Genomic DNA, 58,278 nt, shown 5'->3' with positions numbered 1-58,278 from the left:
TTATTAAACTCAACATGTCTTTTTTTTAAATATATTTTTTTAGTTGTAGTTGGACACAGTATCTTTATTTTATTTTTATGTGGCGCTCAGGATTGAACCCAGAGCCTTGCACATGCTAGGCAAGCGCTCTACCACTGAACCACAACCCCAGCCCCCTCAACATGTCTTTAACATTCAAAAACTAAACTAACTGGTCACAGTGGCGCATGCCTGTCATCCCAGCAGCTCAGGAGGCTGAGACAGGAGGACCACTAGTTCAAAGCCAGCCTCCACAACAGCAAGACACTAAGCAACTCAGTGAGACTCTGTCTCTAAATAAAATACAAAATAGGGCTGGGAATGGGGCTCAGGGTTGAATGCCCCTGAGTTCAATTCCTGGTACCAAAAAAAAAAAGCCTAAACTAAATTTAAACATATTTTCAGGTGACGAATATTTTGTTTGCCCCTCTAGATCCTCTCTTCACTCTTCTCCACCTGTTCTGTGACAAAGCCCACACGGTTGCATCAAATCCTCCAGTTACCTGGGTTTGATCTTGGTAGGAAATCAGAAGTCAGGAGGAGAGTGAGGTTGGGGTATTTCCCCTGCTTCCCCTGCCAGGTCCTTACAAAACAGCTGAATCCCTCTATTGAAAGCTACAGATCCTATTGGTGGCACACTGGGATGCAGTATCACAGAAGAAGAGACGCCTATGAAGAAAGATCCAAGGAGCTCCCACAGGGGAGGGGACCAGCAGGGCTCATGGTGTACACAACAGAAAAGAAGTTCAGTGCAAGCCAGACAGAGGCATGGACAGAGGTTAATTCAGGAGTAAATGCACACTCAAGGGGGATGTTGGCTGTCTCCAGAATGAGAAGCCCCTCCTTGGGTTGGGGGTCAAATATTGATTGAAGGGCTATTGGGGAAAGGACTGGAGGTGAAGCAGGATGGAGGCACACTTGTTGGTGCCAGGTTTTCCTGCGCTTGTCTGTGGGTTTCCCTCATTTCACAAGGGCATGTCACTCTAGATTTACAACTGCACTTTCTGCATCTCAGTGGCTCAGAGGCATTTTCTTTAGGACTCAGTACATCTCTCCCTTTATCTTAGATTTTTAAAAATATTTTTAGTTGCATATGGACACAATACCTTTTATTTATTTGCTTGTTTATTTATTTTATTTATTTTATTTTTTTAGTTGTAGATGGACACAATACCTTTATGTTATTTATTGACTTTTATGTGGTGCTGAGGATTGAACCCAGTGCCTCACACATGCTAGGCAAGTACTTTATCTCTGAGCCAAACCCCAGCCCTTCCTTACCCTAACTTTTTATCTCAAACCACCCAGATTTTTCTTCAGGAATGAATTCCTTTCCCTAACTGCTAGGAGTACAGCTAAAAGGTAATCCTAGGGCTGGCTCAGGGCTACAGCACTTGCTTAGCATGTGAGGCACTGGGTTCAGTTCTAAGCCCTGCAGAGAAATAAATGAATGAAGGTCCATCAACACCTGAAAAAAAATTTTTAATTAAAAAAAAAAAGATGATCCCACCAGATACTAGCCCTTGTAGAGAGGGAAACAACATCCAGCTCAACACAGTCATATAAAGACCCAGCCTGCCATTTTGTCCAGATTTACACAAGTTCTGAATGGTCATCCCAGCTCCAAGCCTCCCATGGGTTGGCGGAGGCCTTTATTAAGGCTGCGTGATCATTCTCCCTCTGGCATTGGTGCCAATAGCACTCAACAATAAATGTTCCAGATTATATTTCCACCTCAGACTCTGCTCTCTGAAGAACCCAACGTGAGACAGTGGTTCTCTCCAAGCACCTTCCCTCTGAGAAACTCAAACTAAACTATATTATAGATCATGTGGAGGGGCTGGGTTGTGGCTACAACAGTGGTAGAGGGCTTGCCTCGCCGTGTGAGATGCTTCTTTTGATCCTCAGCACCATAAAAATAAATAAATAAAGATATCATGTTCATCTACAGACAAAAAAAAAAAATTTTTAATTGGACACATGGAGAAGGCTTGAGACTATGTGATGAGGGTGAGAGGGTCCCAGCCACCCCCGGCTTCTCCAGCTCCAGCCCCTGTCTGACCACAAGCACGTGAGAGATCCTGAGTGAGAACTGCCCCGTGAGCCCCTACCAAACTCCTCGACCACAGAAACCGCGAGAAACCAAAAACTGATCTTTATAGCTTTAAACATCTAAATTTGGGGTTGTACAAAGATAACAATTGTTAATTGTTATTGTCAATAATTGGAACAACTTCCTAAAACATACTTTTTCTGATGGAGGCTCTCTAGTACCCTTTTTGCTCTGTGACATGAGGGGTGACAATTATCTACTCTTCTTTAGTTTTGCTTATGCTTTTCTTCTACCTTAACCAAATAATTTTCCCTCCTCTAAATTCTCAGAGCTTATTAATCATCTATTCATTCAGCATTTATCTTATGCTCCCTTGAAGTATCCCATGTGTGTTATTTAATTCTGTTTTCTCCTAACCAGATTGGAATGTCCTAGAGAAAGAGCCAGTCATCAACCTGGCTGTTTTTTGGCATCACTCTCAGGACTTGGCACAGCGCTGTGCATAGGTACTCAAGGCATGTTCAATAATTGATATATCTCAAATATCTCTCAGGTAGTAGTCTAAATTCATGCTTACGATAGGAAATTAAGAATTTGGTTGGTGCTTTCTTAGAGAACAGGTGATGAAGTAGGAGTTAAGGATAACTGCAGACTGCTCTGCCTTTTACCTTTTTAACTTTACATTTTCCAAACCAGATAATTTGTAGTCTCAAGATAAAAGCTAAGGGGTTGGGGATGTGGCTCAAGCGGTAGCGCGCTCGCGTGGCATGCGTGCGGCCCGGGTTCGATCCTCAGCACCACATACAAACAAAGATGTTGTGTCCGCCGAAAACTAAAATAAATGTTAAAATTCTCTCTCTCTCTCTCTCTCTCTCTCTCTCTCTCTCTCTCTCTCTCTCTCTCCCTCTCTTTAAAAAAAAAAAAAAAAAGATAAAAGCTAAGTAGCCAGGTGCAGGGGCACATGCCTGTAATCCCAGCAACTGGGGAGGCTGAGTCAGGAGGATCATGAGTTCAAAGCCAGCTTCGGCAAATTAGTGAGGCACTAAGCAACTCAGCGAGACCCTGTCTTTAAATAAAATATAAAAAAGGGCTGGGAATGTGCCTCAGTGGTAAAGTACCCCTGGGTTCAATCCCTAGTACCAATACATAAATAAAAATAAAGCTAAATCAGTGTAACTGATGTATTTTTTCTGGAGTTCAGACTGATTTGGAACCCCCAGAAATGTTTTTCACCCAAACTTCTGAGAAATTCCATCCCCCAAAATCCAAGGTCATAACTGCTCCCCTTAGTTCCAGAACAGTGATCAATACTCAGCAAACAACAGCTCTAGTTGTTCCCTGTACTAATATCCTTTGGGAACTTTCTAGATCAACATCCTCTGAGGCAAGGTAGGTTTTTATATTTGTTTAGGGCCTTAGAATTAGGAGATATAGATCTATATATTTATATCTATCTACCTAAAGTGAGTTGCAAAGGAAAAAAAAAAACTGAACCTTATTGAAGTTAAATGGTGAGGTAAATTATCTGCATAGATGGCCAGCAACAATTTCTCCCATTTCTATGCACACGTGATCCTCTTCATATCAAGAGGTAGAATCCATTTCTCCTCCCCTTAAATCTGGGCTCACCTTCTGACTTGCTTTCACCAATAAAATATAGTGGAAATAACACCATGTCAGATCAGAGCCTATCATTTAAGAGGCTGGAAGTTTCTTTCTTGCTGTTTTAGGAGCCAGTTCTCACATAAAGTCCAACTATCCTACTGGAAAGAGAGGCCACTGAATCCCTCATTATAAAGATAAAAGCCCTGGACAATGAGAGACTGTAAAGCAAGGGAGAATCCAGACATCCTCTACTGTCCCAGCCACCACTGGGCAGGCGTGGACCAAGTGAATGAAGTCTTCTTGGATCCTTCATCCCTGTCAAGTGGCCCCAGCCAGTGCTACGTGGAGTAGAGATGGCTATTGTACCATGCCCAGCCCACATTCAGAATCTTGAGTCAATATAGCATGGTTGTTGTTTTAAACTACTGAATTCTGAGATGATAATAGGTAGCAATAGGTAATTAAACAACAGCAGTAATAGATAACTAAAGCAAGGGATATACCCAAGGTCTTATAATTTTACATTAAAAAGATGAATATTTTTTTAAATATATATTTATTTTAGTTGTAAATGGACCTTTATTTTATTTATATAAGGTGCTGAGACTCGAACCCTGGGCCTCACACATGCTAGGCAAGTGCTCTGAGCCACAACCCCAGCCCCTGAAGATGAATCTTAATAAATCCAGTTTCTCTGAGCAAAGTTCATATCTTTTTCTAAAAGTGACCATTACAATACTGCTTAATCTGTGAGTGCTCCCCAAAATAATAATAATAATAATAGTAGTAGTACCAAAGATTGAACCTAAGGGTGTTTAACCACTAAGCCATATCCCCAGCTCTTTTTATTTTTTTATTTTGAGACAAGCTCTTGCTAAGTTGCTTAAGACCTCACTAAGTTTACTGAGGATGGTTTTGAACTCATGATCCTCCTGCCTCAGCCTCCTGAGCTGCTGGGATTATAAATATGTGCCATCCTGCCCAGTTAAAATATCATTCTTACTCCCTGCTTATATTCAAAATGCCACAGCTAGATATTCAATCATATAATCCTTGTTGAGATGCAAAAACTGCAGGATAAGAAAACGTGATTATTTTACTAAGCCTTATTTAAAGATATTTATCAGATATTTCTGAAAAGTTTTCATTGGCATCAAGAAAACTATAAAGCCAGGCACTGTAGCACATGCCTGTAGTCCCAGTGACTCAAAAAGCTAAAGCAGAAGAACCGGCAAGTTCAAGGCCAGCCTTAGCAATTTTGCAAGACCCTCAGGAACTTAGACCATGCAGAAAAATAAAAAGAAATGAATTGCATTGGACTGGGATTGTGGCTCAGGGGTAGAGTGCTCACCTAGCACATCCAAGGCCCTGAGTTCGATCCTCTGCACCTCGTAAAAATAAATAAAATAAAGGTATTGTGTCCAACTACAACTAAAAAATAAATATTAAAAAAAAAAGAAATTAATTGTGGTAAAGTGGTAAAGTGTCCCTGGGTTCAATCCTTAGTACACACACACACAAAAGAAAGAAAGAAAGAAAAGAAAAGAAGGAAGGGGAGGAGGGAGGGAGGAAGGGGTAAAACAACTGAACTACCCTACATTTTTTTATAATTTGGAATCCTCTGTACAGACTGCCAGTACACAGTAAAGAAAGAAATCTACATATTGTTGCAGTAACTTGATTATTGTCATGTAAATACCAAATTCTGTGGATCAGCTGCAAAACTTGTAAAATCTAGGCTGACTCACCTCCCTGTGCAACGGGAGCAAACTTCTTTAACATAAGCCAAAGACAAACTTGAAGAGGGAGTCTTCTAGAAATAAAGCCATATTGAGTATCAAATATAAATTAAGTTACTTCTGTGTATATCCCAGTAACACAGATGATAAATATTGCCTTAAGTGAAATTAATGGCTAGGCATGGTAGCACACACTTGTAATCCCAGCTACTCAGGAGGCCGAGGCAGGGGGATTACAAGTTTAAGGCTATCCTGGGCAACAGAGACTCTGTCTCAAAATAAAAAATAAAGAATTAGGAATGTGGAATGTGACTCAGTGGTAAAATGCCCCTGGGTTCAATCCCTAATACTGGGGGGGAAAAAAAAAAAGTATAACTTTGGTCATAAAGTTACTTTCAAAAACAACTGTCAGTGGCAGCGTGCTTGCCAGCACCTCTGAGGCACTGGGTTTGATCTTTAGCACCACAAAAAGATAAACAAATACAATAAAGGCATGCTGTGCATCTACAACTACAAAACAACAACAACAACAAACTAGAAACTTCTGGTTAAACGTGGAAGTTTTTTGTGGGGGAGGGTGCTGGGGATTGAACTCAGGGGCACTTAACCACTGAGCCCCACCCCCAGCCCTATTTTGGATTTTATTTAGAGACAAGGTCTCACTGAGTTGCTTAGCACTTTTGCTGAGGCTGGCTTTGAACTTGAGATCTTCTGCCTCAGCCTCCTGAACTGCTGGGATCACAGGTCTGAGCCACTGTGCCCTGGAAATTTTAGTACATATTTTCCTCCATTTCTTCCAAATCTTACTAACATGACTTTGAAACAATAAGATCTAAATATAAAAGAACAAAAGAGGACTGGGAATAGAGCTCAGTGGTAGAGCACTTGCCTAGAACTGGTTCGATCCACAGCACTACATAAAAATAAATAAATGAGTAAAATAAAGGTATTGTGTCCATCTACAACTAAAAAAAAAATTAATAAAAATATAAAAGAACAAAGACTGAGCAAGGAGAAGACAACTCACAACAGCCGAACTATGGAAGCAGGCTAGATATTCATGGACAGATGAATGCATAAAGAAAATGTAGGATAGGGCTGGGGTTGGGGCTCGGTGGCAGAGCACTTGCCAAGCATGTGTGAGGCCCTGGGTTCCATCCTCAGCACCACATAAAAACAAACAAATAAAATAAAGGCATTCTGTCCACCCACTACTACAGAAAAAAAGAAAATATAGGATATATACACAAAGGAGTTCTAGTCAAACATAAAGAAGAATGAAATGAGTCACTTGCAGGAAAATGGATGGAACTTGAAAACATCATGTTAAGTGAAATAAGCTGAACTAGAAGGTTAAGGGTCACATTTTTCCTTCATACATGGAAGCAAGAAAGTAAAAAGAAGAAAGCCAAGGAGTCTCATGAAAATCAAAGGGAGACTAGAGAGGAAAGGGACCAGGGGGCGGGAGAAGGGCAGGGAAAAGAGTGATATTGGCCCAGTTACATTGTAATATCGTGTGCACATACAAGTAGTAACCGTGATCCCGCCATCATGTGTCATCACACTGCATCAGCAAGAATATAAGGGAGAAGGAGAAGTAATGAGAGAACCCAGCAGAACCTTGGAATCTGTGAAACAAATAAACAGTGTGATTCAGAAATGTTGTTTCTTGATTCTGACGTCTTCCTTTTTGTGAAGAAAAGCTCAGTCAGTGTAACAGCGCTTTGTTCATCGACTCTAAATGGACTGTTCCATCAGTTCCACCCCTTGCTCCTGAGAGGGGAAGCCTGCCCACCACCACTCTGCTCTGTGCCTTTACCCTGACGTCCCCCTCACCCAGGCCGCCTGATTCTCAGGGGCAGTTACCGTCACACTGAAATTCATTCTCCAATCTGGCCCCTACAGTAAAAAAGTAGATATGTGGACATCCGTATTTATTTTTTGCTTTATTTCTCAACCTGTTTGGGACTTGAAAGAAAAAGGAATGCCACTGTCGGGACCCCCTTCATCCCTCCCTAGTCTAGGGGTAATTATCTTAGCAGAGAGGAGAAAATCCAAACCTCCCCACAAGGGGTTCAGAGTCAAACTGATTTACATCCTAGAACCACAACATTTCCAAGGCACTAAGAACTCTTGAGGTGAGGGTGAAGGTAGAGCTAAAACAGAATAGGGTCAAAGGTTTATTGAAAGAGCGAATTTCAGTTCCCAACTCTGGTCCCCAGAGATCAAAGAGTTACTCTAAACTCGGTGGAACGGAGCACTGTCAGAAGAACTGCAAGCTTCTGTGAGAAGGTGAGAAGCCTCCTCTCCACCCAGCCAAGGCTTCTCTCTCTTTCATTCATCTTATAGTCAAAGTGTAACTTGAGGTCAAAAGTTAGAGGTTTCTTCTCTGAAGAGAATGGTAGGAAATGGCCAGATATGGTCATCCCTTCACCTTGCAGTCTACCAACCGACACCTTCCAGACCTGATCATAAACACCTGAGGGCCGCAGTCTTAGGTATGAATGAAAAGGCAAGGATCACCAAATATTTTAGAAGGGGTCTGACAGAAAATCAGAAACTTAAAATAAACAAATTCAAAAAAGAACTCTGAAGAAACGAGGCAGGGCAGGGAGCAGGAGGAAATAAAGAAAAGAATGTTATTTCATGAGACGGGGACTGTAGTTCTGTGGTAAAGCATTCTCATGGGTGTGGTGGTGCACACCTGTGATCTCAGTGGCTTGGAGGCCGAGGCAGGAGGATCTCAAGTTCAAAGCCAGTCTCAGCAAAAGTGAGGCACTTAGCAACTCAGTGAGACCCTGTCTCTAAATAAAATACTAAAATAGGGCTGGGGATATGGCTTAGTGACCAAGTGCCCCTGAGTTCAATCCCTGGGATCCCTACCTGCCCCCCCCCCAAATTCTCATACTGTAACTATCAGCAATGTGATCTGGAAAACTGAAAAAAAATATTCAAAGGAATTCTGACCACCCTCCTCTCCCTAATTACTTTGACATTAATTCTTGAGCACTTTTGTGTTTTCTTAAGCAGCTGTAGTACTAAAGTGTTAAACAACACACATGTAATACTAAATGTGATTACCTATCAAATTAGAATCTCAGGTCTACATTACCTCAGGGTGCAATTTGCTTTTGCTTTTCTAGAAAATCTGATTCCATCTATTTCAGTCTCCTCACTGATTCTTTCTTAGCCATTAGTTACCACTTGTACTGCTTGCAGTTCTGTTGTAACCATTCTTGGTTTGGGGTTTTTAAAAATCCGACTCCCTCCTTTATTTAACTCCCATATACCCCATCACACAAACTCAGAGCAATTAACAGGTTCCTATAATGTTTTAGAGTAGCGAGTTTAAATACCTAGGTTAAGACCCTTTAAGACAAGACAAACAAGAAAGTCACTACACCTGAACACTTTTGATTCTGACATTCACATTTCACTGCATTTGCTAGGACAGGAGATGGCGCCAGAAGGCAGTGGAATGGCTTGGTTTTAGTAGTTTAGCCAACCCCAGGAAGAGAAAAAGACTGGAATGGGAGAAGTCAGCACTGAAACAAAGATGCCAGAGTTTGAATAGAAACTCTCATTTAAAACAAAATAATTAGGGGGCTGGGATTGTGGCTCAGCAGTAGAGCGCTCGCCTAGCACATGCCAGGCCCTGGGTTCGATCCTCAGCACCACAGAAAAATAAATAAATAAAATAAATGTATTGTGTCCAGCTACAACTGAAAAATAAATATTTAAAAAATCATGATTAGGGTTATCTAGACACGTACTCCATGTCAGCAAGACTAGAAAGCAACAATGGATGTATTCACAATAAAGCCAAAGATCAGAATAACATCAAATCCCCAGTTGAAGATGCTCACTGCCTTTCTCCCTCTTTCCTAGGAACAACAGCAGTCGTCTGTTTGGGAGCATGAGCACCTACAGGGGCTGCTCACTCAGGAATGGAAAGTGCTGATTTGGGGCTAAGACATCTTTGTGAAATAATGTTCAACTGTACAGGAAAAAAAAAAATAGCCCACCACAGTGAAATTCCTCCCAGAAGGAATCCCACTGGAAACACTTTAAATTTAAAAAATTCACAGATTAGCCAGGAGGTGGCGCCTGTCAAGATGCTACCTGCCTTGGGACGCTGACTCTCGATCCCGCAGGCTCCAGGGGACTGCCTGGCGGAGGTCATTCAATGCAGACTTCTTTCCTGCTGTGTGAACGATATTTCTGCTTTTTTGTTGTGGCGCTTCCTCTGTATTAACCACTCTGATTCTGAAGAAATCGGATTTAAACTTTTGTATTCTTCAGAGATGGGATGGATAGATGAGTCTTTGGGGAAACTTCAGAACAGAAAAGTTTTCTATAAGGGAAAAATAATTTCAGAGGGAGATGAGAAAATAAAAAAGGAAAAGACATCTGAAAACAAACGGCTCTGTTTGGCAGAGCCATCCCAGGGGACAGGAGGGCGCAGCTAGCGCCTGCTGCAGGAGCTGATGACCCAGCACATGCATTATTCCCTTCCTTTGCCTTTTATCCTGCTCCCTTATTTAGCTTCGGCTCCCTTTGTTTGGGGAGCAAAGAGGACAGAGGGAGCTCAAATGGGTGCCTCCTTGGGACTAGTGACTCCGGTGAAGGGTATGCAGGAGAGAGATCTTGAAATTGTCCGTGGGCTTTCACATTCCCTAATGAGGGATTTAGGATGTACATTCCGATCGGGATTTCCAGTCCCGTGGGGGAGCACACACCAGCCCACATTCCTGAGCCGCGCCGCCTCTGTGCTCCGCTGGCCCGGCTCCACAGTGCCAGGTTTCTCTCAGTCCCACTGTCCCGCCTCGTCCCCCCTGGGGCAGGAAGGAAGACCCTGGGCCCCTCAGACTCTCTCTGCTCATTCCGTGCTTGTTCTCTGGAGTCCGCCTTGGCCTTTTCTGTGATGGTGATTGTTTCCATGGTCTCCCCATCTCCCTCCAGCCCCGGCCTCTCTGCTAGGGGTCAGTGTCCTCTTAAGTGACAAAAGCCGCCCTAGATCTGGGCTCCCTGGGGAGGGAGGTGGCTGTGTCTGGCAGTTAGAGCCGCTGTCTCTCCATGGTGCTGTGGCAGCCCCTCCCCCACTGGGCACACAAATGGGCTTTATACAGCAAACAAAACCACCCCCCCCCCAGCCACACAAGCACGTGGACCCAGGCCTCACCGTGGGAAGGGGGTAGTGACAGGAACAGGAGGAAGACAGCGCTCCCGACAAGTTCTCCTCGTATTACTTCTCTTAATCTCCACAACCCAGGTTTTCAGACCTTGACTTCCCACCCCTACCCCACCTGCACCCTGAGTCCCCAGCTCCTTCCTTCTTGACTTCTCCCCTAACTCTGACTCCTATTCCAGGGCAGCACAGACACTGCCAGGCATTGGGAATAGGCCCCCCACCAGCTGGCCCCTACCACCCAGGGTGCCACTCCTCAGGGGAGAAGCCAGGCAGGCAAATGAGAACATAGTGTCCTCTTGAGGTGGCTGCATTGAGCCCCATAGGCCCCCTTTCTTGTCCCTACCTGCTCCAGGGGACACCCATCTGAGGAGTATCTGCGTGAACAGCAGAGGAAAGAAGAGCTCACCCAGCTGGGCTCCTGAGCCAGGGCCAGGGCTCCGGTGAAACTCGCGCGCTCTGGCTCTGAGCAGGGGCCATCCTGCATGCCTAATTGGCTATTTAAGGAGCTGCCCGCCTGCAGTCCAGGCACCCCCCCTCCCCACGTACACCAGTCCAGAGCCACCTTAAAAGCGAGAGGCAATTGTGAAGACACTGGCCAGCAAGTGGACTGGAGACTTCAGAAAGAGATAAAGAGAGCAGAGAGAGGCAGCAAGAGATTTTCCTGGGACCCAGAAATTCACGGTATCCCAATGAAAATCAAATTCCCTGGAAATTCAGATACAGCAAGAGAAAGAGAGATAAATATACTCAACGCCAGGAACTCTTCTTTCCTCTCTCTTCCTCAGTCTCTCTTAGTCCTTTAGTCCCCAAATTCCTGGTTCCCTGTGCCCCTTCCTGGGGATACCATGTTGTTCTTCGCCCTCCTGCTAGAGGTGATTTGGATCCTGGCTGCAGACGGGGGTAGGTACAACTGGCTGTCTGTGTGTTGGTCTGGGCTGATATCCACATGTCACCATGTGTGCTCAGTGGGGGGAGGAGAGGTAAAAGGACGCCCAGGGGCTGGAACAATAGGCGCAGGGGTAGGGAAAAGAACATGGAGGAAACCGTTCGTTCCCTTCTTTTCCCTTTACCTTTCCAGCCCAGCTGTTGTCGGGGACAGGGGAGAAGGTGCCAGGGGCAGGGCCTAATACAGACGAGAGCAGGCATCTCCTTGCAGTTTTCCAGAGGCTTTCCCCACTGTCCTAGTCGCAGGCCGCCCTGGTAGCTTCTTTACAAACTCTGCCGGGGAACTGAGGTGGGGGACATATCTAACAAGGCCAGCCCAGCTCAGACCCTGAACTCCAGCTGATCGCCTGATCACCTCACAGCTGAAGTCCTCTTTTTTAAAAAAAAAAATACTTTGTTTGAGTTGTAGTTGGACACAATACCTTTATTTTATTTTTATGTGGTGCTGAGGATGGAACCCAGGGCCCCACACGTGCTAGGCGAGCGCGCTACCGCCGAGCCACAACTCCGGCCCCCCTCTCTTGATTCTATGGAGAGACTGACTTCCTAGTTTCCCCCTGAGAATACTAGTAAAAATAGTCAATATCTGTTTGACCCTTTACAGTTTAAGGTGGATTTTCAGGAACTCCCAGGAGATGAGGTGTTCCAGAAGTGTCCCCAGGACACCTACACCTCTCTTCTGTGTCTCTCTCATGCCTAGCACACAGTAGGCCTGCAATGAAGCTTTCTTAGAACAAGGCAAAGAGCTGCCTAGGGAGCAGAAGAATGAAGAGGGTAACAGAACAGACGAGCCAAAATTTCATCTGAGGAGAAAGGAAAAAAATAGGGAAAGAAAGGGGGTGTAGACTGACTGTGTTGAGGATTTGATGGGGGAAAAGGGCCCCAGGGGATTCCCTCTGTTGGGGTGGCCCACAGAGCTGGTGAATAAGAGGTTGCCTCCAGCCGTTTCTTGGGCTGCTTTTCAAAGTTGTCCGAGCTGAGGGCGTGAAGAGATCCAAGACTTCTTACACGTCTGAGAGCGGGAAAGAGTTTAGGGTTTTCCCCAGAGTTTCTGGCCATTTTAATATTGCAGCAAAAATCCGCAAGGCCTCCCTCTTCCCCTTGAAGCAGCTTGGCCCTGTGTGGGGCTGGGCCAGCAGACCCCCAGCCTGTCAGCCAGAGACAGGACTGCACGAGAGCCTGCAGAGAGCCTGGCATGTGACCCGCTGGCAGCTCTCCTTTTTACACACAATGCTTCATTTTCATCCTGTCCCTGCCAGCCTGGCTGCCTATGCCCACCCACCACCCTCAACCTAGAGTAGACCCTGCCTTGACTCCCACCTCTCCAGAGACAGCAGGGATCTTGGGAAGCAGAGGTTCCAGGTAATGGGGAGTTTCCTCTAGAACTAGTGGGATCAGAAGGGAAGAATTTCAGTGTTAATTTACAGATCAGTGCCTTCCTTTATGCAGTGCTTCAAGGCAAAAGAATAATTCTCCCTTCTGCTCTCAGTAGCAGCCCCCCACCCAACACACATGCAGAACAGCAAAATTCTTTCCCTTCTTCTTTTTCTGGTCCCTTTCCTCCAAACCCTCTGCCCATATTCTCACCTCGCCCCACCCCAATCTTCTGTTAGATTGACTTGGCCCGGGCTGGAGTGAGGGTTGGGCCGACGGACGGCACTTTTAGACCCAAGTTAATTTTAGTCTCCAGGCTTTCTCTCTCCATTCCCCTTCCTCCTTTACTCAGCAAGCACCAGCTGAGCCTGGCTGTGATTTTAAATAGCCCCCTTCCCCCACCACCACCTTTCGGCTGAGGTGTCCGGTTTCAGGGCTTCCTTTGGGAAGTGGAGTGGAAGGCGGAGGGGGAGGGGAAGTGGTACCAAGGGCCCCTGGGAAGGGAGGGTGGAAGCCATGTGACCCGCTGCCCCAGTCTGCATGGGTTGTAACCCAAATTACTCTGTCTTGCAGGTCACCATTGGACATATGAAGGTGAGAACAGAACTCCAGGCAGCCTGTCAACACCCTTCTAACCCTGGGACCTCCTCACCTGCAGGAAGACTTGTCCTGGGGTGGGGAGCAGTTTCCTTCAGCTTTGCACACTAACCCTCCCTTCCCCATCTCCCCTTGGCCTGGGTTGTGCATGTATGATTTGTAGACCCTGTTGTAATCGTTAAATCCCACACCTCCTGATTCAGCATAAAAGTCAGTTGAGTCCTCAATAAATCCGTGTGGGAGTGAGGGAGTTGGCGTGGAAAGAAAAGTGGGTGGGGAGAGGATCTCGGAGCTTAGCGGCTGTTCTCTTGGCGCTCTGCATTCTTCTCAGTCCTATTCCCAACCTGCTTCTGGAACTGGGACAGAGCTTGAGATGAGGAGTGAGGAAGAGTAGCAGGTTAGTTTGTGACCTTAGGGGAGGTGGAACTCGATCCCTCTGAACTTCTGATTAACGACTTAACAAAACTCCAGTCTCAGTGCGAATTTCAGTGTGAGAGCAAGAAATGACAAAGTCAAGATAGCTAGCTGAATTCCAAGACTACTTAATAGGGCACTCCAAGGAGACCTTCTCTCTAGGATCATTTATTTCCCCTCATTTTATCATTCCTACTCTAATTCTACCTCTCTGGGCATTCAGGCTATCTATCCATCTCCTCTTCCCCTCATTCAGATTTCTTGTCCTCAAACTACAGGTACGAGCTACCACTTCACATGTACCAGGGTAACTGGGGAGTCATCTCTGCCTCTGGGTAGGCAAGGGGAACGGCAGTGTAGAGTCCAGTGGGACTGCTACTTGTCTCTCCCGGGTGGGGCAAGTGCATTTCTACCTGCGCACAGATGGATAACCTGGCAGGGGTGTGTTGGAGGATGGCTGGGGCTGGAGGGCAGGACAAATATCCATGGTTACCCCCACCAGGCCCACATGGTCAGGACCATTGGCCAGCCTCTTACCCTGAGTGTGGAAGCAATGCCCAGTCCCCCATCGATATCCAGACAGACAGTGTGACATTTGACCCCGAGTTGCCTGCTCTGCAGCCCCACGGATACGATCAGCCTGGAACTGAGCCTTTGGACTTGCACAACAATGGCCACACAGGTAAAAACCTAGGCTCCCAGCAGTTCAGATCTCCAGTTCAAATCTTAGGGGCCAAGAGAAAGAAGTATTTTCATAACACAAGTTTTCAGAAAGCTCCGTCCATGAATTTGGAGATATAAGAATGAGGATTGGGCTCCTGTAATCAAGGTGGGAGCTAAATGTCTCTGATCAAGCCTGATGGGCCGACCTCATTGAGAACAGGCAAGCTGTGCTACAAAAGCACTGGTCTATGGGAGGAATTATCTCCCAAGAAGTGGCAACCACGGGTGAGAATGACCCATGTTCCTCCACCAACTCTAACTTGCTCTTTTCCTCACAGTGCAACTCTCTCTGCCCCCAACCCTGTATCTGGGCGGACTGCCCCGAAAATATGCAGCTGCCCAGCTCCACCTGCACTGGGGTCAGAAAGGATCCCCAGGGGGCTCAGAGCACCAGATCAACAGTGAAGCCACGGCCGCAGAGGTATCAGAGAACAAAGAGCTCGGACTAGGACACAAGGGATGGCACAGGGATGACTGGTTCTGGGGAAGGAATCTGCACACTAGGCAAAGCCCTACTGGGGGAACAAGGACAAGTGATGGGGGACAGATTTGGAGCACGATGGGGGTTGCAGTGGTGGATAGGTCAAGGCCTTGGAGGGAATGGGGTAGAAAAGCATTAAATGATTCCATCCCTCTCCCTTCCCTCAGCTCCACATGGTGCATTATGACTCCGATTCCTATGGCAGCTTGAGTGAGGCTGCCCAGAGGCCTCAGGGGCTAGCTGTACTAGGCATCCTGATTGAGGTCAGTGGCCCCCAGTCCCTCCCAGCTCTCTTTCCACTTCCTCTGCGTCCCTTAGGCCTATTTCATTGCCAGCCTCCTTCCTAACCACAGGCAACAATACCTCCTGACCATCTATTCTGTACATAAATGTCTCACTCCCAACACGGACTCATTCCACACTCTCTCCTTTTCCTCCCCTTCCAGGTGGGTGAGACTGAGAATCCAGCTTATGAACACATTCTGAGTCATTTGCATGAGATAAAACATAAAGGTGAGAACTAAAAATCTATAGTGAGATTAGACTTTAGGAATACTTATAAAAAATGACCTAGGCTGGGCCTGCTGGCACACACCTATAATCCCAGCATCTCTGGAGGATGAGGCAGGAGGATCACAAGTTCAAAGTCAGCCTCACTCAGCACCTGCAAGGTGCTAAGCAACTCAGTGAGACCCTCTCTATAAATGAAATACAAAATAGGCTGGGGATGAGGCTCAACGGTCAGGTGCCCCTGAGTTCATTTCCCGGTAGCCTCCCCCTAACCAAAAAAAAAAAGACCTAAGAGGTTTGGGGAGGCAGCAATTTCAGGGCCTGTGGGTTTTGCTTTGGGAACCCTGTCTAGGTAAGTCAGAGTACAGCAAGATGAATCCTAGTCTGTTCTCCCCAGATCAGAAGACTTCAGTGCCTCCCTTCAATGTGGGAGAGCTGCTCCCCCCACAGCTGGAGCAGTTCTTTCGCTACAATGGCTCACTCACAACTCCTCCCTGCTACCAAAGTGTGCTCTGGACAGTCTTCAATCGAAGGGCCCAGATTTCAATGGGACAGGTGAGTAATGAAGAGGTAAAGGAAGAAAATTTTAACTCCAGACCCTTTCCCATCCCAAAAGTGACTTCTCCCACTCTTCTCAGCTGGAAAAGCTTCAGGAGACATTGTTCTCCGCAGAAGAGGAGCCCTCTGAGCCCCTCATACAGAACTATAGAGCTCCCCAGCCTCTCAATCAGCGGACTGTCTTTGCTTCATTCACCCAAGGTGACTCTCCAAGGCTCAGAAGAGAAGGGAAATCAGGGATTCAATGACAGGAACTAGGGAACACCTGAGACAGAAAAAGCTAAGAGGGGAAGGGGTTTCCAGTACTTACTTGGACTGGGAACCACCCCCAGCCCTGGGTGCCCAGGTGATTTTCCCAGGCATAAAGGCAGTGGGCTGCTTACAGTTGGGATGGACTCTGAAGCCCCACTGACCCAAGTTTTCTTCCTCTACAGTGGGATCCTTGTACACCACAGGTAAGAGAGCCCTACCCAGGAATAAGAGACAGGGGGGACCTCAGCAAGTCGGGGGAAAGTTCAATGTTAGTCCTAGGCTGACACCTTCCATCGTTATCTCCCGCAGGTGAAATGCTGAGTTTAGGTGTGGGAATCTTGATTGGCTGTCTCTGCCTTCTGCTGGCCGTTTATTTCATCGTTAGAAAGATTCGGTGAGGTCCTACTTTCCATTCCTGCAGTCCTTTCTTTCAAAAAGTATTCTCATATTCCACCTCTAATTGCTTCACTGAGGACACTCGTCACTCCCATGAACAATTATTCCCCCTTCCAGAAAGAAGAGGCTGGGAAACCGGAAGAGTGTGGTCTTCACTTCAGCACAAGCCACCACGGAAGCATAAGTTCCGAGACATCACAGATGCCTTCCCTTTGTGCCTGTCGGGGAGCCTCTAAAGTGGGGTGCAGGGGCTGGACAGAAAATACTACTAGGAGTTGTAGGCAGACACCCCTCCTTTTCTGGACATCTCTCACGCAGAGGTAAGGACGAGATTCTCATTCAAGGAAGAACAGCAGAGCCTTTAGCCTTTGGCCTCTCAAACATGTAGGAGGACACCAGGAGATCCCCGTGTATTAACACAGCGGGCAAACTATGTTCAGCTGTAGGTGAAGTTGAAGATGTGCCCCAAGTCTCCACCCCTCGCCTTTTTGTCCCTTCCCCTAGATACACTGCAGGATCTCCTCCATGGAAAAAGGGCTGCTGCTGGGGTTACATATTTTTGTTCAGTATAATTGGAAATTAAAGTTTCTGACCTTAATTCTGGCCTATCCTTTAGGGTTCCTGGGAGTGGGAGAGGTCCTTAATCCCTCAGGTGGTAGAGACAGGCAAAGGACATAGAAAAAGAAGCCTGGGCGACTAAGTCCTTTTATCCCACCCCCGAAAGGGGACGTCCAACATGTTAAACCACCAGCTCAGATTTCTGCCCTTGCACCCAAGTGATGCTTGGAGATCAGGGATTGCCAGGTCAGGAAGAAGACTGGACAAGAGGCACAGGGGGGCAGAAATCTCAATTAATATATCATTCCCTCCCTTAGAAGTCAAGTTCCCCCACAATTATAAAGTACTTTTTATTAGTCAAAAATCACAATCACCTTGATTAAAAGGATGGGACACTCCACCCTCAGCAGAAAATGATACAGTTTATAGAAAACCTCCCCACCCCTCCCATACCCCAATTAAAAACTAGAAAAAAACCCACCCTCCTTCCCTGGGATGTCCTGGAGTCCGACTCCTCCAGTGGCACTGCAGCTCTGGAGTGGCCGGCTCACAACAGCACCCTCCACTTCACCTTGGGGAGAGGAGGGATGCTGGTGGCCAAGGCGGTTAAGACCATTAGTTCCAGTAATACCAGTTCCCAAACATGCACTTCCTGCCTTTCCCCCAGGGCCTGGGACCAAGGAGAAAGGGGACAGAAATGAGCCCAGCCACAGGAACAATTTGAGGAGGGAAAATATAGCCCAAGGAGGTGAGGAGAGTTCCAACATACCTCCTCCCTCCCTCCACTTAAAAAAAAGTAAAAGGCAGTTTGGGGTCTTTATCACACCAAAAAAATGGTTCCCTTCAGACCTGAGAAAAAGACCAAGATGTCCAGTCTGGGGAGGGGGGTACTGGAAAACTCAGAGATCATCTACCCTTGAGCTTCCATCCATTTCATCTCCAGGCAAAGGCTAAACTAGGTCCCTTTTCTTGGCAACCTGCACTGTTCAGAACTGGAGATGGAGAAATACAGGGCGAGGAGATCAGGAGGGCACCCCAGGCCCAGGGGTCCCCCCCAGGTTCCCTCAGTCCTCGGGTGGGATGCGCAGGGCAGAATACACCATCACCCGACTGTCCTCCTGCCGTCGGCCTGCAGAGGGGAAGGGGGGTGAGTCATGGGCAGGGTGAGAGCAGAGCACTGACACATAGAGATTCCTGGACAACACAGGGGTCCCCAGGTGGTGGGGATAAGTGCAGATTCAAACCCACCAGTCACTGACTGGCTGAACCCAGGCTACTCCTGGTGAAGCTCAGAAACTAAAGGTCACAAATGGACAAAGCAAAACCCTGAAGGTTGTTGGGGTAGACCAACGAAGAGAGAGAAATTGGGCAATGGACCCGGGCTGGGGCTGGGTTCAGTCATGGGCAGTGGACAGGCAGGTGGGATCTGTCAGGCGATCATTCCAGGTAGTCAGTCCTTACACGAGAGGCTGCGCTGGATACTTCGGAGGGACCCTCCAGCTGTGATGAAGGCCCAGAGCCCCATGGAAACAGTCACTGCATAGATGGGCAGCAAGCTGGCCTCATACCAGGGGTTCAGGAAAGTCTGAGAATGAGGGTAAGAGTATAAAAGAAGTTAGATTCTTTCCCTGACTAATCCCTATATTCTCTTTGTACCTCTAACCCAAGCCTCCCCCAGACATCTTACTCACATTCCCCAGTCTTTCCCTTCAGAACACCAACATCTTGTGGTTAAAGGGATTTGATTTTCAACTCCCTCAAAGATTACGACGACTGCCACTCATCTCAGGCCCTCTGCATTATAGTTTGCCTAATCCGTTCAAACTCTTCCCCAGAGCATCCTCAGAGCAGGTGACATAACTAATGCTGTAGAGACTCACCTTTCTGCCTCTGCCCAATGTAAATCAGAAATTTTCAGAGAGGACACATACCCCCATCCCACTTGCCATTAAATGCTTTTCTGCCTAACTTGGCCCCTATCTCCAACTCACCAGTCCTGATGTCAGTAGGTGACTCCCAACCACCAGGCCCAAAGCCCAGTACCGTCTCCTCTCACAGGCATCAAAGAACACAACTCCCCAAAAGGTATGGAGCAGGATAATGGCTGCTGTCAGAAAGGCTGCAGGGAGGAAGATGGGGATGAGACATCCCTGATCTTCTCCCAGCCTCCTGAGATGTGGAGCCAAAGAAGTCTCCCAGGGAAGGCCAATAAATCAGATCAGGGCCAGGGATAAATGGGACATGAAGGTAAGATTAGAAGTGAGCCTTACCTGAAGTTAGGAAGTAATAGGGTGAGTCTCCATGGATCCCAACCACACCTGGCCCAAGAGCATCAGCCAAAATATTGATAACAGAGAAGACACCACTGATGATACCGAAGGAGAGACCAGAAACTGTGGGGAGGGAGGGTGCCATCAATGTCAGAAATCACTAGAGCCTCATTACCAATGACCTCCTCCCCATTCCCAGTTACATTTCTCCCACACCTACTCTCCCTCCAGACCACCTCTCCTTGGAATCAGGTATGAAGGGAAAAAAGAAGTCACTCAGAATATGTGGATATTTGGAGATTTCCCTAGGGGAGGGGGATGTCCAACTCCCTCTGCAGGTCCCTCTCCCTCCGCTCACCATAGGCCATCTGGCGAATGGAGATGGGAGATCTTCCGTCCTCACTCAGCGATGCTAACCCCTCATCTGCCTTCCTGGGATGAGGTGGAGTAGGGGAAGCATGAGGGAGAGCAGGAATGCTCCTTTCCCTCTAATGTCTTCCCGCGGTGCCTCTTACAAACCACCACCCAAGGGCTGCCCCATTTCCCACAGTGCAATCCTCTGCCCCTCTTCCCTCCAGACCACCCCATCTTCTTACTTAAGCAGCTTGTAGTAGGCAAAGCGGAAGGCCTCCTGAAGAAGGACAGAGACAGCAGCACCAAAAATCAGGAGGCCATACTGGAGACGGGCATCTGACCGGTCTGTCACATGGACCAAGATGAACCAGACCACAGAGGCCAGGAGCAGGGAGACCAGCCAGAAAAATGCCCTGAGAAAAGACAAGGGCAATGAGACACGCAAGGGTAAGGGCAGCCAGAGAAATCAAGGAAGGGAACCAGCCAAGGCTGCAGCATGAAAAATGGAAGTTAGACTTCTGGATGGTCAGAGAGCAGGGACTAGATAGGGTGGGTGTCTGCACCAAGGAACTCGTCTGTAGGAACCTGGATGTAGGGAAGGGGTATAAATCTGGTCACACAGTCTTCAAAGAGATGAGAATCAGAGCCCTGAAGGGTGAAGTGTCCACGCCTGGCTCCTCCCGCAGGGACCGGGCTCGGCCAGCCGAGGTCAGCACAGCCCCTCAGGAGTCTCGGCCTTGGGCCGCCCGGTCCCGCCGGGAGCGCACAGGAGGAAATCTGCGGTCGCTGCACGGCGGAGACCGACCGCCGGGAGGGGCGGACCGCCCGGACCGCGTCCGACCGTCCAGCCCGGGGCCGGGGTTCGCCCAGCTCCTCCAGCCCCTTCCGCTTCTCTTCGACGCTCTCACGCCTCTTCGACCACCCGCTACTCACCCCGCGACCAGGATGATAACGCGGAGAGGGTCCCCAGCCACAGTGATCAGGAAAAGCGCGAAGGCTGGGCCGAAGGCGACGAAAGTGCATCCGAAAAACACCGCAGCCCCCATGGCTGGGCAGCGGGGGAGGAGCCCCGGCCGCAGGCGCAGGACGGAGCGGCGCGCCACCGGGGAGTCCGCGTGGGGGCGGCGACGCGACCCCACCAGGGGCGCGGTGCAATGTCACCCCCGGACCCCGGGGAAGGGGAAGGGGGGTACCGAAGCCCCAGAGGGTCCGCCCGACTCCGTCTACGGAAGCCGAGGAGGGGAAAAACCTCGGCCGCAGCCCCATGGCCACCTCCCCTCCAGTCCCCACCCCCGGAAGGCCGCGGAGACGCGCGTGGGCGGGGCTGCGGGCAGTGGGCGTGCCCGCACGGCCTGCCGGGAGTCGTAGTCCCCGGCCCGAGCCCGAGCTGCCCGGGCGGGGCTGGGCCTGGCGCCGGCGCGGACCCCGGAGTCCGGCTGCGTCTTGGCCGCGATTTCCTTTCATCACTTCATAGAGAAGGGTGGTAGCAATTCTGCTGCTTCTTGAAGGGCTTCAGAAGGGGAAGATCCTGTTTGAATCCAAGAGACAAATACAAAGAACACAGGATGGGGTGGCAAGGAGATAGAGACGGGTATTGTTCTTACTTGAATCAGAGGAAGTTGGCTAGAGTTGCTGCCTAAAGGATGGAGGTTGGACTTAAAAGCAGGAGCTCTTTGGACAGGAATACATCGTATGGCTAATGAAGTCTTCATCTGTGATGACAATCAGAGAGAAGCAAAAGGGCCTGGAGAGAAATATTGCAAAGGAATTTAGAAGGAATTGAGAAGTTAAAAAGCAATCAGAACAATGGGGTTGAGAGAAAAAAGCACACATCCCCCACCCCACCCCCCAGTCATTCAATTCCTTTTATGTCATACTTCCTCTATTTATTTTCTGAAAAATAAACTTCAGTGGCATCTTTTCCTCAGACTAGAGAGAGAGAGAGAGAGACGTTTCCCTATTAGAATGAAGGAAAGTTAAAGTAGGAGGGGAGGTTATGGTCATTCTATTTGAATGGTGAGAGGTTGATCCTTAGGCAAGGATCCTTAGGCAAGGCAAAGGACTCCTAGGATGCGAAATTGAGAGAATCTGAAATATTGTTTCTGAAAGAAAAAGGAAAAAAACCCTACAGAAATTACTTGAAGAGAACTAGGATTCCTGGAAGGGATTTATCATTTCATATGTATACACTCACATAGATGTTTCATGCTTTTTCCAAAAAATTCTGGAAAGAAGCTGAACAATATATTTGCACAGAAAGTCACTGAGAAATCTTTCCCCAATAAGCTTGAGAGGACGGGAGCATCTTGGCCAGTGCTAAGGACTCAGTCAGGGGAAGACATGGGGGTTAGACAACTTTTTGAGCTGTTAGCATAGCATCTCCTGATACGTAAAAGCAGGCTCTAACCGGTCTTGTGTATGGGTGATCTCTTGAGTATGGGTGATCTCAGAGAGACTTGCATAGTGACTGGCTCATGGTAGATGCTAAGCAGATATTTATTAACTGTTTCAAAACAAAACACTGTATTCTTTTCTTATTCCATTGCCTGTGAGCTCTGAATTGCCTAGCAAACTGCATCTAATACATGTTACTGTTTCTGAACTGAATTGAATGAAAATGGGAAATCAAGAAACAGTGATAAGAACTCTACCCCTGTAGTCCTTAATTAAGGGAACTATACCAAATGACTGAAAAGGGAAGGTGGAGTATGGCATCAATTACAGGGAAAGACATTCTGTGCACTACTTTTTCCACTCCATATACAGAGGAAGTTAAGAAAAAGGTGAGATGAGGTCAGCACTGACCAGAGAGGAAATAACTAGCCTTGGCTGAGAGGTTTTTATCAGAAGCAACTCAGCAGGTGCTTTGAGAGTCAAACAACAATAGGTAAATATTGCTCCCATCCTCCATAGCCAAGACAGGCAGAGAAGAGGGACTATTTTCAGTCTAGGAAAAAAAAAAACAACACCCCCCCCCCTCCTTTGAGCATTTCCAAAGAAATTGGTGAAAGAGACTATGATTAAGCCTCAGAGAGAAAAGCAACTCTGGATGGTGAGTGGTAAATGAGAAACAGCAAGAAGGCGAGCTTTTTGCAAGGACTAGGAGGAAAAAAGAATAGGTAGACTTCTTTGGTAGCAGCAGTGGAGTATTGCATGAACCCAATCTAGGGCTGAGGAATTTCATGAACAAGTCGGCATCTTTTGCCTCTCTCAGCTCTGACTAAGGACGGGTAGTAACTGAAGATCTAGTCAGTAAGTAGGCGGAGAATTCTGCCCCCAGGGAGAAGAGTCATGTAATTCCCTTCCAGCTTTGGAGCAGCAGGGGAGGCGGGGTAAGTTTGGTGGGAAACAAAGTAATTTCCTCTTTTTACTTTCAAAGCGATAGTGCAAAATCCAGAATGGATGTCCTTTTGGTAGCCATCCTTGCTATGCCACTTATCCTGGGTAAGTCCCCTTCTCTTTCTGAGCTTTTGCACTTGGTCTTCTACCATAAATGGGGTGGGAGAAAAAAACTTGGGGAGAAGATGAGTAGTATATTTCAATGGGGAGTGATTGCGCTTTCTTATCTGTGCCAGAGTCCTGTGATGGGGCAGAACAGAGATCTGGTTGGTAGAGCCAGGAAACAGGGAGATAAACAGAGTCTAGTCAAAGAAGAGAAGATTTTCAGATGATGAAGGGCAGGGAGGTCCGTTAGCAAGATTCAACTCACTTTTTCACCATAAAGTTGAACAAAACAAGAGGAACTAACAGGAGACTAAAGGAGAGAGGTGGACTCTTAGAAGCTGGAGCAGCCTGAAACTTTGTAAAAGAAGCAGGGTATCTCCTTTCCCAGAGAGTAGGAGACGCGCACACACCCACACAACCTATTAGTGAAGACATGGCTGTGGGTTGACCTTTAGGGTAGTGGAAAACTGGCTGCCCTCAGGAACAGGGTCCCAAGAGTAGCATGGCTCCTTCCCTCTTTTGTTCCCCAGTCTGCCAGGTGTATGTCTCATTGTTTCCCTTTCCCCTAGATTCTTGTGTCATTAGTTTAGGATTGGAGGGAAAATGTTCAAGGAGCTCAGGGAAGTGTTTAGGAGACCTAGAGTTCTTGATTCCATCATCGATGCCACATATTTTTATGGAAAAGAAAGACAAACTAATGGAGAAGGGTCATTTAGTACAGCTGACTCGTTTTTTTTTTTTAATATTTATTTTTAGTTTTAAGTGGACACAATATCTTTATTCTTATGTGATGCTGAAGATTGAACCCAGTGCCTCAGGCATGCTAGGCTAGTATTCTATCACTGAACCCCAGCCCCAGCCCAGCTGACTCATTTTAAGAAAGCGGATAGTTAAATAGTTTCTCAAGGTTATTCTGCTAGTTAGCAGTGAAAGTGGAATGTCTATTAGTTATTTGTGAGAGACACTGATAAAAGATGATTTCTTAGGTTGCAGGCATAGCTCAGAGATAGAACACTTGCCTAGCAAGTGCAAGGCCCAGGGATCAATCCCCAGCACTGTTAAAAAAAAAAAAAATCACAAGTACAGTAAATTCTGTAACATATTGAATAGAATAGAAGATTTGGTGTTTTCAGTTTCTACTCTCTATCTTCTTCCTTTTTTAGGTTTAGTTCTCTCTTTGGGTTTATAGTATGTAAAGGGATCTGTTTCTTTCTCAAGAGTTCCTGATTTGGAAGGGCACAGAGTAGCAGGCCTCAGTTCAGGTATGGAATCCAGAAGACAGAACAGTTTACAAGTGCAGAGTCAGGGAGATAACAAGACCCTTGAAGGGGAGGCCAAAAGAAGAAAAACTGGTAGATTTAGGATCAACTTCAGATGTCCTTTTGTTGTTAAGGCATTCCAGATGTCCCTTGACCTATAGTCCTTATCTCCATAGGACAAGAATATGAGGATGAAGAAGGATTGACAGAAGATTATTATCAGGTGGCCTATTATTACACAGTCACTCCTAATTATGGTGAGTGCCTCGGATCCTAAGTGGGGTGGAGAAAGGCTTTGTGAATACTTAGTTCTAAGACTATGCCCTTCCCTTTGCAACAGAAAAACTGAATGAGAGGGAAGTTTGGCTAGGAACAAAAATTATCAAAATTCATGCTTTTATTTTTTTCAAGCTAGTGATTTTTAATTCTTTGGAAAATGGTTGAAACACTTTGGACAGTTTCAAATTTATAAATTTGAATGAAAATATAAACACAGTATTAATAAACATTTTGACACTAAAGTTAATTAGAAGTGGAATTTACCAATATATTTTACAACTTGAGCAAGTTAAAGCGTTCTGTGCAATTTCTTCCCCTTTCGTTACTGGATCTAGAATTCCCTTTTTCCATTGTTACTACTAATTTTTTTTTCTCCTCCCCAGATGACTTTAGTGCAAATTTCACCATTGATTACTCCATGTTTGAGTCAGAGGACAGGTTGGTGAGTGACCTCTACATTTTAGAGTGGCAGGATAAATCAAAGTTAAAAAGAAACTGGGCAATGTTGAAATGTAACTGATTAGCAAGAAAGAAAATTTGGTCGATTGAGAGAAACTAGAAAGTGGGTCCCAAACAGACTTGTCAATAATAACTGGGGAGGAGAAGGAAGCCAAGCCCAGTAGCTTTACTAAGAACTAAGAAAGAGGGGCAGTCAAAAGATTTGTTGAGCTGTAATCTCAGCAACTCGGAAGGCTGAGGCAGGAGGATCTCAAATTCAAGGCCAGCCTCAGCAATTTAGGAAGACCTCACCTCAAAATAAAATAAAAAGAACTGGGGATGTAGCTTAGTGGTAAAGCATACCTGGTTTTCAGTTCCCAGCAAGTACCTCAAAACAAAAAAACCCAAAAAGGACTTGTTGAACGGGATAGGTAATACAATATCCATAAAAGTACAGAATAGGGAGAATCCCAGAGCTTAAGTCTTTGCGAGTGGGAAGGGTGTCCTGGTTGAGTACTGGTGCAGGGGAAAATAGAGAATCTATGAGGATGTTGGATGGAAGTGACGATAACTCTATTTCCCAATCCTACTGAGAGAAGAACAGTTTGGATAAGGAAGAAACAACACAAGCAGTGGAGACTACCATTATTCTTAAAACAGAACATGCAGATCATCAGAAGCCTGTCACCGTGAAAGCAGTGACAATGGAAACAGTAAGTTGAATGGGAATTAGAGAGGAGGGAGAGAATTCATCCCTTACCTAGATAGATCCCAGGGCTGGTGACATGGAGTAGAGAGAGGGCTGCAATACTAGGCTTTGGTGGAGGTGGAAACCAGATAGCTACAGCTGCAACGCAGGTGTTCATCTCAACTTGGCCATCAAATATCTCACTGAGATCTAACATCCATACAAACACGGGGAAGATCCATTCCAGTTAAATTTCAGTTCAGCTGTACTTAATATGTATGTGGTCTGTGTCTAAGGCTGCTGAGGGTACTGATGGAAAGAAACCTATGATGTTGCTATTGCCCTGAGGCATTTACAAGATGCATGATTACATTTATGAAATATTTAGAATAAAATGAATTTAATACAATATTAAATTACCTATAAGTTTGAGAACATATGACATAGGTAAGTGTTTTAGACATTGTAGGAAGAGAGCTTGTACAAGGTAGAATTGTCAGGAAGGTTTAGGAGGTGATGATGCTTTAGATGAACTAAACTTGATGGGAAATTGTGAAAGAACAAGCGCAATTAGGAGGAGGAACAGTTACCATAAGAGTGAACAAGCTTCATAGGTGAAGGAAATAATAAAAGTATGATATGTTTAGTGAATGGGGTGTGACTGAAGAAGAGAGTCTAGAGATGGAAAAAATAGGAATTAAGTTTAAAAAAAGTACGAACTCCTAATATTTGCTTGATAACTTTGCATAAGGCAAGATAGGACTAAATTATGGATAGTCTGAAATGTTGGACTGAAGTTTGGCCTTATAAGCAATAGGGAGCCTAGTAAGTCCTTCATATGGTAAAGAAATGATGAAAGTAGCATTTTAGGGGAAAAATAAAACTATTCGTCTGGATTGTGCAAGATGCCATTTAGTGAAGAAAGATTCATCAGATTTGCATTGTTCCAACAACAATCTATTAAAAGCCTGGACTAAGGAAGTGGTATTTTAAATCCAGAGGAGAAAGATAAGAAATATTTCGAAGAAAATGCCTTGCTTCATTAATAATTTCATATCCGGAATAAATGAAGAGAGATTAAAAATAACACACAGATTTTAAACATGTTCGAGAAAATGGAAACTATGGGAAGCCAGTATGGTTTAGGAGGGAAGTTATAAATTTGGTCTTGGCTAAGTTAAACTGATTCTGCCGGCCCCATGAGGGTGTCCTTTAGGCACCTGAACTACGTCAGAGCTAGAGTTCTAAGTGCAAAGTCACAGTTATGAAGGTAAATGAGCTCAACAGAGCCAGTATGCACAGAAGCTCAAAAGACCAATGAACGTGGCTACAGTTAGTAGAAAGAGAAAGAGGAACCAATCAAATAGAGAATGACTGACTGGAGAGGCAGGCAGCTAGCCAAGTCTGTGTTATAGAGTCTAGAAGAGAAGGCTTACTATAATCAACCAAATGCTACCAAGAGGCCAAGGAGAAGGAGAACTTTGGTAATCCCTAAGAACGTAGTTTTAATTGAGTTAAGAGAAGGTAAATTATGAGGAAATAGAGGCAGGTATAGACTAACCACCTGAAAATCCTGGTAATGGAAAAAAAAATGGCGACAGCTGGAAAGGGCAACAGGGTCAAAAGAGCAACCTAGATAGAGCTGACCATAAGTGGGAGGCGCTGGTAGGAATGGAAAACAAAAGATTGACAATAGGCACAAACACATGTTTTTAAAGTATACAGTTTGTTCACTTTGGATTGTAACCCTCTTGAGAACAGGAACCACATTTTATTTGTATTTATATCCCCCCATAGCACCAAGAGCAGTGTCATGCTCATAATAGATAAAAATAGGTGTCACTGAATTGAGTTGGGGTCTCCCTGGTATGGCCAGGGATGGAAGAAAGAATGTCTTATAGTAGTGGAGAGGAGCGTCAGAGCTTCCCTTGAGGCCAACAGTAAGAAAGAGGTTAGTGTAAAGATATGCCTTTCCTCCTGAGAAGTGGGAAGTAATAGGAAGACACTGGCCTGATGTGGGGGCATCTGTCTTTTAGCAGAGTCCAGATCTGAATGATGCTGTGTCCAGTCTGCAGAGTCCTGTTTCTCTTCTCCTGTCATGGGTCCTCCTTCAAGGGGGGATGTATTTCATGTAAAGGTGAGAGTGCAGCCACGGGCCTTGGGGGAGTCTATGAAGTAATTCTTTACTAGTTATCCTTGTCTATAGTGTTGCCAGCCTCATCAATTCTCAGCTGGTTAAATACAGAAGAAGGAGCTGGGCATGATGGCACATGCCTCTAATCCCAGTGACTCCAGAGGCTGAGGCAGGAGGATTTCAAGTTCAAAGCCAGCCTCTGCAATTTAGTGAGGCCCTACGCAACTTGGCAAGACCCTGTCTCATAATAAAAAAGTTTTTAAAAGGGCTGGGGATGTGGCTCAGTGATTAAGTGCCGTGGTTTCAATCCCCAGTACCAAAACAAAAGATAGAAGGATCACATTTAGGAAAAAAAAAAATCTCATTATCTAATTTTAAAGAAGTTTGTGACATGTTGAGGCAAAGATATGAGTCATTAAATTTTCTAAACTGGGAGGACCTCATGACCCCCTAGAGCAGAGGCAGGTGGAATAGAGAAGAAACCTCTCTAGGCTTCCAATATGTCTTGAGGAATCAGAGCTGGTTTCATTCTGGCCATCGTTCAAAGGGCAAAATGGGTGGGTCCTACAACCTGGTGGAGTTCAGAGGCAAAGTTCCAAGTCAGAAGGGTGGTGGTTCCCTAATGGACTGGGGTGATCATGGGGCAAAGGAATGTTAAGTTGGGGTTCTAAATAACTCTGGAGCATAAAGAGATACAGAGGAGGAGGGAGGAGTGACCAGGGGAAGGAACATATTTCCCCCAAGAGATACAACAGGGGAATCCCAGCTCAGAATATAAATTTGAGGAGTTTTCATAGAGATAGAGAGGGACATGAAGGACTTCCTGGGTTCCCTGATCCTGTTTTCTTCTCTTTGCTTTTTTAGGTGAGAGAAGGCTGCTATGACTCCTTGGATGGGAGTTTGACTAGAAGAAATTAGAAAATAAAAAAAATAAATGAAATCATCTAGTCACTGTCTACTTCATGGGAATCTATTCTAAGGTCACACACTAAAGAGAGTACCAGAATTTGGGGACAGGAAGAGTAGATTAGAAAGAGAATTAGGTGACAATAGATTTGAAGGAATTATGAATTGTAAATATACCTGGAATTTGGGCTAAAATGAACACCCACAGATGACAGGTTTATTCAGAGTCCATAATTCCCTGTAATTCTATTGTTTTATATGGTATTGAGACACTATGCTTGGGAAATAGGGTTATGGTTTATTTAGAAAACTTTTTTTTCTTTTTATAAAGTAAGCATATTGTTAAAAATAAGTAAAATATTAATTACTAGATCAGATTTGAGGGGCTGGGGATATAGCTCAGTCGGTAGAGTGCTTGCCTCACATGCACAAGACCATGGGTTCAATCTCTAGCACCCCCCCACACACACACACACACACAAACACACACACAAAGAACAGATTTGAAATAGTCACACCTAAAGTCGCCATCCTCAGGACCCTAATCAGAACTGGGCTGCCCCACATCAATGTTTACAGCAGCATAATTCACAATAGCCAAGGTATGGAGCCAACCCAGGTGCCCTTCAACATGAATGGATAAATAAAATGTGGCATATGTACACAGTGGAGTATTACTCAGCCATAATGAAGAGTGACTTTATGGCATTTGGTGATAAATAGTTGGAACTGCAGACCATCCTGCTAAGTGAAGTAAGTCAATCCAAAAAAATCAAAGGTTGAATGCTTTCTTTGATAATCAGAAGCTAATCGAAAATAAGGGGGAATAAAGATCAGTGGAGTAGACAAAAGAGAACCAAGGGAAGGGAGGAGGGATGAGCTAGATAGGAAACAGTGAATCCAACATTCCTATATACATATATGAATATACCACAGTGAATGTCATCATCATGGAATAGACACAATTAAAAAAAAGAAAGAAAAGCTGTAAGTAAATAGCACAAAGATCAGTAAAGGGAGAGGAAGGGTGGGAATAAAAAAAATATTTTTAGGGCTGGGGTTGTGGCTCAGTGGTAGAGCGCTTGCTTAGCACGTTTGAGGCTCTGAGTTCAATCCTCTGCACCACATAAAAATAAACAAAATAAAACTATTGTGTCCAATTTATATATATATATATATATATACACACACACACATACATACACACATACATATATATTAAATCAGTAGAGGAAAGGGAACAGAGTGGGAGGATGGGAGGAAAATGGGAAATACTGGGGACTGAATTAGAACAAATTATATTCTGTGCTTTTCTAATTATGTGAAAGTGAATTCTATTGTTATGTATAACTTAAATATATATATATATATATGAATAAGTTCACAGTATTTAAAAAAAAAAAAAAAAAGAACTGGGCTGCCCTCTTGCGGTCTCTCCGGTGTCAGAGCGTCAACCAGCCCACAGTCCCCGGGTCTTACTTCCTCTTATTCCCTTTCCATTGTTCTCTTCAAACATTGCAGGGGGCAACAAATAGTGATGTCTGTTACTTCTGAGACTCTTTAAATTCTGGACCTGTCTCCCTCCCTCCTTCAAAGTCTTTCGAATCCTCTCCAAAGGACAAATAAACTGAAGCCGAAGAAGCCACAGCCTTGGAGCTCAGGGGTTTTCACACTCTGTTCCCTTTGCTCAAAATCCGATAACTCAAGGGCACAAGCCTGAAGAGCCGAGGCAGAAAAGTCAGGCACCACCGAGTTCGGCTCTGACCTCTGCAGTCTTGGCGGGCTGGCATCTGAGCGGGTAACGTGCGTGGCAGGTTATGTAAGGAAAGGGCTGCAGGAGCCGCCCCAGCGGGAGCCGGGGAGAGCACGCCGTGTTCTGGGCCGCCGTCCCCACCCTCCTCACCCAGCAGGGCAGGAGGCACCCAACTCGGAGGAGTGAGAATGGGGAGGTGAAACGGAGCAGGGAGTCACGAGGGCTGAGACGCGCAGACTGGGAGCGGTTACACGGTGTCACACAGCCGTTCGCTCACACACGTTGCAGCACAAGTAACTGACGGGTTCCACGTGCTGTGCTCGTGAGCGGAGGCGCTCACCGAGGGGGCAGACGTGTCAGCCGGGGAGGCAGAACCCTGGGTCCCACGCCCCGAGGCACGCGCTTCCCGTCTGACATCCCTCCTCTGAACACTCCAGCTGCGAGTCTCCTGCGCCTCACTATCCTATTTAAGGCCCAGGGCTCCGCCCTTTTTCTCCCCTTCCTACTTTTTCATTCTTTTTTCCATCCTCCTCCTTTTCTCCTCACCGGGTCCTCTCCGGGAGCCGCATGTAGGGGCGGAGCACGGAAGGCTTCCCTTCCAGCCAATCGGCACCTGACTGCTTCTTTATTGGCCGAGCCCCGGTGAGCTGTAGCAAATGGGCTGTGAACTTCATTAACGGGAGTCACGTGTTACCGGCTAGCCAACCAATGAGGATGCGAAATCGGTGTACGCAGGGGGAGGCACGTGCCGAGCCGCACGTGTCCGGGAGGGGGGGGAAGGGGCGGGACCACAGAGAGTGGGGCGGAGGTGGGTAGCCCAGACCCGGAGAGACTGAGAAGCAGCCGGAGCCGGAGCCGAGGCCGAGCGGATCGACCCAGGTAGGGAGACTCAGAGGGCGATGAGTGATCCGTGGAGAAGGCTGGGGCCGGGGGGAGTGGGTTTGGGTGAATGCACGCAGATGTGGGTATTGGTAGGGATTGCATCACCTGGCCGGCGCGACTGTAGATCCCTGGATCAGGGATATTGATCAAGAGAGATTGGGGAAGGTTAGGAGGTCGGTCCCTGTGGGGGCGATTTCCACAGGGACGCTAGGTAGGTTAGGTAGGTTCAGGTGTGCAGATTTACACTGGCGGGTGGCTGGCCTCAGACGCCAACTGCGAGGTCGAGCTGGGGAACAAACCAGGAGAACAGGTGTCCGAACCGAGGGAAAAGAACAGAGGATGTGTCAGGCCCAGAGCTGATCTGCAGAGGCCAGAGAGGCAGCCCCAGTTTTTTCACGGGTGGGGGTAGGGGAGGTGACTTTTTCTATTGTCTATTGGGCAGGGGAAATAGAGGTGTTATCCCGCGCAGTACACCTCCGTCTCCCCGTCCGTTTCCTAATCCTTAGACTCTGGTTTCAAACTCCCTCGCTTTGCTCTTCAGTTGCAGGTTCGGATCTTTGGGTACTCCAGGACCTGCTCTCCAGCCCCTGCTTCTGGACCTATGGATTCTCCATCTAGTGTTTCTTCTTATTCCTCCTCCTCTCTTTCTCCCTCTTTTTCCACCTCCCCAGTGAACGGTGATTTTGGCTTCCCCTCCGATAGTGAGAGGGAGAACAAGGGGTCCCAAGGGCCCAGGCCAGACACTGTTGGGCAGAGGGGATGTTTCCGGCCTAGCCCGGGTCCTATCCGCTGTAGGCATCGTTGCAAGGTTTCCAGTAACCAACATACAGCATCTCATCTGGAACAGCGGGGCTTGACTTCTCCTATGGCAGAATCTGGGATCAAAAGATCAAGAGATGGTGAATTGGAAACCAGTGTAAACATCCAGGGTTGTACCACAGAGGGAGACCTGCTCTTTGCTCAGAAGGTAGGAGAAAGGAAATGATAATCCTAAACCCTCAACTGGTTAGGACCTTAAGAGGAAGGTCCTAATTTGGAAGCAGAGGAAGTATGGCTACTCACATGGACAATTCTTGGTCTTCTCATAGCCTCTGTCCTATTTTCCTACAGTGTGAAGAGCTCCAAGGATTCATTCGCCCCCTCACAGATCTACTGAATGGGCTGAAGATGGGTCGTTTTGAGAGAGGTAATTGTCTGATTATTTGCATTATTTTGGACTAGGTTCCCACCTTAGTATCTGTCTCTCTGGAATGTGTATATCTCTAAAGTCTTTATTCAGAGCCTGAATTGTTCCTTTTTTTTTTTTTGCATTTGTGATTTATTTAATTCCTTTAGGTGAATCAATTTTAACCCCTTTTGCCTTCCTTTATCTTACTACAGTATTGAATCTTGGTCCTTAATCTTTCTCTGACTCCAGGATTGAGCAGTTTCCAGCAGAGTGTGGCAATGGACAGGATCCAGCGCATTGTAGGTGTTTTGCAGAAGCCTCAGATGGGGTAAGTCCACCTGATTCTTTCCCCAGTACCATATAAAAAGGAGATCTCTCCAATCCTTTCTTGTTTCTTTTTTAATATTTGTTTTGTTTTAATGTTCTTTTCATAGGGAGCGTTATCTAGGAACCCTGCTACAAGTAGAAGGGATGTTGAAGACTTGGTTTCCTCATATAGCTGCCCAGAAGTCATCACTGGGTGGTAGCAGGCACCAGATGGCCAAGGTAAGAACTTAAACCCTAACAAAGAAGCAGGAGAATAATGGAGGAAAGGGAATATGCATGCATTTTCTTCTGGATCTTTTCCTCAAGTTTCTGTTAGGAAAGGAATGCCTAAACTTCCTGCATTGTCTTAATTCCTAGATGATTTTTGTTCTATTTTGTTTGGATCACTAGGCAGAACTCCACAAAGTTTAATCCTATCCCTCATGTGGCAGTGAATCTGCTTTCTGTACAGATACAGAAGGCGTTTTTTACCTGGACAAATTATTCATGCAGGAAGATGCCTCAGCTTCTTTCTGTAAACTCTTTCTTCCTTGCTGCCCCTAAAACTCTCGCCCTCTCCCTCTTCTGACTCCAGTACAAGTATCCTTGTATCAAATCCTCTGGAAGCCTATAAGTCTACACTGGGTTTCAAGGACTGGTCATAAGAGGTATATCACTGGGAATCTGGGAGAGGGCACCTATGGGGCATCCATGAGAAGAGTGTTGGATAGATTCTTGGACCTGGTGTGGAAGTGACCTTTTTTCTGTGCATTCAAATAACAGGATATTTAGAGGGCATTCGAGTAATGGGGAGGGGGGAGTGTCCTAGATAATGACCTATCCTTGTGTTCAATCAATAGCAGTTACTAATGCTGTGAAAATAACTTGATTAAAAAATGAGTAGAATGGTCTGGGGCTATAGCTCAGTGGCAGAGCACTTGCCTAGCATGCGTGAGGCACTGGGTTCAATCCTCAGCACTACATAAAAATAAAACAAATAAAATAAAGGCATTATGTCCCATCTACAACTACAAAAAAATTTTAAAAAACAAGCTGGTTGCAGTGGCTAAGGCCTGTAATCCCAGCAGCTCAGGAGGCTGAGGCAGGAGGATTTCAAGTTTAAAGCCAGCATCAGCAACTTATTGATGCCCTAGGCAACTTAGTGAGACCCTGTCTCTAAATAAAATATTAAAAAGGACTGGTGATGTGGCGCAGTGGTTAAGTGGGTTTAATCCCTGGTACTGAATAGAAATAAATAAGTAGAGGGATCTTGCCTGAATATTAATTTATACTTCATAAAAAATTCAACATACAAAATTAGAATTTAAAACAGAGGGCTGGGGTTGTGGGCTCAGAGGTAGAGCACTCGCCTAGTAGGCATGAGATACTGGATTTGATCCTAGCACCACATAGAAAATAAAATATATTGTGTCCACCTATAACTAAAAAAAAAAAATAAATATAGAAATTGTGGAATGATGTTTTCAATTAAAAATCCACTTTTTTAAAAATAGTTAGGCACAGTACTACATGCCTGTAATCCCAGCTACTCAGAAAGCAGGGGCAGGAGGATCACAAGTTTGAGGCCAGCCTTGGCAAAAACAAAACAACTTTTCTTTAAATAAATTCTACATTGGGTTTGGTGGAACATGTCTATTATCCCAGCTACTGGGGAGGCTGAGGCAGGAAGATCTCAAGTTTAAGGCTAGCCTTAGCAATTTAGCAAGGCTCTCAGCAACTTAATGAAACCCTATATAAAAAAATCATATATATATATATATATACACACACACACACACACACACACACCCATACATACATACATACATCTGAAAGGAATTGTTTTATAAATAGTGAGAATCTGTAGGACTATTTGTTGAATATCCAGTATCTTATATAGTATGTGGCACATAGTAGGCGCTCAACTATTTGTTGAATAAATGAAAGTATAACTTGATTACTAAAAATTTTACTTAATATGTTCTTGCCACGTAAGAACACATTATCTGTTGCACAAAACAAGGTATGTTTGCACTGCAAACCGAGTTACCAAAGAAAGCAAAGTTTTAAACAATAATGTTGGAATCAGTCTGAAAACTTCCTTCACAGTTTTTTTCTTATTTCACTCCTTCCCTAGCATTTTCCAAGCCACCACAGTAATGAAACTACTTCCTCTTCTGCTCCTCCTCTGGAAAAGATGGGCCCGACACAGCTAGGACATTTAGTTTTTAAACCAAAGCAGCCTTGGCACCTCACAGAATGGCCAGCTATGAACCTCACCTGGATCCACACCACCCCTATTTGCAACCCCCCTCTAAGTTCCCCAGGTACCGTGTCTTTTAGCCATGATCCTGTAGGCACTGGGACCAGCATTGGTGTCATCCTTTTCGTCCAGCATGGAGTGCAGTCCTTCACCCACTCTGCTCCTGCCACTCCAGTTCCATCCACTACAGCATCTACTGGTGATCTGAAGAGACTATCTGGAGAGGGACCTCGCTGTCACAGTTTGCCAGTAACTCTGCCATCAGACGGGGACTGCACTGTGTCCTCTGCTGGTCTACCCACCATGGCCAGTGAGATGCACAAAGGACACCCAGAGGAGCAGCTGAAAAGCTGCCCTCCAGTTGTTTCTGATGCCTGTCTCCTCAACCCCTAACCCACCCATGCATTTGTCCTCTGTGATCCCCAATTTGTGTAAATATATGTACATATATAGAGATTTTTTACTTTTAATGTGTGTGTTTGTGTTTAGAGGAGATAAATCCTTTCTGATTAAATAAATTATTTACCTAAACACTTTGGGGTACATTGAAAACTTTCTGCCTCACATACTGATCTTTATCCTCCGAGTTGCAGAAAAGATGAGATGGGAATGTTTGTGAGTATGAGTATGAGCTCCACCAAGTTTGAGTCTGGATGGGATGATAGAAATCTGGGGGAGAAGTAAAGAGACTCCTGCTGCTGTTTTCTGAGGGAACAGTCTTAGGACAGTTACAGGATTCAAAGTTGGGTTTCCTTTTATTTTTTTCAGGTTCAGAGACTAGTACCTTTCCCTTTGTGTCTCTCCCCTGTGTAATCTTCTAGCAGGTTCTTCTGCTCTGGGATATCTCTTTGCTTTGATGGGAGATGTTGGTGCTTATGGATAAATGCATAACCTTGTGCTGCCAGAGGAGGGGCCCAAGAGCCAAAACAACTATTGTTGGGAGTAGCACAAAGTCCCTTCAAACACTGGGCCTCAAAGAACAAACAAACAAAAAACCACTGGGCCTCATCTTTATTCAAAACACTGCACCTGCTAGGTGTAACTAGACTAAGGAAGGCTACCCATTATTTTCAGGAGGCAAAAATTAAGTCCATGAATAAAAATTAAGTCTGTTTCTACCCTTCTCTCAATATTACTCTATTTCTGATCTTTCCCAATGTCCATGAAAACTATTTCCTCTCCATGATTATTTCCCATATAAGTAAAATCAAGTCTCTCCACTTTGAAAACATTTGTTGAGCCCTGCATGGTAGTGTACTCCAATAACTGCTAGCAACTTGGGAGGCCAAGGCAGGAAGATCACGAAACCAGCTGGTGATTTAGCAAGACTCTGCCCCTGCCCCCCCCCCAAAAAAAGGCCTGGGTATATGACTCAGTGGTAGAGTGCCCCTGGGTTTAATTCCTTCAAAAAGAAGGAAGGAAGGAAGACATCTTCAATCTGATTGTCCTCTTTCTCTTCTTTTCTCCATAATTTTCCCAAGTCCATAATCTTTCCCCCTTCCTGGTACTGGGGATTGAACCCAGTTCCTTACACATGCTAGCAAGCACTCCATCATTGAGCTCCATCCCCAACCCTTTTTATTTTATTTTGAGACAGAGTCTTGCAAAGTTTCCAAGGCTGGCCTCCGACTAATGATCCTCCTGCCTCAGCCTCCTGGCTTGCTGGGATTACAGGTGTGCCCCATCATGCCTGGCTCCACTACATTTAGTTTGTTACACCTTCCAGAGTCACCGATGATCTCACAGAACCAGTATTATAATGCAGCTTCCACCTAATCAACAGCTTAGTCCAGGGTCCTTTACCAAGGGTATGTACTTCATGTTCTCTGTATCATTTGACACTCGATTCTGCCTACTGAAACTCTCCTCCCTTGGATCCCATGACAGCACACTATCCTAATTCTCCTCTTACCTAACTGGCAGCAAGTTCTGAATTTTTTAATGGCTCCACTTGCACCTAATACAAAGTGTGTGGTTTCTCCTAGGTTCAGACCATAGCCTTTTTCTCTGACTATATTCTTTCACATAAAAGTTTCATTTTCTTTCATGGGTTTAATTATTGCCTCAATTTTAATGAGTGCTAAATCTCCATTTCCATTCCCAACCTTTTTCATAAGAAGGCATTTGAATATATAAATTTCTGTTGGACAGTTTTATATATTGCTGGCACAAAATTATTGAACACATCAGCATTCTAGATATAAGATGCAATTTTTGTATCTAATTCAACTTAATGCCCTTATTTTATAGATAAGAAAACAGATGTGTCTAAGCCAACAATGTGTGGTACAGAATTCTTAGTTTCCAGTCTCATGCTTTTTCCAGTGATGGCCAATAAAATTACTTCCCATTTTTATAATCTCCTCTCCAGTTAGTGCTATCTAGGGTAGTAACATTTTTCTAGTTAACTAGGCTTAAAACTTGGTACCATTTGGTCACCAGGTCCTTTTTGTTCTTTATTTGAAATATTTCTTCCATTTCTTCCTATCCATTCCATTGCCATCACTCTATTTTCCCTAGAGCAAAAGTCTCTCTTACCTCTAATACGTTTTCAGTGATAAACAGATTAATTTTCCCAGAACCATGCTTTGCCTGTCCTTCCTTTATCATCAGGTCCTTCAATTTCTCCCAATGTCATGAGAAGAATGTACAAAATCTTTAGTCAAAATCTGTATTTTTTCCTCTGCTCTCCTGCACAATCCTTCTGCTCCAGAATCTATACTGTACTCCCTTCTTGCTTCTAAACTCTTGTTCATGTGGTTCACTTTGTCCACCTTTTCTGTTTCTGTTATCCAAGCCCTACCCTTCATTTAGTGACTAATTCAAGTCCCTCTCCCATTATTTATATTCACTTGCTTGTTTACTTATTTATTTATTTATACTGGGAATTGAACTCAGGGCACTTTGTCATTGAGCCACCCTGAGATGAGGTCTTGCTAAATTGCTGATGCTGGCCTTGAACTTGTAATTCTTTTGCCTTAGGCTGGAATTGCAAGTGTGGGCCACAGCCTCCAGCATCATTCTTCCTGTTAAATATGCTATACACAGTAAATACACTGTATCTTTTTACATTTGACCCTTTTGACTCCTATGAGAAATTTTGTTAGATTGATAGTGCAGATTCTAATGCTGTTTTATAGATGAGAAAATAGACTGAGTTCACTTTTTTTGTGTGTGTGATGCTGAGAATCAAACCCAGGGCCTTGTGCTTGCTAGATAAGTGCACTACCATTTAGCCACATCCTAAGCCCTAGACTGAGTTCAAATCTGGCAAAAGCCAAATAGTAAATATTTTAGGTTTAGGCCATATATACCTGGTTCCCCTACCCAAGTCTGTCATTGTAACCCAAAGTAACTATGCTTAATAAATACGCAATGAGCATATACTTCCAATACTTTTATTTACAAAAAGAGATGGGCTGGTTTGGCCTGCAGTAGTTTACAGACTCCTGATTGATTGGTTGGTTGATTTGTCTTGTGCATGCTCGCCTGCGCTGAGGACTGAACCCAGGGATGCTTTACAACTGAGCTTCAACCCAGACCATTTTTATTTTTGAGACAGGGTCTTACTAAGTTGCTAAACTCTTGCTAACTTACCCAGATTGGTCTCAAACTTTCGACCCTCCTGCGCATGCGTTCTAAATTGCTGGAATTACAGAATTGTGCTACCATACCCAGCCAAACCCCTGATTTAAGTGACTTGTATGATGAGTATCAGAATTGGGATACAATACAGACCATCTGACTTCTAATCCAGTATCTTTCCATCATATTATGCTGTTGTCTATGTAATTTATTTTGCATATGTTATATGTTACCTTGTTTCACTGTTTATCTTTTATGTCCACATACTGTCTTTTAGTGATGCAAGAGGCACTGGAATGATACCAACAGTACTGGGCACAGAGTAAGCATTCAATAAAAGTTTGTGATAATCATAATGATAACCCAGTCTAGCTATATTTTGGTACTTTGGACCTGGATTACTCTGAAGTAGGCTTAAGGGATTTTTTTTTTTTTTTTGGTAGTACTGGAGACTGAGTCCAGAGGTCCTCCACCACTGAGCTACATTCTCAGCCCTTTATTTTGACACAGAGTTTCACAAGTTGCTGAGGCCTTGAACTTGCCATTCTCTTGCCTCAGTCTTGGGACCCACTGGAATTCAGGTGTGTTTCCCCACATCTGAATAGGCTTATGTTTTTGTATGAGTTCCTGTTAGTATAGTTGAGGAGAAGATGTCTCTCTGTATGTATTCTAGATGAGTTATGTTTTCCCTGTAATCTATAGATCTGAATAACCATAAACAGATATGAAGAAATAGTATACAAATAAATAATTCCACAATGTGGAAGACATAAAAAAGAAAATATTTCTAGCAGGTCTTACTAGGAGTCAAATGGCAAAACCGACATACAACATTTTTTTATTCTAAATCCTGCAGGCATTTCCTATGTCTTTATTTAGTGATTTCTCTTAATTTAGTGAAATGGTTAGAAAGATGAGGTTATAGTAGATTCACAGCATGTTCACTTTTTCTCGCCCACTTTCCCTTAGTTTCGAGGCAGACGAAGGGTATGAGGCTGTTTTTCTTCGGGGACGGAGGGCAGATCTATGTTCTTCCCCCCCCCACCCCCCCAAAAAAAACCCACAACAACAACCGGGAAGCATGCTCAGGAAGCGTTGCCTATTTCTCATTCTCCATCCAGGAATGTGAATGGCTTGAATATTAAGGGTTCAGTAGGTTCAAGGGGAACGGACTCGGGCCGATCGTCTCCGAGGCCGAAGGACTTGGACTCCGTGAGAGGGCTGGGAACGTGTTCCGGCGAAATCTGAGTCCAGCCTTTCGCTCGGTCAGGTGTGGAGTCCAGGCCCGGGGCAAGGAGAGGACGTCCACCCAAGCCTGAAAGCGCGTTGCCATGGTTTCCGGTGCCCGATTCCTCCCTACGCCCCCGGCTTCGCGCGCGGCGCTGGGGATTCCGTAGTTTCCGCTTCCGGTCGCGAGCGCCGGGGGCCGGGCGCGTTCTGAGGGTGCCGGGTGAAGGACTCCCTCCGCGGTCGGGAAGCCTCGGAGGGCCTGGGGAGGGCCGGGTCTGCACGGCGGCCCCGTCCCCCACGCCCGGCAGACTCCTTGTCCCGTGAGCGGTCGCTGGACCTGCGGCGCGCCCCTGCCCCGGCCGTCCCCCCGCGCCCGGCGACGCGGCCTCGGTGGCGAAGCCTGGCTACCCTTGGTTTTCCCCGTTTTCTCGGGTTTGTACTAGCAAAGAGAACAAGGGAGTCTTCCACCGATTCTCATGTTCTACGATACAGATACCCTCCGCGTGCCCCGTCTCGCGTGACCCTGAGCACGTTTCCTTTTCAGACATTGAATAAAGCGCGCGGTGACGTGCGTTTTGTGGTTCTTTCTTACTAGGTCTCTGTGCTTTCCTTGCCTTTTCTCCGCCCTCCTGTAAGTCCTGAAGAGTGAAGACCTAAATCCAAAGTTATGGCAAAGCACCTGAAGTTCATTGCCAGGACTGTGATGGTACACGAAGGGAACGTGGAAGGTGCATACAGAACCCTGAACAGGTAACTACGTAAAGGGATCAGAAACAGGACTAGATGGACTCTCTGGGAAGTGAGGTCGTTACTCACCCATACACACCCATCACGGATTGTTCTTAAACCAGTGCCAACCCAGGTGGGGGTCTAGCCTTTTGAAACTTCTCAGCCCCACAGTTTATTTTCTTAAAAATGAAATTCTTCCTAAAACCTAACTGTGAAGCTTATTCATCAAGCGATACTCATCCCTTTGATAAAGAACCTGAGTTTTATCCACGACTTACAAAAGAACCCAAAGGGAAAACTGAGATGTGAAGTTGCTAGGAAGCAGTAACATTGGTAAATAGCTAAGGGGGGGATTGGTGTAGGACAAGGCCAATGGAAGAGATTAATTTAGATTGGGATCTTGGAGAAACAAGTAAGAGATGGGATGTCATTAAAGGTTTACAGGAGGGTTGCGGATAAACAAAAATACGTAGATGTGAGTAAATTAGAAGTGGAGGAGCTGTACTGAAAGGTTTTTGAATGCTAGGCTGTGAGATAAAGGATAACCCTAATAATGCCTTACCACTCAAATTTCTCAGAAAGTTCCCTTGTCACCACTTGTAAGATTTTTGACTTTCTGGAATTCCTAATTCATTGTTTTCTCTCTTCAGTGAGAACCATGGTTTGGAGAAACAAATATGTGTTGAGTTGAATTACCAAGGAATTGTAGGAGTATTTTTGTTTTTGGTTTTTTTTTTTTTTTGCACGATACTGGAGATTGAATACAGGGATGTTCTACTAATAAGCTACACCTACAGCCCTTTTTTATTTTTTTATTTTGAGACTATGTCTCATTAAAGTTTCCCAGGCTGCACTTGAACTTATAATTCTCCTGCATCAACCTCCTGAGTAGCTGGGATTATAGGCACCACCATACCTGGCAGGAAGGAGATCTTAAGAGATTACATGAGCTATCCCTCTGTCTTAAGTCCTTTGATATGGTTTCTTTTCACAAGTAAGGGAAGCCCATAAAGATTATATTTCTTGGGTCATGCAATTATTGAATGGTGTAGAGAATCATAAAGCACACTTTTTTAGTGTTCTTTGCTCTATATTAAAAGGTTACTAGCTTTTATGGAAATGGAGGGGACTTGTGGTAGTCATTTTCCAGTTAAGAAACCTTATTTGATTAGGTTTAAATATTGTTTGGATTTGGGGGACTGAGAGTGCAAGTAAAAGAGAATCTTAATTTTTAGGAAAGCCAAGTTCTGGGTGAGCAGGGCCACATGGCAGAAGAATGCAATAAGTGGGATGCTGTCAGAAACTAAATGAGCAGTTTCAGAATCAGGATGTTTTTTATTCTTTTAAAAGCATCTTGTTTTGGAGGCTGGCAATGTAGCCCAGTGGTTGCCTAGCTTGTGTGGGGCCCTGGGTTTAATCCCCAGCACCTGCAAATAAATAAATAAACTCAAGATTTGGTCTTGGGTCAGCCCCATCACCTCATTCTGTTTTATGCAAACCTTGGGGCAGAAGGTATTCCCTGTGCATTGTCATTAAGATTAAGAGTAATCTATTAGCATACCCTATTTCTTTCTTTTTTTCTCTGTTGCCTGCTACTCAGTCCTTGTCTCTTTCTTTCCTCCCTTCCTTCCTCCCCCTCCCTCCCCCCTCCTTTCCCCCCTTCCTCCCTCTCCCTCCCTCCCTCTCTCTCCCTGTCTGTCTCTCTCTCTCTCTCTCTCTCTCTCTCTCTCTCTCTCTCTCTCATTTCAGACCATCTGGTGTCATGTCTGAGAGGGATGAAGTGTCTGATGACCTTTCTCTGTCCTTATGTTGGAAGCACAAAATGTTTTTACAGGTGACATATAGACTCAATAGTGAATTAACTAGTGAAGTGAAATACTGAATTTGGGCAAAGGAATATCTCACATATAACTAACCTTTTCTTCTCCTGACCTTTCCCTATAAATCTTTTTCTGTGTGTTTTATTTTATTTATGATTTATTTTAGTGGATTTAAATGGGTCAGAGTGGTTGAGAGATGTTTTTGTTTTGTTTTTACATTCTAGGCAAGCGCTCTATCACTAGTTATATCTCCACCTTGAGATGTTCATATTATTGAGGGATGTTGAAGAGTAGCTATTACTTGATGATAAAACAAATTCCAGAAGGCTCAGTTTTTGGTCCCCTTAACTTAACCCCTGTTTCTAAAGCACAGGTAGCACAAAAGGAAGGATTTTGTGTTTAGAAAATTAGCTACTTTAACAAAGAACCAAAAACATGGCAGGGTATTTTTGTGTGAGTGTGTGGTACTAGGGATTAATCCCAGAGCCTGGCACTTGCTAGGGGAACAGTCTACCACTGAGCTACCTCCCCAGCCTTTTTTGAAAATTTTAATTATTTTGAGACAGAATCTAATAAGTTTCCCAGACTGATCTCTAATTTGCTATCCTCTTGCCTCAGCCTCCCAGGTTGCTATGGTTACAGGTATGCACCACTGTGCCTTACTACCATTTTAATGCTTTTGACCAAGCTACTGCTTGAAAATAGTCTGTTCATGTTAATAAGGCACTATAACTCAGTGATTCAAGGTGCAGAATGCTGGGCATGGTGGCATGCCTATAATCCTAGCGAGTCAGGAGGCTGAGGCAGGAGGATCTCGAGTTCAAAGCCAGCCTCAACAAGAGCAAGGCACTAAGCAACTCAGTGAGACCCTGTCTCTGAATAAAATAAAAAAATAGGGCTGGGGTTGTGGCTCAGTGGTTGAGTGCCCTGAGTGCCATACACACACCACACACACAAAGTGCAAACTACCTGGTTCAGATCCAAGCTCTGCCACTTAATAACTTCATGATGTCTGATAAGTTACTTAATGTCTCTGCCTTAGTTTCCTTATATGTCAAGTGGAGCTTATTAATGATATCCGTCTTAATAGTTGACCTGAGGCTTGTTAGTTGATACCTGTAAAGTGCTTAGAAGAGTGTTAGTCAGCTTTCCTTTGCTGTGGCACAATACTTGAGAAAATCATCCTAAAGGAGGAAAGGTTTATTTTGGTTCACAATTTCAGAGGTTTTAATCTGTGGTCAACTTGTTTCATTGTGATGGGACTGTGGTGAGGCAGAGTATCATGGTGGAGAGGGCATGGTACAGGGAGCCAGGGATATAATCCCCCTTCCCTTCCCTACTCTCTTCAACTGCGTCCCACCTCTTATATTTCTACCACCTCCCAGAGTCGCATCAATGGATTAACCCACTAATGAGGTTAGATCCCTCAAGATGCAGTCATTTCCTGAAAGCCCCACCTCTGAACATAGCTACACTGGGCACTAAGCCTCCAACACATGAGCCTTTGGGGAACATTCCAGATCCAAACTATAATAGTAGGCATTATGTGTTAGGTATTATCCCAATTTGGAACTCATTGTAAGGAAGTTTTGCTTCCTTAATGAAACCTTGCTTCTACAGTGGAACTCATTGTAAGTTGGCTTTGCTCTATGGGTGATTTGTTTTTTCTTGAGAGACTGAGAATTTACTTTTAATTGTCTTCTGTCTTCCTTGAATAAGGTTATGATTAAGGTGGCCCAGAGATGAGAAAAAAGTGGAAATAATTATTTAACTTTATTTTGACATGAGGATTAGTTTATCAGTAGTAAATGAATTTTCTTAAAGACTGTAATGCTTTCCCACCAAGTCCTCTTCTGTTTAGCCTATTGCTAATCTCTGTTTAAATAACAGTATTTATTCTGTTTGTATTCATTCTTGTATATATAGAATGTATCCTGCATTTCCACTTTCAAAAATTTTAAACAAAAAAATCTGAGAAATAAAAATATCTTTATGCCAGGCATGGTGGTGCATGCCTGTAATCTCAGTGGCTTGGGAGGTAAGGCAGGAGGATCACAAGTTGAAAGCCAGCCTTAGCAACTTGGCAAGGCCCTAAGCAATTTAGCAAGACCTGTTTCTAAATAAAATATAAAAAGGGTTGGGAATGTGGCTCAGTGGTTAAGCACTCCTGGGTTCAATCCCCAGTGCCAGAAAAGAAAAAAAAAGGCAATAAACAAACAAACATTAAAAGCCAGCCTCAGGGCTGGGATGTAGCTCAGTGGCAAAGTGTCTGCCTTGCATTCGCAAAGCCCTGGGTTGGACCCTCAGTTCCAAAAAAGACAAAAAAAAAAAGCCAGCCTCAGCAATTTAGCAAGGCCCTAAGCAACTAAGTGAGATCTTAATCTCAAAATAAAAAACAAAGGGCTAGGGATATAGCTCAGTAGTAAAGCTCTTCTGGATTAAATCTCTAAAACCCAAAAAATTTAATTAATTAAAAGGGTTGGGGTTCAGTGGTAAAGTGCCCCTAAGTTCAATCCCCAGTACAAAAAAAAAAAAAAAAATATATATATATATATAAAAATCTACTCTCTGTGATTGGGTTGATCATCTCTTCATTGAAGCCAGGTCTAGCAGAAAGCACAAAGTCAGCTCTCTTTTCTGAGAGGAGCCTTTTTTTTTTTTTTTAATTGGTTGTTCAAAACATTACAAAGCTCTTGACATATCATATTTCATACATTTGATTCAAATGGGTTATGAACTCCCATTTTTACCCCGTATGCAGATTGCAGAATCACATCGGTCACACATCCACGTTTTTACATATTGCCATACTTGTGACTGTTGTATTCTGCTATCTTTCCTATCCTCTACTATCCCCCCTCCCCTCCCCTCCCATCTTCTCTCTCTACCCCATCTACTGTAATTCATTTCTCTCCGTTGATTTTTTTTTCCCTTTCCCCTCACATCTTCTTATATTTAATTTTGTGTAACAATGAGGGTCGAGCCTTTTGTTCTAGTTAACAATGTACAATCATACTTCTTTGTGTCCTTCTCCAAAATCCTTATTCAGCCAGGATCTTTTTTATTTAAATAATCACTACAGTTTTTGCTTTTCCTATTTTTTCTTTACTGTTTTTCATTTTGACCTAAACCCCTTCATTCTCCTAGGTGTAAGCTGGTGGTAGGTAAGGGGAAAATAAATGAATGCTAGAAAATAGATGTATGTGTGGATACCTTCTTCCCCCCTGGCCTGGTACTGTTTCACATATTCTAGGTAATTGGTTTTCAATTCTCTCTAAATTTCTGTCTTTTTAGAAATAGCAGTCTCATAACTCTGTTAAGATTCCCTTTTTTATTACATACATTTTTCCTGAGTGGAAGTGTTAATTTTAATCAGAAGCAATCAGTGTGACATCCTATAGTTTTCAATCCTGGCCACTTTTTTAGAACTACCTGGGGAGCCCAGGCTCACCTCTTAACTGCTGGGCTCAAGCAATCCTTCCATCTCAGCGTCCTGAAGGTGCTACCACATCCAGCTTAAACAATCATTTGGGACCAGAAGTATAGCTCTGGTGGATTGCCTACCTAATGTGTGAGGCCCTGGGTTTGATCCCCAGCACTGAAAAAACTAAACAAAAAACCTCTTAGTGCCAGGGCCCAACCTGAGGCTAAATGAGAATATCTGTGGCATGATGCCTGACCAGCAGCATTTTCAAAATGCCCCATGAGATTTTAATGTTTCATAAGAATTGAAAATCATTTTAATAGACTTTAGACTCCTTAAGGCAGAGACCTATGTGTACTTTTTTATTTGTATATGCCTCACATTTAGTGAAGGGTCTTGCACATAGGAAGAGCTTGTTAAATGTCTAATGAACATAAATATTCTTTGTCTTTTGTCAATCCCTTTAAGTGTTTGTCAAACTTTTCCACTGAAGTATCCTTAACAGCAGAGAAAAGCGAAGGAACTACAGAGGTTCTGTCATTATAAGCAATCGCAGAATTTTTCTGAAGTTTCTCTTTTGTTTTTAATTAAAATTTTAGCTAAACTTTGTATTAATTGCCATTTTATCTGTTTTAGGGCCAGCACTCCTGCCCTTACTTGCCCTCACTTCACTTAATTTTTCTTTTTACAGTGTTAGGGATTGAACTCAGAACCTCACACATGCCAAGCAAAAGCTTTGCTACTGAGCCACATCCCCAGCTCACTACAGTTAAAATTGGTGTTCCAGAAATGGGGATATAGCTCAGTGGTAGAGTGTTTGCCTAGCATGTACAAGGTCCTGCCATTCCTTCCCCAGCATGTTGAGGCCCTGGGTTCGATTCTCAGTACTGTGTATGAATAAATAAAATAAAGGTCCATTGATAACTAAAAAAAAATTTAATAAAAAAATCAAGGGCTGGAGTTGTGGCTCAGCGGTAGAGCGCTCGCCTAGCATGTGTGAGGCCTTGGGTTTGTACCTTAGCTCCACATAAAAATAAATAAATAAGATGATATTAAAAAAAAAAATCAAAAGGGAGAGAAAGTAGGTACTCAAGTGAGATGTATCAAATTTATTCAAAAACCCCTGTTAAGTACCTTAATTGAAAAACAGGGGCTGGGGATGTGGCTCAAGCGGTAGCGTGCTCGCCTGGCATGCGTGCGGCCCGGGTTCGATCCTCAGCACCACATACAAACAAAGATGTTGTATCTGCCGAAAACTAAAATAAATGTTAAAATTCTCTCTCTCTCTCTCTCTCTCTCTCTCTCTCTCTCTCTTTAAAAAAAAAAAAAACAGTATTTAGCCAGGTCTAGGGGGAGCTGCCTGTAATACCAGCAATTCAGGAGGCTGAGGCATCTCAAAATTTTAAAAATGCTCTGGGAGCTGGGCATGGTGGAGCATGTCTGTAATCCCAGGGGCTTGGGAGGCTGAGACAGGAGGATTGCAAGTTCAAAGCCAGCCTCAGCAACTAACTTAGCAAGGCCCTAAGCAATTTAACAAGATCCTGTCTAAAAAATAAAAAGGGGTGCGCTGGGGATGTGGCTCAAGCGGTAGCACGCTCGCCTGGCATGCATTCGGCCCAGGTTCGATCCTCAGCACCACATAAAAACAAAGATATTGTGTCCGCCGAAAACTAAAAAATAAATATTAAAATATTAAATAAATAAGTAAAAATGAAAAGGGGTGGGGAGGTGCTTCAGTGGTTAAGCACTCTGGGTTTTAATCCCTGGCACGAAAAAAAAAAAAGGTTTGAGGGCTGTAGGTCCATGTACTTGTATAGTATGCATGATGCCATGGGTGTAATCCCCATTGCCACAGGAGGAAAAAAGAAAAGAAATTTGGGCCCCAAAGACTCAGAATCTAAAGTTTAATATTTAGGCTTCTTTATGAGTTTGGAAAATTAAAACATTGTGGCTAGGATTGTCTGGAAAGCCAGTACAAGAAGTGCATTGGCACCAAGCAAGGTGGCTCACACCTGTAATCCCAGTAGTTTGGGAGGCTGAGGCAGGAGGATTGAAAGCCAGCCTCAACAACTGAATGAGGCCCTGTCTGGGGATGTGGCTCAGTGGTTAAGCACTCCTGGGTTCAATCCAAGGGTTGGGGGGCATTGATTGCAGAGAAATAGTTTGGAAAAGTATTATGAAAATGACATATAGGTATAGATATACAGATATATATTTTTTTTTCTGCTATAGGGGATTGACCCCGGGGGTGCTTTACTTAAGTTATATCCGCAGCCCTTTTTATTTTTTAGTTTGAGACAGAGTTTCTAAGCTGCTGAGGGCCTTGCTAAGTTGCTGAGACTGACCTTGAACTTTTGATCATCTTGCTTCCGGAGTCACTGGGATTACAGGTGTGTACCACAGTGCCCAGCTATGATTTTTATAATCCTTAGGAAGGATACTTGTCATTTTATTTTCTCTCTTTAGAAAGGTGTATTTCTGTTTCTTTTTTTTATCTTGGATTATTAAATATGTGTTCCATAAATTATTTCTTCAGTTTTAGGGGGAAAAGTGAACAGGTATTTTGCTTTTAGAATAATTTTCTAGGCAAGGACTTTTTTAAGCTTGCAAATGTTAACTGGGTCAATTCTGGAGTGGCCTAGTCTTCTGTCTTCCTGCCTACTAAATAAGTATTTTCTGACTATTGCATTTTACTTCTTTTTCTCTGCTTTTCTCTAATGTCCCCTCTGACCACCTTTTCTGTACATGTTTCTTATCCCAGGTTTCTCATTAACCTCTTTTAGCTTTCTGATAGTTTAAAAATAAGTTGGCTGTCAGGGATGGTGGTGCATACCTGTAATCCCAGCAACGCAGGAGGCAGAGGAAAGAGGATCACAAGTTCCAGTGATAAAGTGTTCTTAGGTTCAATCCTTCTCCCCCCCACCCCCCTACCTCCTGCAAAAAAAAAAAAAAAGATTGCTTGTTCTGTTCTCTAATTACTATAGATAGGAGAGCAAATGAAAGGAGAGGAGGTGGTAAAAACTTACCATGTTTGGAGTACAGAGGAAGTCTTGCAAAGGAAACAACCTATGTGTCTGCCCAGGGACACGGCCACAAAATGCCTGTTACATAAGCAGAGGCCCTCATCCTAGGATGAGGAGATGGAGAGTGGGGGTTGCTAGGAAGCTCTGTGTGATTGGCTGGCCCCCAGACAAGGAGAGGGAAACATACTGGAAGCATGCCCAGTTGACCCCTTTTACTCCTGGTGGGCCAGCTTCTGGGTCCATTGAGTCCTACTGCCGACACATTGGTCTTGACGTAAGCTAGCTACACTGACATGTGAGTTTGCCACCCCCAGCTCCTCCCTCTAGGCAGCTCGGCTCCTTTTACATAATCAGTTGAATTTCACTAAAACTGGCAGCTGGTTTCTCCTTCATATTAGGTTGCCAGGCACCCAAACTGCAGGCTGATATGTTTACACTAAAGCTCTTGGTCTGCTAGTCCTTGAACTACCTTTGGAAGCAGAAGCATTATTAGTAACACCCTTCCTATTTAGTTCAAAGCTCTTCCTCCCTCTTTATCTATTAGAGATAGTTAAATAGATGCCTCTGCTGTAGGGACTGGAGCATTTGAAGTTAATCTGCTTTTTCAGGATGACTAGAAGGTACCCGGTAAGAGGGAATCCTCACCTAGCATCTCATAATTTTTATTTGCTTAGTGTTTTGGAAGTTAATTAGAACCGCCCAGGGAACACCATTTCTCAACCATATGTTCTTTCTATCCTTTCCCTACCTCTACCCTATGTTTTTTTTATTATTATTATTATTTTTCTTGTTTTACCTTTTTGTTTCAGGCATTTACTTAGTAAGATGATCATCTCTGTTTCAAAACTCTTTTGAAATACCAAGAGTACCCCAGAATGTGTTTGAATTCTCTCTTCTTGCAGTTCCTTTCATCCTACTTTTAAACTGTCTTTGTTATTCCAATAGACTCCTCTTCCTAGGTGATGCTATATTCAGATTCTCTGTCCTTTTTATAGTCCCTCAAATCCAGACTTTTTCCTTTTTACATTATATATCCAATCTTCCTTTCAGAAGCTTTTTGTGTATTTCCTCCAATATACTAGTCTCTAGTTCAAAAAGAGACCTTGACTAAACAGTAGTAAACACAGGTCTGGACAGCAATCAATACTTAGGTGTTTAGATCATTTCTTTTCTTCAGTGTTGCCATATCTTGACTCTCATTTTCCTCTTTGCTCTAGTTCTTCCTCTTTCGCCTAGTTCTTCCTCTCTCTCATTGTCTTTGCCTGTAGGCTTCACAATAATTTGTCTTCTGTACTTGAAATGATTTCCATTTGAGAAACGATATTATTGCAGAGCACTACACTACAAACCTGGATTCCTGTAGCTCCATTTTGTGATCTTTGGCAAGTCAGCCTCTGAATTTTAGTTTCTTAATTTGTAAAAATTTGACATTATCTTCCTAATCAGTTTCATAGGATTGTAATTAGGATCATGGTTTTAAAAATACTATTTAAATGCTAATGTTTTGTTTTAGTAAAGGTAATATAGAGGGTTTCTGAGCTAATAACTGACAGAACTGTACTGTACTGCAAAAAAAGTCCACTGCACAAGGATTAACTGTTCTTAATTCTAGTGCAGTAGACGTTTCTCCATCATTGAGAAGGTTCACTTTTACCATACATGTTTTAGTCAGTTTTTCATTGCTGTGGCTAAAATACTTGACAAGAATAAGTTAGAGGAGGAAAATTTTTATTTTTTGGGCTCACGGTTTCAGAGCTTAAGAGCTTTAGTCCAGGGTAGGCCAACTCCATAGCTCTGGGCCTAAGGTGAGGCAGAACATTGCAGTGGAAGGGTGTGGCATCAGGAAGCACAAGATATGACAACCAGGTAGTAGAGAGAGTTCTGCTTACCAAGGCAAAATATAAACCCCAGAGTCACACCCTGAGTGGCCTACTTCTCCATCCACACCTGGCCTGCCTATTGTACTGCTCTGCTAATTCTCATCAATGGATCAATCCACTGATTACACCTCATAGTTAGCCATTCGACCTCTGAAAATTCTTGCATTGTCTCACACATGAGCTTTTGAGGGGCATCTCATATATAAACCATTTGCTGATAATTTTCTCATTGCCAAGCATTATGACATATGCAAAAATGAATGAAGAATTGGTCTTTGGGGCCGGGGTTGTGGCTCAGTGGTAGAGTGCTTGCCTAGCATGTGGGAGGCACTGGGTTCGATTCTCAGCACCACATGTAAATAAATAAAGGTCCATCAACAATGAATGAAATATTAAAAAAAAAAAAAAGAATTGGTCTTTAATCTTAGAAAGAACACAACCAATAAGGGAATTTTTTTTTTTCAATGTAGTTAAATATAATACTACCTGATCTGTGCTGAAAGTGGCATTGACAGTGTGCCTTGGTTCTTCCTGGACCATGAGCAGCGACATAGCTTAGGAAGTTGTTAGAAATGCATCTGGGGGTAGGGTGTGGTTGGGTAGTAGCATATTTGATACCGCGGGTTCAATCCCCAGCACTGTGAAAAGAAATGTAAATTCTTGGGCTGGGGTTGTGGCTCAGTGGTAGAGTGCTTGCTTAACAAGTGTGAGACCCTGGGTTCAATTCCCAGCACCACATATAAATAAATAAAATAAAGGTCCACTGACAACTAAAAAATATTTTTAAAAAAGAAAGAAAGAAATGTGAATTCTTGAGTTTCACTCTAGACTTCCTACAGAAGAAGAGACTGGAGGTGGCACAATAGTCATGTTTTAACAGGTTTTTTAGTTGACTACCGCATGCTAAAGTTTGAGAATAGTGCTTTAGGAAGGGAGGGTGGGAGTAATTGGTTTCACCTGGATGAGTTGGGGCACTTTACCACTGAGCTATATTCCTGCCCCCCCCCCTTTTTTTTTGATGGGGGTCTCAAAAAGAGAATGGAAATAGGGCAACCTACTTATCTCTCAGATGAGGCTGGCCTTGAACTTGAGATCCTCCTGCTTCAGCATCCAGATTTGGGCCTTTGAGGAACAAATAGAATATTTTTTTAAAAAAAAATTATTTATTCTAATCAGTTATATACTTCAGCAGAATGCTCTTTGATTCATTGTACACAACTAGAGCACGATTTTTCACTTCTTTGGTTGTACACAAAGTAAGGACACACCATTCATGCAGTCTACATGTACCTAGGGTAATGATGTCCATCTCATTCCATTGTCTTTCCTATCCTCATGCCCCCTCCCCTCCTCTCCCTCCCGCTTTGCCTAATCCAAAGTTCCTCCACTCATCCTCATGCCCCCCCCTCCCATTTTAGATTAGGATCCATTTATCAGAGAAAACATTGGGCCTTTGGTTTTTGGGGATTGTCTTACTTTGCTTAGCATGATATTCTCCAGCTCCATCTATTTACCTGCAAATGCCATAATTTTATTCTCTTTTATTGCTGAGTAATATTCCATTGTATGTATGTATGTGTGTGTGTGTGTGTGTGTGTGTATATATATACATACACACACACACGCACACAAACACCACGGTTACAAATAGAATTTTATTAGGTAGAAAAAGAAAAGAATGAAGTTGTGTATGGTGGCAACTGCTTTTAATCCCAGCGGCTTGGGAGCCTGAGACAGGAGAATTTTGAGTTCAAAGCCAGCCTCAGCAATGGCAAGGCACTAAGCAACTCAATGGGACCCTGTCTCTAAATAAAATACAAAATAGGGCTGGGGATGTGGCTGGGACTAAGTCTGTAAGTCTGGGACTCACTGTACTAGATGATCTGATTTATGTGTTGAGACGGGTTCACTTGAGTTAGTTAGGGCCTTGCTAAATTGCTGAGGCTGGTGTTGAACTCTTAATCCTCCTGTTCCAGCCTCCTAGGTCACTGAGATTACAGGTATGTGCCACCTTGCCCGGCTCTAATGTAATTCTTGTGGAATAAATTTGGGAAGGAGACAGATACAGTTTTGTGTAGGATTTGAGGCAGTTGGAAATATTCGTCTACCTCTAACATAAGATTTGTCCTAGAGGGGCTGGGGATGTGGCTCAGGCGGTAGCGCGCTCGCCTGGCATGCGTGCGGCCCGGGTTCGATCCTCAGCACCACATACAAACAAAGATGTTGTGTCCCCCGAAAAACTAAAAAATAAATATTAAAACATTCTGTCTCTCTCTCTTTAAAAAAAAAATTTAAAAAAATTGTAAAAAAAAAAAAAAAAAGATTTGTCCTAGAGATAAAAATTTAGGAGTCAACAGTATCTGGGTCATTTTTTTTTCTCAATCATAATATGACACTAGAGTCACCTGGGAAATTTAAAAAGATTCCCAGTGCATGGCCTTACTCTAAACCAGTTAAGTCAGTTTTAGAAGAGTGAGAGCTAGGCATCAGTACCTCCTAAAAAATTCTTCAGGAATGAAGAGTGTATCAGGGTTAAGGCCCTCTGGCAAAGGTTAGGAGAATCATATATAATCAGAATCAAGGAGGTTTATAGTCAGAATTTGAAGGGATAACATTTATGGGTAAATTGAGAAAAAAAGCCTATCCTTTTTGAGCCTTTTGATCTCTAGTGCCTCGTTGCTCTGTTGTAGGACTTTAGTGTTATATCCGCATGACTGTTTCCAACAGAACCTGCATAGATCATCTCTTTTTGGGAGTGTGCAGCTATTCTCTTGGTTCCCATCTCCTGGCCACTAAAATCTGAACCAGCTGATCCATACAGATAAGACAGTCTAGTAGCCTACAAATTATTCTGTACCTGGGGATTAGAATATATGGTCTTTACTGTAGAGGGTCAGTGGAGAGGCCTGTCAGGAACCTTTGTATGAGGGACCCAAGAGCCAGCAGGGAAGGGGACCCCCACCATACTGAACACAGAACCTCATACATGCTTGGTAAGTTCTCTACCACTGTACTGCACCCCAGCCCCTCATTCTTGATGTTAAACAGCAGGATCCTGGGAAAAGAGCCTATAGGACAGTGGTTCCCACCTCTATTCACATTTGTAATTTACCTAAAGCTATTTTCAAGTTTAATCTATCGTTATCTCAGACTTTGTAGTCCAATATAGCAACAATAAATGGAGCTTTCCACTGGGCAGAAAACTAGCTAGTAGTTTTCTTGTTTTTATTTTCTTTGTCCCTTCTTCAAATTATAATAGCCATGTGTCAACCTCTAATTTCCAGTTGTTTGTGACTTTTTACATATAATGAAAGGACAAGGTAAGCAGGAATGGAGGGCAGCAATAGGAAGGTGCCACTGACTTCTCCATGACCAATCAATAAGGAGTTGAAAGGGAAAGACAAATTATACATTGGGAGCCTAAGGATTAGGTTGGTTAAATAAATAAAGCCCCAGTGTCTTCTTGGCTTGGAACAAAGAGGTGAATTTGTTCAGGGAGTTATTAGTCCAGTGGGGAAAAATTGCTTTGTAAGGAATTGGGCAGGTGACCAAGAAATAAAGTATCAATTTAACTGACATTTATATGAGATTAATATTAATAAAACATGGTTTCTGCCTTCAGGGATTTTCAATTTAATGAGGGAGACTTTTGTATAAATAAAGAAATGGCAGAATGAAATAATCACTAAACTGATGTACAATAAAATTATTTTCTTTAAGAAAATAAGGGGAGTGGGATTGAATTTTCACTGGTGTGGTATGGGCTGCCTATTTCCTGCATTTATGTAGGCCCCAATATTTCTCAGACTTCAGCTGTATCAATTCGCCCTCCCCCATCCCCAATACTAGGAATTGAACCCAGGGCCTTTCACATGCTAGGCAAGCACTCTACCACTGAATTATATTCCCAGCTCCTTTTTTTTTTTTTTAAACTTTTAAGACTGGGTCTTGCTAAGTTTCTTAAGGCCTCACTAAGTTGTGCAGGTTCGCCTTGAACTTTTTTCAATCCTCTTGCCTCAATCTCTGGAGTAGCTGGAATTACAGCTGGGCCAACCATCAATTCTTTTTTTTTTTTTTTTTTTTTTTTTGTCATTGTAGATGGACAGATGCCCTTATTTTATTTGTTTAATTTGTTAGGCAAGTACTGTACCAATGAGCCACAACCCAGCCTTAACCATCAATTCTTAATAAGAATGCAACCAAGCCAGGTGCTGTGGCACACACCTGTAATCTCAGTGGTTTGGGAGGCTGAGGCAGGAGAATCCCAAGTTCCAGGCTAGCATCAGCAAAAGTGAGGTGCTAAATAACTCAGTGAGACCCTGTCTCTAAATAAAATACAAAATAGGGCTGGGGATATGGCTCAGTGGTCGAGTGCCCCTGAGTGCAATCCCCAGCACCCCCCCCCAAAAAAAAAAAAAAAGAATAGAACCGTATTCTCCACTAAGGACCAAGTAGGAATCACCCCCTAAAGATTTATATTTCTGGGCTGGGGGTGTGGCTCAGTGGTAGAGTGCTTGCTGTGGGTTCGATCCTCAGCACCACATAAAAATAAGTAAATAAAAATAAAGATATTGTGTCCCGCTACAACTAAAAAAAGAAAAAAATTTTAAAAAAAAAGATTTATATTTCTTTAAATTACAAATGACTCCTCCCATTTGGAGTTTGTAAGCAGCAATGAGCCCAAGCTTCTAATCTGATTACCTGCCTTCATACAGAATCCTCAGCATGGATGGGCTCATTGAAGACATTAAACGACGAAGATACTATGAGAAACCTTGCCGCAAGCGACAGCGGGAAAGCTATGAAACCTGCAGGCGGATCTACAACATGGAAATGGCTCGAAAGATCAACTTTTTGATGCGAAAGAATCGGGCAGATCCATGGCAAGGCTGCTGAGACGCCGATAGGAGGCCCACATCCAGTTTGTCTCCACCTCTTTCTCTATAATAAACTCAAATCGACTATATGCAAGAAAACTTGCATGTAGAGAAGCAACCCCACTAGTCAGCAGTAGACTGTCTTTCTTGTTAAGTGAAAGACAAACAGTCCAAAAGTAGTCTAGGAGTAGAATGGTGGTGGTTAAAGGATAGGGAAGGGGGCTATCAGCAATTGTTTAATGGGCCTAGAGTGTCAGTTTGCAAATCTGAAAACATTCTGAAGATAGATGGTGATGATTGCCAACAAAAAAGTGAATGTACTTAATGCCACTGAATTACACACTTTAATAGTTTAAAAATGGTAATTTTTGTAAAAGTCTTTTCAGTAAGTATGTTTAATTCTAAGGTATGTAAGGAAAATTTACAAACTCTGGTGGGACATATACCTACCATATTCTACCCACTTTTATGAACCCTTAAGCAAAATCTTATTGGAAAAGCATCAGTTACTTTTTACTGAGCTACTCCCCGCATCCCTGTGCAACCATTGAACAAAGAGGAGAGGAATTATTTATGTATTTGGAATAAATCTGCTTCCAAAATACCTTAACAGTAGGCTGGAGTGGTGGAATCCTTGCCAGAGCAATAAAAGACAAGTTTAACATCAATGTTCATTCCTGTTTTCTGTCTGTCCTTTAGTTTTCCTAAAGGAGGCTAAAGAGGGATGGTAGAAAAGAAAGTAGTAGATGATACAAAAGACAGAATAGGAGACTGTTGAAGGAAGGGCGCAGAGCCAGAAATACTCTATAGCAGTGATTCTCAATGTGTCCTTAGCATCATCAGCATCACCTGGGAGAACTTGTTTGCAGTGCAAATTATGGGACCCTACTTTAGGTCTTAGGTCTTTTGAATTGGAAATTGGGGTTGAAGTCCTGCAATCTATTTTAACAGGGCTGCAGGTGATTCTGATACCTGCTATAGTTTGAGAACCACTGTTACCACTATCACGACCTCAACCTCTAGGCGCTACTGGGTATGTTTATCCGACCTGGATGAAAAGATCAGCTGCTCTACTTTTCCTCCTGCTGTCAGCTTCCTCTCTTCTTGGTCCCTTGAAAGCTGTGTTGCCAGTATTAAGAGTTAGTGCCAGCTCCCTAGAGAGAAGGCAGAGGCCAGCCCACCTCTCAGCGGCTGCAGTCATCTCAGTGTTAAGAAGGGAAATAAACAAAGCATCTGCCAAATAGTTCATGTTGCTAGTGTTCAAACATTGCCCCCTTGTGGTATGATACAGTGACTTCAGATTTTGGCCTTAATTTTAAATTTTACTTTTCACATTTAGCATACTTGTTGATTGATTAAGCAGGGATTGCAAGAAGATATCCTGGAATCACAGTGGTCCTTGCTTCTCAGGACTTCATCATCTTAATTCTATTCGTCAGTAGTCAGTAGTCAGGCCCAGTAAAACCTCCTTAGAAATTGCTTAGAAACAAGATCTCCTTGACCTTGGGAAATATTATGTTTGGAGAAGAATCTATAGACATATGGTCCTCAAATTTGTTATATTTATATAAACTAACAAGTTAGTGAATTAGACATAGATACTTCAAATCACCTTTCAGTCTGTGAATTTGGTCTCAAATCCCTTTTCAGTTAATTTGAAGCAATGACCTCTTGCCATAGTAGCATGTTTGCATTATCAGAACCAGACCTATTACATGGCAGTGTTCCCTCCGGTTAAGGTTGTTTCTGAGCTCCTTCAAAAATGTTAAAGGGGTAACTGAGAACTGAAATTGACTTAGCCCCTGGAAACTGTCTCCTGCTTGTCCTAATCTTTAATCTTGACAATTGTCCATGCTCTCCAGACTGGTGAACAGTGGTGGGTCTTAGCAGATAGTTAGGGTGCTTCATAAATGGGTATTGGGTGGCACTGACAAAACTTTCAGTCTACTTGTGCTGTGCTATCCTGGAGAAAAACTGTCCATTTCCTGCTCTGAGAAGGTAGCAGGTGACTGCATGGTGGTTTAATGAGTAGGGGTTGTTTTAATCCTTTTATCCCTGTACTGGGTTTAGAGGGGTGCTTTGGATCTTATTCAGTTACAAGATGGTAGATAAATACTGCTTACCCTTATCCTGCGCACCTGTGAAATCCAGC

At 44.0% G+C, this 58,278-nt stretch overlaps 5 protein-coding genes across 9 annotated transcripts; 4 read left to right on the top strand and 1 right to left on the bottom strand.

Moving 5' to 3' along the window:
- Positions 1 to 10,985: 10,985 nt before the first annotated feature.
- Positions 10,986 to 17,454, top strand: Ca14 (carbonic anhydrase 14). 3 transcript variants are annotated; one of them, XM_046421733.2, is made up of 13 exons: positions 10,986 to 11,287; positions 11,392 to 11,506; positions 13,499 to 13,519; positions 14,215 to 14,271; positions 14,439 to 14,618; positions 14,938 to 15,080; positions 15,308 to 15,403; positions 15,587 to 15,653; positions 16,048 to 16,205; positions 16,289 to 16,409; positions 16,643 to 16,663; positions 16,770 to 16,854; positions 16,974 to 17,454. In XM_046421733.2, exons 2-13 carry the CDS (start codon positions 11,452 to 11,454, stop codon positions 17,038 to 17,040), a joined length of 1,071 nt encoding a protein of 356 aa, XP_046277689.1. In that variant the 5' UTR covers positions 10,986 to 11,287; positions 11,392 to 11,451; the 3' UTR covers positions 17,041 to 17,454. The 3 variants fall into 3 exon arrangements, with proteins under 3 accessions (XP_046277689.1, XP_046277688.1, XP_046277690.1); XM_046421732.2 differs by having other exon boundaries at positions 10,986 to 11,506; XM_046421734.2 differs by lacking the exon at positions 14,215 to 14,271 and having other exon boundaries at positions 11,000 to 11,506.
- Positions 17,455 to 17,750: 296 nt separating this feature from the next.
- Positions 17,751 to 21,305, bottom strand: Aph1a (aph-1 homolog A, gamma-secretase subunit). The gene is made up of 7 exons (XM_046421735.1): positions 20,972 to 21,305; positions 20,281 to 20,451; positions 20,043 to 20,116; positions 19,685 to 19,807; positions 19,406 to 19,533; positions 18,876 to 18,999; positions 17,751 to 18,543 (listed from the first exon to the last, which is right to left on the bottom strand). Exons 1-7 carry the CDS (start codon positions 21,082 to 21,084, stop codon positions 18,479 to 18,481), a joined length of 798 nt encoding a protein of 265 aa, XP_046277691.1. The 5' UTR covers positions 21,085 to 21,305; the 3' UTR covers positions 17,751 to 18,478.
- A 2,112-nt stretch (positions 21,306 to 23,417) lies between these two features.
- CUNH1orf54 (chromosome unknown C1orf54 homolog) lies at positions 23,418 to 29,223 on the top strand. Of its 2 annotated transcripts, none has more exons than XM_046421731.2 (6): positions 23,418 to 23,482; positions 24,918 to 24,998; positions 25,404 to 25,462; positions 26,058 to 26,171; positions 28,186 to 28,283; positions 29,145 to 29,223. In XM_046421731.2, the coding sequence occupies exons 1-5, from the start codon at positions 23,437 to 23,439 to the stop codon at positions 28,279 to 28,281; spliced, it is 396 nt and encodes a 131-aa protein (XP_046277687.1). In that variant the 5' UTR covers positions 23,418 to 23,436; the 3' UTR covers positions 28,282 to 28,283; positions 29,145 to 29,223. The 2 variants fall into 2 exon arrangements, with proteins under 2 accessions (XP_046277687.1, XP_046277686.1); XM_046421730.2 differs by having other exon boundaries at positions 28,183 to 28,283.
- Positions 29,224 to 31,730: 2,507 nt separating this feature from the next.
- Ciart (circadian associated repressor of transcription) lies at positions 31,731 to 36,091 on the top strand. Its single transcript, XM_046421871.2, has 6 exons — positions 31,731 to 31,818; positions 32,363 to 32,788; positions 32,932 to 33,007; positions 33,239 to 33,317; positions 33,424 to 33,535; positions 35,433 to 36,091. Exons 2-6 carry the CDS (start codon positions 32,423 to 32,425, stop codon positions 35,949 to 35,951), a joined length of 1,152 nt encoding a protein of 383 aa, XP_046277827.1. The 5' UTR covers positions 31,731 to 31,818; positions 32,363 to 32,422; the 3' UTR covers positions 35,952 to 36,091.
- A 4,445-nt stretch (positions 36,092 to 40,536) lies between these two features.
- On the top strand, positions 40,537 to 56,800 carry Mrps21 (mitochondrial ribosomal protein S21). 2 transcript variants are annotated; one of them, XM_046421953.2, is made up of 3 exons: positions 40,537 to 40,805; positions 40,969 to 41,123; positions 55,965 to 56,800. In XM_046421953.2, the coding sequence occupies exons 2-3, from the start codon at positions 41,041 to 41,043 to the stop codon at positions 56,143 to 56,145; spliced, it is 264 nt and encodes an 87-aa protein (XP_046277909.1). In that variant the 5' UTR covers positions 40,537 to 40,805; positions 40,969 to 41,040; the 3' UTR covers positions 56,146 to 56,800. The 2 variants fall into 2 exon arrangements, 1 of the variants encoding a protein (XP_046277909.1); XR_009224678.1 differs by lacking the exon at positions 40,537 to 40,805 and adding an exon at positions 48,638 to 48,736 and having other exon boundaries at positions 40,986 to 41,123; positions 55,965 to 56,096.
- Positions 56,801 to 58,278: the final 1,478 nt, after the last annotated feature.

The sequence above is a fragment of the Marmota monax genome, unplaced genomic scaffold (genome assembly GCF_021218885.2).
Source record: "Marmota monax isolate L192 unplaced genomic scaffold, Marmota_monax_Labrador192_F-V1.1 WCK01_AAM20220418_F8-fsc00108, whole genome shotgun sequence".
NCBI classification, from domain to species: Eukaryota; Metazoa; Chordata; class Mammalia; order Rodentia; family Sciuridae; genus Marmota; species Marmota monax.
This window is presented reverse-complemented; position numbering and strand designations above follow the sequence as displayed.

Bases quoted from the DNA above. Each gene is read 5' to 3' on its own strand.
- Aph1a (XM_046421735.1), bottom strand. From the start codon at position 21,084: ATGGGGGCTGCGGTGTTTTTCGGATGCACTTTCGTCGCCTTCGGCCCA. The intron at 20,117-20,280 runs GTAAGAAGATGG...ACCTCATCCCAG, and splicing joins GCCTACTACAAGCTGCTTAA to GAAGGCAGATGAGGGGTTAG. The intron at 18,544-18,875 runs GTAAGGACTGAC...TCCCCTCTGCAG, and splicing joins TATCCAGCGCAGCCTCTCGT to GCCGACGGCAGGAGGACAGT.
- Ca14 (XM_046421733.2), top strand. From the start codon at position 11,452: ATGTTGTTCTTCGCCCTCCTGCTAGAGGTGATTTGGATCCTGGCTGCA. The intron at 15,081-15,307 runs GTATCAGAGAAC...CCCTTCCCTCAG, and splicing joins GTGAAGCCACGGCCGCAGAG to CTCCACATGGTGCATTATGA. The intron at 16,855-16,973 runs GTGAGGTCCTAC...TCCCCCTTCCAG, and splicing joins TTCATCGTTAGAAAGATTCG to AAAGAAGAGGCTGGGAAACC.
- CUNH1orf54 (XM_046421730.2), top strand. From the start codon at position 23,437: ATGGATGTCCTTTTGGTAGCCATCCTTGCTATGCCACTTATCCTGG. The intron at 24,999-25,403 runs GTGAGTGCCTCG...TCTCCTCCCCAG, and splicing joins CACAGTCACTCCTAATTATG to ATGACTTTAGTGCAAATTTC. The intron at 26,172-28,182 runs GTAAGTTGAATG...TCTGTCTTTTAG, and splicing joins AAGCAGTGACAATGGAAACA to CAGAGTCCAGATCTGAATGA.
- Mrps21 (XM_046421953.2), top strand. From the start codon at position 41,041: ATGGCAAAGCACCTGAAGTTCATTGCCAGGACTGTGATGGTACACGAA. The intron at 41,124-55,964 runs GTAACTACGTAA...GCCTTCATACAG, and splicing joins GCATACAGAACCCTGAACAG to AATCCTCAGCATGGATGGGC.
- Ciart (XM_046421871.2), top strand. From the start codon at position 32,423: ATGGATTCTCCATCTAGTGTTTCTTCTTATTCCTCCTCCTCTCTTTCT. The intron at 32,789-32,931 runs GTAGGAGAAAGG...ATTTTCCTACAG, and splicing joins ACCTGCTCTTTGCTCAGAAG to TGTGAAGAGCTCCAAGGATT. The intron at 33,318-33,423 runs GTAAGTCCACCT...TTCTTTTCATAG, and splicing joins TTGCAGAAGCCTCAGATGGG to GGAGCGTTATCTAGGAACCC.